General features: G+C 35.4%; 4 protein-coding genes across 4 annotated transcripts; 1 reads left to right on the forward strand and 3 right to left on the reverse strand.

Moving 5' to 3' along the window:
- The first annotated feature begins 37,124 nt into the window (after positions 1 to 37,124).
- Positions 37,125 to 41,489, forward strand: LOC139857487 (nucleobase-ascorbate transporter 6-like). The gene is made up of 15 exons (XM_071846259.1): positions 37,125 to 37,165; positions 37,298 to 37,450; positions 38,072 to 38,169; positions 38,284 to 38,457; positions 39,065 to 39,165; positions 39,251 to 39,326; positions 39,413 to 39,472; positions 39,572 to 39,756; positions 39,862 to 39,958; positions 40,053 to 40,139; positions 40,244 to 40,302; positions 40,419 to 40,510; positions 40,631 to 40,708; positions 40,791 to 40,951; positions 41,049 to 41,489. The coding sequence occupies exons 2-15, from the start codon at positions 37,345 to 37,347 to the stop codon at positions 41,265 to 41,267; spliced, it is 1,593 nt and encodes a 530-aa protein (XP_071702360.1). The 5' UTR covers positions 37,125 to 37,165; positions 37,298 to 37,344; the 3' UTR covers positions 41,268 to 41,489.
- Positions 41,490 to 41,721: 232 nt separating this feature from the next.
- On the reverse strand, positions 41,722 to 43,344 carry LOC139859047 (pentatricopeptide repeat-containing protein At2g20540-like). The gene has a single exon (XM_071847865.1). The coding sequence runs from the start codon at positions 43,342 to 43,344 to the stop codon at positions 41,722 to 41,724; it is 1,623 nt and encodes a 540-aa protein (XP_071703966.1).
- Positions 43,345 to 43,489: 145 nt separating this feature from the next.
- On the reverse strand, positions 43,490 to 45,620 carry LOC139857057 (LIM domain-containing protein WLIM1-like). Its single transcript, XM_071845766.1, has 5 exons — positions 45,277 to 45,620; positions 44,589 to 44,685; positions 44,251 to 44,282; positions 44,017 to 44,106; positions 43,490 to 43,900 (listed from the first exon to the last, which is right to left on the reverse strand). Exons 1-5 carry the CDS (start codon positions 45,412 to 45,414, stop codon positions 43,676 to 43,678), a joined length of 582 nt encoding a protein of 193 aa, XP_071701867.1. The 5' UTR covers positions 45,415 to 45,620; the 3' UTR covers positions 43,490 to 43,675.
- A 4,653-nt stretch (positions 45,621 to 50,273) lies between these two features.
- Positions 50,274 to 51,457, reverse strand: LOC139858699 (peroxidase 41-like). The gene has a single exon (XM_071847535.1). It carries the CDS (start codon positions 51,398 to 51,400, stop codon positions 50,375 to 50,377), a length of 1,026 nt encoding a protein of 341 aa, XP_071703636.1. The 5' UTR covers positions 51,401 to 51,457; the 3' UTR covers positions 50,274 to 50,374.
- Between the last annotated feature and the right edge of the window lie 20,632 nt (positions 51,458 to 72,089).

Consider the following 72,089-nt stretch of genomic DNA (forward strand, 5'->3'; position numbering starts at 1 on the left):
GATCGTTCTATACTTATAAGATTAATATTTACATAAATTAAACCTTACCAACATGATAAGCAATCCAAATTGTTGAGATTTATGTTTTTGAAAAGAGTTTTACACAACGTTTGACCGTCTAGTTTGACCGATGATATCACGAACTATATAACATATGATAATTATACGTTTGTGTATATATATGTATATATACATATTTAACATGATCTAAGAATGTTTTAATACCTCATTTTGTATTAATAACAATAAGTTACAAGTATATTTTGAAACTACTAACCTAAGTTTTCAAAACGATAACCATACGTAACGTTATTTGACATAAATACTTATGACCTATAATGTTTATACATATATCGTATAAGTAATGTATTTAATCACTTTTAAGGACTTAAATACATAAAACAATATAAGTATATTCACAAAAGATAGCTATATTTGAATTCTCATTCCATTTTTCACAAGATTTCTATACGTATATCTAGAGTACATGTACTCGTATCATACCTAACCTCTATACGTATTTACTATTGGTATATACACATCAAATCACCACCAACCAGCCCTTGTTCAATGCCTTATGTATAAGGTAACTACTTTTGTTATCTAGTATGACAATTTCACATGATTAAAAGATTTTTTCACAAAATTACAAACTTATACACCTTTTACACCACCATTTATACTCCATTCCATTTTCATTTTACTACACATTTCTTTAACCAAAAACACACTCTTAAGAAACTCCATAACTATTCAGCTAGTATCCATGAAGATCTAGCCATAAAAACATCACTTAAACACCATAAGAAAAACCTTACAAAAACACTTCAAGAATCCTTTCAAGAACACAAGTTTACTTCCAATCTTTCATCCAATTCCATCACTCTTTTGGTTCTAGGTTTTTACTCCTCTTTTACAGCAATCTTGTCCAAGTAACTTGAGGTAGTAACTTTGTTCATAACCTTATTCGATTCATATATATATAGCTATCTTATTTTATGGTATACAATTTTAACAACAAGAACATAGTTTGAATGATTTCAAACTTGTTTGCAAACTAAATAGATCCTTCTAACTTAACTTTTAAAATACTTCAAGACCTGTAATATATCATAAATATATTCTAATTTAACAAGGTATAACTTGGTTTTTCAAAGAACACCTTAAAAACTGTTTTTACGACATCGGAGTGCAACCGGGGGCTGTTTTGGGTTGGATAATTAAAAACTATTTTGAACTTTGAATTGGAGGCTTATTTTCTGGAAAATTGATATTTACTATGAATATGTTAACACATAAAAATTCATGATTTAACTCAAAGTATAAGTATTTTTAGAAAAATAATCATTTAAGGTTGTTTACATGATGGAAAATGATCAACTTCATAAGTTTCACTAAAGTTTGACCTATGACCTGTGATTTCGAATATAAACTAAGGTATTTACAGTTCATAGTCTTAAAGAGGGACTCGATCCAAGGAAGTGGCAAGTTGAATCAACGAAAACGGAGTTGTAACGAAGAAACTATGACCAAAACGAGATCGGATATCTAAGACTAGTTTAGCTACGAAAATAATTGGAGAAAATTAAATAAATCACATCTTTTTAAAATAACATGATATTTTATATATATGTACTCATAATTTAATTTTATATGGTTCGGGATCACCCGTAAACAATACGAGAAGATTAATCATAAGATCCCATGATTGTACGCAACACGTCATTTGACAACACCGGTACTTTATGTACGCAACACGTCATTTGACAACACCGGTACCGTGGGTCAAGATTAATCTCGACCAATACATATACGATGGGGGTTTTTATTTATTTCATTGGGGGTTTATTAAACACCTAAAAATGAACCATTAAAATTGAATTACTAACATCGGACTGCTAACTACGGACTAAGGAATTATTAAAAGTATTAAAAGTATTATAAGTATATATATGTGACGTTTGTTTAAAAAGAAAAGGTATTGATATATTATATATGGATAGGTTCGTGATATCAATCGGAGACCAAGTCAAAATTACATATCTTCAAGACGAAAGTGAGTATATAGTCCCACTTTTAAACTCTAAGTATTTCGGGATGAGAATACATGTATTTTATGTTTTACGTTATGGACACAAGTAACTGAAAAATATATTCTACGTTGAGTTGTACCACTGGCATACTTCCCTGTAGCTTGGTAACTGTTATTTACAGCGGTATTGTAAACGCGAATCCTGTTGATAGATCTATCGGGCCTGACAACCCCAACCGGACTGGACGACCAGTATTCAACGGTTGCACAGTACTTCGTTTCGTGACTACACTTGGTACGGTGTAGTAAGATTTCATAATAAAGGGAATATGCGACGTGATTAAATGTTAAGTATGGTTACCAAGTGCTCAACCACTTAGAATATTTTTATTAAAATATTTACATATGAAATCTTGTGGTCTATATTTATACCGCTGCCGGCATTAAACCTATATCTCACCAACTTTATGTTGACGTTTTAAGCATGTCTATTCTCAGGTGATAATTAGAAGCTTCCGCTGCAACATGTTGAATTTAAGCAGGATCTTGCGTACTCATATTTGTGTCAAAAATAAAACTGCATATCCGAGGATTTGTATTGTAAAATATGCTAGAAATCGTGTTGTTATCATCATTTGTAAAGTTTGTAAGTCTAAGATTATCGCTAAACGATAATCATCTTTATTTTGTCTAAAGCTTGTATCAAAATAAGAATTATGGTTTGTAATGTAAAATATATGCAGTTGTTCTTTTAAAAATGTCGCATATAGAGGTCAATACCTCGCAATGAAATCATACGTTATCTAACACGTTCTTATGGTTAAGGACGGGTTATGACATGTGGTATCAGAGCGGTGGTCTTAGCGAACCAGGTTTGCATTAGTGTGTCTAACTGATAAGTCGTTAGGATACATTAGTAAGTCTGGACTTTGACCGGGTCTGATTTAAAAACCATTGCTTATCATTGTTGGTTAAAATTTATATGTAAATATTATGTAGTACTAATGGGTTAGTTGTTGTGTGATAGATGTCGGGCTCAAAACTTGTCATCACATTCAGCGACTCCGAACCAGAATCTTCAGATGGTGTTCCAGTCATTAACCTATCCGATGACGAAAATAATATCTTTGGGGAAGACTCACAAATTCCGGATGAACCGACTATAGAGAACCCGGAAAGTGAACCCGAGGAGGAAAGTGAACCCGAGGAGGAAAGTGAACCCGAGGAAGAAATACAGGAAATTACAAAAGACAAGTTCGAACTAGGAAAGAAACGAAAGGCTAATGAATTAGAAAATTCAAATCCCGAGTTTAGTGAGGATGATGTGGCACCAACTCCACTAGACACTACCACCCCTATTCCCGCTATTCCTATTCGTTCTATCCCGGCATCTAGTTCTTCAGCCCCACAGCCAAAATATAGGCAGACAGCTAGGATAAGCGTTAGGCCATTCCTTGAACCTAAACGTCCTAGAAAATAGACCAAACGATGCGCTGCCGTATTAAACCATGGGATCATATAATGTTTTGTATAATATTATTAGAGTGGTTTGCTTAATGTTCGATGTAAGATAAGCATATGTAAAATAGTGAAGTATGAAATGCAATAATTTTCCATGGTTAAGTATTATTTGGGTGGTAGTAATTGATTTTCGTACTAAGCTATTAAGTATGAACTTTAACGGGTAGGTACTACCCTAGATATAATTATAAAATGCTAATAAGAAGAAAAGGCTTTTATAATAATACCTGGTTCATATTGTTAACAAGCTATAATATACTATAAATACACACTACATCTATAATATTCCATGTGAATAATTATTTTCTTTCATTAGGAAATGGCGCGATTGAATCGAATGACGGAACAAGAAGTCGAGGAATTCATCAACCAGCGAGTGAACGACAGAATGTTATGGGTCGAAGCTGCAAGAGCTGTTGCAGTTAACCCAAATCCTCGTGTAGGATGTACCTACAAGACTTTTCAAGCTTGCAAGCCCTCATTATTCAGTGGAACAGAAGGACCGATCGGTTTAACCCGGTGGATAGAAAAGATGGAGACTGTGTTTAAAATCAGTGGTTGTGTTGAAAAGGACATGACCAAGTATGCATCGTGCACTTTACAAGATAGTGCACTCACGTGGTGGAAAATTTTTGTGAAGGCTGTAGGAGGAGATGTAGCTTATGATACTCCATGGGAAGAATTCAAAACAATGTTAATCAACGAATATTGTCCAAGGAACGAGGTTAGGAAGTTGGAAGATGAATTACGAAGTCTGAAGGTTATTGGTACTGAAATCACCAACTACAATCAGCGATTCATGGAATTAGTTTTGCTATGTCCTGAATTGGTTCCAACCGAAGAACGGAAGATTGAAATGTACAAAGATGGTTTGCCCAAAAAGGTCAAGGCAAATGTTACAGCATCGAAACCTAAGACAATTCATGAAGCTATAACCATGGCAAACGAGCTAATGGATCAGGTCATCATGGATAAAAAAGTATCCAATACTGATGTGAAGGTATCAGGTAACAAAAGAAAGTGGAATGGAAATTATGGTCGAGGTAACCAACAACAATCTTTTAAGAAACAAGAAACCACGCAAGGTGCGGGTAGTGGTTTAAGCTTTGGTTACAAAGGACAAAATCCTTTATGTAACCGATGCCACAAACATCACTCTGGCTACTGTAATGTGGTATGCAACAAATGTAATCGAAAGGGTCATCTTGCTGAAGATTGTAGGGCTCTCGTTACAAATACAAATGGTACCAAGACTCCTGCCACCAATGCAAATAGAACTGCTTTGGCTACCATTACTTGTTATGGGTGTGGAAAACAAGGTCACTATAAGAGCCAGTGTCCGAATCCAGAGAAGAATAATGGATCTGCACGTGGAAGAGCATTTGTTATTAATGCTAGAGAGGCATGTGAAGACCCGGAGCTTGTTACGGGTACGTTTACCATTAATAACTTATCCGCATCTATTATATTTGATACTGGTGCCGATAGAAGTTACGTGAGTAGAGGCTTTTACGCTAAATTGAATTGTTCATCATTACCTCTAGATGCTAAGTACATGATTGAGTTAGCTAATGGTAAACTAATTAAAGCCGATAAAATTTGCCGTGATTGTAAAATAAATTTAGCCGGAGAAACGTTTAAAATTGACTTAATACTCGTAGAATTAGGAAGTTTTGATGTAATAGTCGGCATGGACTGGATGTCCAAAGTAGGAGTTGAAGTTGTGTGTGCCAAGAAGGCAACTCGCATTCCTTGTAAGGATAAAATGCCGGTGATGATTTATGGAGAGAAGGGTAATTCAAAGCTAAAACTCATTAGCTGTTTGAAAGCTAAGAAGTATTTAGAAAAGGGATGTTATGCTATTCTAGCACATGTTAATAAAGTCGAAAAGAAAGAAAAAGAGAAGTGCATCAACGACGTGCCTGTGGCAAGAGATTTTCCTGAAGTTTTTCCGGAAGAATTGCCGGGATTACCTCCATTTAGATCTGTAGAATTTCAAATAGATTTAGTACCAGGAGCTGCACCAGTGGCTCGTGCTCCATATAGACTTGCACCGTCCGAATTAAAAGAACTTCAAAGTCAGTTAAAAGAATTACTAGACCGTGGATTCATACGACCAAGCACTTCACCGTGGGGAGCTCCAATTTTATTCGTCAAGAAGAAAGACGGATCTTTCCGAATGTGTATAGATTATCGTGAATTAAATAAGTTAACTATCAAGAATCGGTATCCACTACCGAGAATTGACGACTTATTTGATCAACTCCAAGGATCATGTGTGTACTCGAAAATTGACCTAAGATCGGGCTATCATCAATTACGTGTCAAAGAAGAAGATATACCGAAAACTGCTTTTCGGACACGTTACGGTCATTACGAATTTTTGGTCATGCCGTTTGGATTGACGAATGCGCCAGCTGTATTCATGGACCTCATGAATCGAGTTTGTAGTCCATATTTAGATAAGTTTGTTATCGTTTTCATTGATGATATTCTTATCTATTCCAAGAGTGAGCAAGAGCATGAGCAGCATTTAAGGTTGATATTAGAGTTGTTGAGAAAAGAACAGCTATATGCTAAATTTTCTAAATGTGCTTTCTGGTTGAAAGAAGTGCAATTTCTGGGCCACGTTGTTAGTAGCAAAGGAATTCAGGTTGATCCAGCAAAAATTGAAGCCATTGAAAAATGGGAGACTCCTAAGACACCAACACAGATACGCCAATTTTTGGGTTTAGCCGGTTATTATAGAAGGTTTATTCAAGATTTTTCCCGAATAGCTAAGCCGTTGACAGCGTTAACGCAAAAAGGGAAGAAATATGAATGGACTTCTGAGCAGGAGAGTGCATTTCAATTACTGAAAAAGAAGTTGACTACGGCGCCTATTTTATCGTTACCAGAAGGGAACGATGATTTTGAAATATATTGTAATGCTTCGCGACAAGGTTTTGGTTGCGTTCTTATGCAACGGAAGAAAGTTATTGCATACGCATCCCGACAATTAAAGATTCACGAGCGGAATTATACGACGCATGATCTAGAACTGGGAGCAGTCGTGTTTGCATTGAAGATATGGAGACACTACTTATATGGGGTTAAATGCACTGTGTTTACTGATCATAAAAGCCTTCAACACATTTTTGATCAGAAACAATTGAACATGAGGCAACGTAGGTGGGTCGAGTTAATAAACGACTATGATTGTGAAATTCGTTATCATCCCGGGAAAGCGAATGTGGTGGCTGACGCATTAAGCAGAAAGGAACGAGAACCAATTCGAGTACGAGCGATGAACATAAAAATTCGCATGAATCTCAACTCACAAATCAAAGAAGTTCAACGAGAAGCACTTACTAAAGAAAACATAAGAAATGAAATAATGAAGAAGTATGAGAAGCAACTCGTTATACGGGAAGATGGAATTTGATATTTTGAAAATCGTATTTGGGTACCGAAGTTGGGTGGATTAAGGAAGTTGATATTGAACGAGGCACATAAGACAAGATACTCGATACATCCTGGAGTTGGAAAGATGTACCAAGATCTTAAGACACGTTATTGGTGGCCTAATTTAAAGACAGACGTTGCAACATATGTTGGGGAGTGTTTAACTTGTTCTAAGGTCAAAGCAGAACACCAGAAGCCGTCAGGGTTACTTCAACAACCAGAAATCCCAGAATGGAAATGGGATGGTATTACCATGGATTTCATCACGAAGTTACCAAAGACTGCCTGGGGATACGACACCATTTGGGTGATTGTTGATCGTCTCACCAAGTCTGCACATTTCTTGCCTATAAAGGAAACGGATAGGATGGAGAAACTATTACGATTGTATATAAAGGAAATTGTTTCAAGGCATGGAATACCTATTTCCATTATATCTGATCGTGATAGTAGATTTACCTCAAAGTTCTGGCAATCACTACAGGAGGCACTAGGAACTCGTTTGGATATGAGTACCGCATATCATCCGCAAACGGATGGGCAGAGTGAAAGAACAATTCAGACTCTTGAAGACATGCTCAGGGCATGTGTGATCGATTTTGGAAACGGATGGGATAAGTATCTACCATTAGCAGAATTCTCGTATAATAATAGTTATCATGCGAGCATTAAAGCTGCACCATTCGAAGCATTGTACAGAAGGAAGTGTAGATCTCCTATCTGTTGGAATGAAGTAGGAGATCGACAATTAACTGGTCCGGAGATCATACATGAAACTACTGAAAAGATAGTACAAATCAAGGAGAGATTGAAAACAGCCCGTAGTCGCCAAAAGAGCTACGCCAAAAGAACTAAGGTATTTACAGTTCATAGTCTTAAAGAGGGACTCGATCCAAGGAAGTGGCAAGTTGAATCAACGAAAACGGAGTTGTAACGAAGAAACTATGACCAAAACGAGATCGGATATCTAAGACTAGTTTAGCTATGAAAATAATTGGAGAAAATTAAATAAATCACATCTTTTTAAAATAACATGATATTTTATATATATGTACTCATAATTTAATTTTATATGGTTCAGGATCACCCGTAAACAATACGAGAATATTAATCATAAGATCCCATGATTGTACGCAACACGTCATTTGACAACACCGGTACTTTATATACGCAACACGTCATTTGACAACACCGGTACCGTGGGTCAAGATTAATCTCAACCAATACATATACGATGGGGGTTTTTATTTATTTCATTGGGGGTTTATTAAACATCTAAAAATGAACCATTAAAATTGAATTACTAACATCGGACTGCTAACTACGGACTAAGGAATTATTAAAAGTATTAAAAGTATTATAAGTATATATATGTGACGTTTGTTTAAAAAGAAAAGGTATTGATATATTATATATGGATAGGTTCGTGATATCAATCGGAGACCAAGTCAAAATTACATATCTTCAAGACGAAAGTGAGTATATAGTCCCACTTTTAAACTCTAAGTATTTCGAGATGAGAATACATGTATTTTATGTTTTACGTTATGGACACAAGTAACTGAAAAATATATTCTACGTTGAGTTGTACCACTGGCATACTTCCCTGTAGCTTGGTAACTGTTATTTACAGCGGTATTGTAAACGCGAATCCTGTTGATAGATCTATCGGGCCTGACAACCCCAACCGGACTGGACGACCAGTATTCAACGGTTGCACAGTACTTCGTTTCATGACTACACTTGGTACGGTGTAGTAAGATTTCATAATAAAGGGAATATGCGACGTGATTAAATGTTAAGTATGGTTACCAAGTGCTCAACCACTTAGAATATTTTTATTAAAATATTTACATATGAAATCTTGTGGTCTATATTTATACCGCTGCCGGCATTAAACCTATATCTCACCAACTTTATGTTGACGTTTTAAGCATGTCTATTCTCAGGTGATAATTAGAAGCTTCCGCTGCAACATGTTGAATTTAAGCAGGATCTTGCGTACTCATATTTGTGTCAAAAATAAAACTGCATATCCGAGGATTTGTATTGTAAAATATGCTAGAAATCGTGTTGTTATCATCATTTGTAAAGTTTGTAAGTCTAAGATTATCGCTAAACGATAATCATCTTTATTTTGTCTAAAGCTTGTATCAAAATAAGAATTATGGTTTGTAATGTAAAATATATGCAGTTGTTCTTTTAAAAATGTCGCATATAGAGGTCAATACCTCGCAATGAAATCATACGTTATCTAACACGTTCTTATGGTTAAGGACGGGTTATGACAGTATGTGCAACGCCAACGAAGACTAAATCCTAATATGCAAGATGTTGTTAAAAAAGAAATTATTAAACTGCTTGATACAGGTTTAATTTATCCAATTTCTGATAGTCCATGGGTAAGCCCAGTTCAATGCGTACCTAAAAAGGGTGGCATGACTGTCATCACAAATGAGAAAAATGAGCTTATTCCGACTAGGACTGTAACAGGATGGCGTGTTTGTATTGATTATAGAAAATTAAATGACGCCACCAGAAAAGATCACTTTCCCTTACCTTTCATTGATCAAATGTTGGAAAGATTAGCCGAAAATAGTTACTATTGTTTTCTTGATGGTTTTTCAGAATATTTTCAAATTCCAATAGCACCCGAAGACCAAGACAAAACCACATTCATGTGCCCTTATGGTACTTTTGCTTACAAACGCATGCCATTTGGACTTTGCAACGCCCCTGCAACCTTTCAAAGATGCATGATGGCGATTTTTCACGACATGATAGAAGAATGCATGGAAGTTTTCATGGATGACTTTTCAGTCTTCGGTGATACATTTGAATCATGTTTAGTTAATCTTGAACGAATGCTTATTAGATGCGAACAATCAAATCTAGTTCTTAATTGGGAGAAATGTCATTTCATGGTTAAAGAAGGCATCGTTCTTGGACATAAAATCTCAAAAGAAGGAATTGAAGTGGATAGAGCTAAAGTAGATGTAATTGCTAAACTTCCACATCCCACCAATGTTAGAGGAGTTAGGAGTTTTCTAGGGCATGCCGGTTTTTACCGACGTTTCATAAAAGATTTTTCTAAAATTGCCACTCCTATGAATAAACTCCTAGAAAAAGATGCTCCATTCATCTTTTCAGATGAATGTATCAAATCTTTTAATATTCTTAAAGAAAAACTCACTAATGCGCCGATCATGATAACACCAAATTGGAATCTACCGTTTGAACTTATGTGCGATGCAAGTGATTTTGCAATGTGAGCCGTTTTAGGACAAAGGTTTGAAAAACGATTTCAACCTATATATTATGCTAGTAAGACGTTACAAGGAGCACAAACGAATTACACCACTACTGAAAAAGAACTCCTTGCTATTGTCTTTGCTTTTGACAAATTTTGATCATATCTCGTTCTAGCTAAAATGGTGGTCTATACCGACCATTCTGCTCTTAGATACCTATTTTCGAAACAAGATGCCAAACCAAGATTAATCCGTTGGATCTTACTCTTACAAGAATTTGATATTGAAATCCGAGATAAAAGAGGAGCAGAAAATCTCGCCGCTGATCATCTTTCTCGTCTTGAAAATCCTGAATTAGAAGTTCTAAATGAATCGGCCATACAAGACAACTTTCCTGATGAATATCTATTGAGGATAGATTATAATGAAATTCCATGGTTTGCAGACTATGCAAACTACTTAGTATGTGGATTCCTTGAAAAAGGATTATCTTACCAAAAACGAAAGAAATTCTTTAATGATATAAAACACTATTTCTGGGAAGATCCACATTTGTTTAAAAGTTGTCCCGATGGAATAATACGCCGATGTGTATTCGGAGATGAAGCTAATAAAATCTTAAACCATTGTCACACTGGACCAACAGGAGGGCATTATGGGCCTCAACTCACAGCAAGAAAAGTTTATGATGCTGGATTCTATTGGCCTACAATTTACAAAGACGCACACCTTCTTTGCAAATCATGTGATGCTTGTCAAAGGGCCGGAAAAATAAGTCAACGTGATGAAATGCCACAAAATGTCATTTAAGTATGTGAAGTATTTGACATTTTGGGTATTGACTTTATGGGTCCATTTGCAAAATCTCATAATAATCTATATATTTTCATAGCCATTGATTATGTATCTAAATGGGCGGAAGCACAAGCTCTCCCAACTAACGATGCACGAGTTGTAGTCAACTTTTTAAAACATCTTTTTGCAAGGTTTGGAACACCGAAAGCTTTAATAAGTGATCGGGGTACTCATTTTTGTAATAATTAACTTGAGAAAGTTCTCAAAAGATATGGAGTAACTCATAAAATCTCCACTGCATATCATCCACATTACCAACCGAGCTTTAAAACGTATTCTAGAGAAAATCGTAGGATCAAATCTGAAGGAATGGTCCATTAAATTGGAGGATGCACTCTGGGCTTTTAGAACAGCCTACAAAACTCCAATTGGAACCACACCTTTTAGACTCGTTTACGGAAAAGCATGTCATCTTCCAGTAGAAATTGAACACAAAGCATTTTGGGCTTTAAAGACATGTAATCTTGATTTACATGAAGCTGGACGTCTACGATTAAGTCAACTACATGAATTAAAATAATTAAGACATGAAGCATACGAAAATTCATTAATCTATTAAGAAAGAACGAAGAAATGGCATGATAAAAGAATCAGAAGTTCAAAAGAATTTAAAGAAGGAGATAGAGTTCTTCTTTTCAATTCACGATTCAAGCTATTTTCTGGAAAATTGAAATCAAGATGGTCTGGACCAATCATAGTCAAAAGAGTTTTCCCATACAGAACGATAGAATTAATAAATTCAAATGGGATTGAATTTAAGGTTAATGTTCACAGAGTTGAACACTACATAGATAGTCCGATGGAAGTTGACAACGAAGTTAATCACAATTTCGATACCACAGCTAACTAAGTGTGGGGAGAATCAAGTCTTTTAAAGGATAAATTGTATTTCTGTTAGAGTTAGATTTTCTGTTTTCGTGTAGTTCTCGAAAATGGAACCCGAATGGTCTTTCCCTAGCAGACCCTAAAGAACTAGTCTTCTCCCCCCATTCTGAATTTTTATTTTTTTTAGGTTTTTACGAAATGAAGACTTCCTGTGAACTAAACCATGGTCTAATGCTACACGCTTTGATCACTAAACGTAATAATGACACACTTCCAAGTGAAATAGTATCATTAATCAGAAGTAAATTGGACGGAGTAAGAAAAGAATCCAGATGCGAAGATAATAAGTTACAATTTGGTAAAGGAAAATCAAAATCCGCAGCAAAAAGGAGAGCACGACACCTTGAAAAATGTCACAAATGCGGAAAATGGTCACACGAAGGTAAATGTTCAAATAATCAAACCTATTCAAACACCGAATTTGTTACTTTATGCAGAGATGGACCGTTCATATGTTTAGAAGAAAAAACGTTAAATGCTCGAGGTTACACCTATGTAGCTATGGAAAACCAATTAGTCTGACTATCTTATGAGTGGGCTAGAGCATATCACTAAGAAATCTCTTTCACAGGTAAGTTTGTACAGTTTTTATTTTTATTTTTATTTTTATTTTTAACCTTTTGATAATAAACGCTAATTTGTTCGCTATAAAGTATTAAATTGGTATTCGATAAAATTAGGTCTTGCGACCGAAATTATTGATATCATACAAAAATTTATTACATCACTGCGAAATTTACCGTTTATTCTTAAGGTATAAATATCTTTAATCAATCAACCCAAAATATTTCAAAAATTCGTCATGAGTTAAATTAGGTCATGAAACCGAAATTACTTTACCAAAAAGAGGGGCGTATGTTTTTGATAATATTTGATTGATTAAAGTGGGATAAAAGCCAAAAAGATTTTTAATTTTATTTTTACTTTGTTTTTAAAATTAATATTAAAATAATATTGTAAACTTGTTAAAATTAACATATATTTAAAATTGTAAATATTTGAAAAATTAATATTTTTAATATAAGTTTGTATGTATAAAAATAAAAATAAAATTTAAATTTGGTGTGAATTTTTAAATTTGAATAATATGAATTTTTAATTTTATGCATTTTAAATTTAAGTTTGGTGTGAATTTAAAAACAAAAATTTACTTTATTTCGCTAAGTTAAAAATATGATTTTTAAAAATTCGTCGTGAGCTGAAGACTAGGTCGTATGTGGGTGTTAAGGTATTAAAAAGTAGACGCAACCAGGCAGTACCCTATGAGGGCCCTCATCCACAGGTAGAAAGGGGTTCAGACGAGGAAATGGAGGAAGCGGAAGAATTTAGGGATGTCTTTCGAGATGCTATTCTTGACGTCCACGTTCGTATAGATGAGGAATCAATGACGAGCGCGGCCAGACATAGTATGTATGAGCAGTACAACTCCGAGCGAGTATACGAGGATTATAGGCGACGCCAACACGATAGCTGGGTAGTTCATCAGCACTAAATCATGAGCCAGCTATCATATCAGGTACCAAATAATTATGTGCCTACTCGACCTGCTCATTTTCCGCCACACAGCCCCGACATCCGACCACCCTTTAACCGGTATGACTATAACCAAGCCTATCAGGACACCTATAACCAATAATGGAACCCGCCTGACGAGATGAACTGGAACCCTATCCAGACTGATTTAGTTCCATTGGTTATTTTTATGATTTTTATCTTTTTATCTTTTTACTTATTCATGTTTAAACTTATGTTATTGGATATATTTGTGTAATTTTTATCATTTTTATTATTATTGTGTACTAATATTTCACATTTAGGATTTGAAAGTGGGATATTAAGTCCCATTTCAAATTGTCATGCATGTTTATATTTGTATTGTATGTATATTGTTGATTGTATAAAACAGGGTAAAACAGCGCATTTTCAAAGACTGGCAGTAAGTTCAGCAAAAGCTAGTTTTGACGACAAAACGAAAAACAAATTTGATGTAACCACAAGACGGAATGAACAAATGATGTGCACCATTTATCATTCAGCAAACAAACGCCAATATGTTTGGAAACTTTGGTAAAATTTAATCATTTTTCTACGCTAATCACCCTCAATAATTTAAATTGTACTGATTTCTTGCAAATGAGGGCATTGCAAGATCTTAAGTGTGGGAAGGGGTTAAATTCTTTCGGATTTTTAAAATTTTTAACTTAAACACTTGGTTACCATTAAAAATACTAGTAAAGCAGTAGTTGTATTAGAATCTAGTGCTCTCTGATAATAAAGAACAGCTCTAGTCTTATATACTGACTACCCAATTCTAGTAAAAATTTTCAAAATTTTCAATTAAATGAACTCAAAATCATGTTTATACATATTTATGAACGATAAAACTAGGTGTTAACACCGAAATTATTGTTACCTTGGAAAGGACATAAATAGAGAAACAAACCAAAATGTTAGAGTTCATTTAAAATGGAATAGAGGACAATAAAAAGGCAAATAAAAGAAAATAAATCCAAGTGTGGGAAAATTTACCAAGTTATTTAAAACATATATCACATATTTTTTTACAAATAACTGAAGACACTTTTGCTTTGGACTAAACTAAACATTTTTACCCGATTTACTGTAAGAAAATGGATCTACACGATGAATCAATTCCATCATTAAAAGAAAGTAAAGTCTTCCGAAAAAGAAACGCGCTTCTTGATTTATGTCATGAAGTTGTCATCCAGACCAGCTGTAGGTTGACGAAAAATCTAGAAAAGTCATCTCTAAAATCAGCAGGAAATCCACAGACCTCAGCATCAAACAGGGTCGCCAAGTGGTCAGACTTATCCTAACCATGAGAGGATCTGTCTTGTAAAATGGGGAGGACGCCGTGCAAATTAGCTGGATAAGACTAATGAATCAGATCCCCAGAAAAGGATAATCTCCTTAAAAGATCAAAAATCAGCTTTTAAGACTGATATTACTCAATTCTAGAGATTGACCTTAAAGATTGAGAATTTCAAACTCATGGAATTCAATGATATCTAAACTCGAGCTTGAACGAGAAAATATTTTGATCAAAATTACAAACCGATTTTTTTCTGAAAACCATTTTCAATGCGTTCATTACCATTTAATGTAAAATCCTAGGAATTCACCTGGAATTCATTAGGTCACCTGAACCAAATCGGGTGTCAACCGTAAGAACGGTGGTTGCATAGCATGCTCAAAAACAGGACCTTGTGCCAGACCGAAAAATTATAAGGGTGAGCTTTACAATTGCTCCTACAAAGGATAGTAATTGCGTCCGACACGTTATTAGACCATAATTAAAAGCATGTCAGGGGACATTGCCTTAACAGTTGCTTGTTCAACGCTTTCCTTTACAACCGGACGGTAGTTTACCAAAAGGTAATATACGGAATAAGTAAACTGGACGTGTTGCTTTCCCAATACAAGGTTAGTAAGTGGGTGACACAAAACCACAAGTTTTGAGTTAAAATTTTCAAATCTGAAACCCACCAAACCCACAAAAAGAATTTGCAAACACCGGTGAAGGATTATTCCGGAAAACTTATCTAGGGTAAAAGCTAGATTTAATTTTCAAAAGATCAAATATTTTCATAAAGATCCAATTTCCTTAAAGGATCTAAATTTTTATAGTCATGTGGGACTTTAAACCACATCATTACTACCATTGTTTATACCGCTGTAAAGAAATCACTGATGTACAAAGTGTGAAGAATAAAGAAGTGATTCTAGTATATTTCAAGACTATATTGCTTGAGGACAAGCAACGCTCAAGTGTGGGAATATTTGATAATGCTAAAAACGAACATATATTTCATAGCATTATCCCTCAAGAAAGACAAGCTTTTAGTTGCAATTGTTCTATTTACAAGTGATATTTGTTTAAATAATAAAAGGTGAAGACAAAAGACAGATTCGACGAATTGAAGACGCAAACGACCAAAAAGCTCAAAAGTACAAAGTACAATCAAAGAGGTTTCAATTATTGATGAGAAACGTCTCAAAATTACAAGAGTACAAGATTTAAAACGCAAAGTACACGATATTAAATTATACGCAAGGACGTTCGAAAATCCAGAACCAGGACCAGAGTCAACTCTCAACGCTCGACGCAACGGACTAAAAATTACAAGTCAACTATGCACATAAATATAATATAATATTTAAATAATTCTTATAATTATTTATATATTATATTTATTTAATTAAAACGTCGACAAACAAGAAAACAAGAATTTTGAGTTGTCACCGACGGCCATGCGATCGCATGGCCTGGAGGAAGAAATCCCATGCGATCGCATGGCCAACTTTTTCAGTTCACAGGCCAATAAATTCGCGTGTTTGGTTCATCATATATCCATCATCTCTCTCTCTCTCTATATATATATATATATATATATATATATATATATATATATATATATATATATATATATATATTTATTTATTTATTTATTTATTTATTTATTTATTTATATTATAATTTTAATTTTAATTTTAAATTCTAATAATAAGGTTATGTTAGCGAATGTTGTAAGGGTGTAAGTCGAAATTCTGTCCGTGTAACGCTACGCTATTTTTAATCATTGTAAGTTATGTTCAACCTTTTTAATTTAATGTCTCGTAGCTAAATTATTATTATGCTTATTTAAAACGAAGTAATCATGACGCTGGGCTAAATACTAAAATTGGGTAATTGGGCTTTGTACCATAATTGGGGTTTGGACAAAAGAACGACACTTGTGGAAATTAGACTATGGGCTATTAATGGGCTTTATATTTGTTTAACTAAATGATAGTTTGTTAATTTTAATATAAAGATTTACAATTGGACGTACCCATAAATAACCATATACACTCGATCGGACACGATGGGCGGGGTATTTATATGTACGAATAATCGTTCATTTAACCGGACACGGGAATGGATTAATAGTCACTAGAATTATTAAAACAGGAGTGAAATTATGTACAAGGACAATTGGCATAATTGATAACGAAGTATTAAAACCTTGGGTTACACACAGTCGATATCCTGGTGTAATTATTAAACAAAGTATTAAAACCTTGTTACAGTTTAAGTCCCCAATTAGTTGGAATATTTGACTTCGGGTATATGGATAATTTGACGAGGATACTCGCACTTTATATTTATGACTGATAGACTGTTATGGACAAAAACCAGACGGACATATTAAATAATCCAGGACAAAGGACAATTAACCCATGGGCATAAAACTAAAATCAACACGTCAAACATCATGATTACGGAAGTTTAAATAAGCATAATTCCTTTATTTTCATATTTAATTGCACTTTTAATTATCGCACTTTTATTTATTGTCATTGTATTTAATTGCACTTTTAATTATCGTACTCTTTAATTATCGCAAGTTTACCGCACTTTTATTTATCGCAATTTCATTATCGTTATTTAATTTACACTTTAAATTAAGTTGTATTTATTTTTAATATTTTACATTAGGTTTTAACTGCGACTAAAGTTTTAAAAATCGACAAACCGGTCATTAAACGGTAAAAACCCCCTTTATAATAATAATATTACTTATTTATATATTTGTATTTTTATAAAATAAAACTAATATAGCGTTAAGCTTTGTTTAAAGATTTTTCCTGTGGAACGAACCGGACTTACTAAAAACTACACTACTGTACGATTAGGTACACTGCCTATAAGTGTTGTAGCAAGGTTTAAGTATATCCATTCTATAAATAAATAAATATCTTGTGTAAAATTGTATCGTATTTAATAGTTTTTCCTAGTAAAAATAAAGCTATTTCATATACACCTCTACGCACATCAGTGGCGGTGGTGGTTTAGTGATGGTGATGTTGTTCACAGCCTAGGTGATCTTGGTTCTTTGATTAAAACAGATTACAAACTAGCGATAGCAATGGTTCTCACGGTGGTTTTAGGGTGCTACGATGGTGGTAGTTTTGGTTGTCATAAAGAAGAATTGTAGAGAGAGAGAGAGAGAGATGTACATAGCGATTTAAGGGTGGCTCACGGGTGTGTGTGAGGTGGTGATGGTGGCCGGAGGTGATTCAACGATTGTAGGGGGTGATAGGGTGGCGAAGTGGTGGTGATGATTTCATAAGGGTGAAGTGGGTTTTTAGATGGTAGTGGTGATCAGGGTATATATATATATATATATATATATATATATATATATATATATATATATATATATATATATATATATATAAATAAGAATGATATAGTAACAATTAATAATATTATGTAGTAATGAAAACTTCAATTGCAACCATAGGTTTATTTTGGTGGGGTATGTGTGTCAACTTTTAAAAGAAAAATGAGAAGGATTCGGTGGATTTGTGTATGCCAGTTGTCCAGTTTAATATATTTATATATATAGAAATCTGGTACAATAATTAAACGTGTGTCTGTAAATGGTTTAAAAAGAGCAAAAGCGCACAGTGATCAACAGTAAGCTTCAATCAATATCTTAAACTTAAATCACGGGCGAACCATGCATGAATCTTGAAAATGGAAAAGGACATGATACAGAATTTGAGATCTATCATGTTTGATTTCATGTATATAGTCAATATTAACAATTAATAAATATAATTATTAATTATATTAATAATAATAATACTTTTAATATTATTACTAGTTACTAGTAATACTACAAATAACAAGGATAATGATAATAATTTTAAATAAAAAATACTAAGTTTAATAATAATTAATAATATTTAAATTACAGCTAAATTATAATTTTAATCATTCTTATAATGGTATTTATAAATATATTAATAATAATAATAATAATAATAATAATAATATCATTTTAATAAATATGTATCTATTTACAAATAGTTGTTCGTGAATTGTCGGGAATAGTCTAGGTCAAATGATTTCATGAAACGGTTCAAAAGTTTTAAGATTCAACGTTACAGACTTTACTTATCGTGGTCGAAATCAAATAAAGATCAAGTTTAAATTTGATCAGAAATTTCCGGGTCGTCACAATACCTACCCGTTAAAGAAATTTCGTCCCCGAAATTTGATCGAGGTCGTCATGGCTAACAATAAAAATGTTTTCATGACAAATATAAGTTGGAAATTAGAGTTTTATCATCATTGAGTAATATAGATAAAACACTTCGAGTACGCGAAGAGTATAAGTGAAGCTATCACAAAAGGTTGAGATAGGACTTGACTTTTGACGTAGTCACGGTGAATTTCCGTAACTCAAGGGAATTAGAGAAAATCTTCGTAATAAGATTTGATTCTTAAGGAAATTAGAATCCTCCTTGGTTGACTGCGATGATCTGTTTCGGTTGCTCTGTCGGATATTTCACTATAAATCCACTCTCTTCGTTTTCTTTATATTTTGGAGCTCCACACTTTTGTTTTCTATTCTCGACTTTAAGTCAAGCGAATAATGGTTCAGAATTTCGTAAGTATGAAGTTCGAATGAACATGACTAATGTTCTAAGAAGGAACCGGTAATAGTACAATCTGACTTGTCAAATTACCAGAATTCAAGGAAAAAGATAGGACTATCAAGAAAATATGTTCTTGATGTGTTTATATATTAGATATAATGTAAGAGTCATGTAACATGGCACCTGATGACGTTATGGTCTGTGAATTATCACGTTTCATTAGAAACTCATCATGACTTACTGTAATATAATCACATTGATTAAGTGTCATTATATTATACTCACTCATGCTTCAGTTCCTAACACTACTTCAATAACTTTCATATTTTAAGTTCTAATTTTTCAGAATTTAGAAACTAAATAGTTTCCTTTCTGATGTATCACTGACACCGCGAAGAAGTAAATGATTTCGGATAAGAATAGTTATGAAAATATCTTCGGAATATCGAGGATATTTGTAATGAAAGATACGATGATATCTTAGAATTTCTAATATCGAAGGATGATGAAGAAGATTTGTCTGCAAAAGTTTAGAGTCAGAAGTTAGGTATTCGTTAATGACTTCAGCTAATACTGAATCATTTGGATTCTTTGAAGACAGGTTTAGTCTTTGTGATTTGTCCACAGCCTCCTTTATACTTTGCTCAATCCGTTTTCCAGTTCCAAACCTTCTCTTTTTCTGAGCTTTGCCAACATACTATTCTTTATCATCAAACTTTTTACTGTTAAGGTCGTTTACAGTTTTTGCTGTTTCATCAGCATCTTTCAAGATTTCGAGAACTAGTTCGCAGTTTAGGGTGTTTTTCAGAAACTTCACATTCGAAGTATGTAAATCCAGGTGAGATACGTTATATGTACACATATAACTTTTGGCGTAGACATGATGCGAGATTTTCAAAATACTGATTGCTGATTCTCGATAATTGGTATGGCAATTCTCATTACAAGATGCGGACGAGTATAAAATAAGGTTTTAATGAACAATTATAATGGTTCTTCGGAGAGACTTAAGCCAATGAGTAATGAAGTTGCTGGTAAGTTTACTGCTAATGCGGTGGGATATAAACTGTTCCCCGGTAACGATGACGAAAGGCAAACTTATCTATCAAGATTATAATAAGGCTAATCCGAGTGAAAGTCGAAGCTGACTTGCGGGAGCTGTGACAAAATTGGCTAATTTTGGAAAGGGATTGCAAAGTTATTTTCTGTAATAACAACGCCAAAGGAGCTAGCACAGATACGTGTTAAACGTTTACTCAGGTTCCAAGAGTTTTTCAGATACATAACTATATGCATAAATCTTTCTTCTCGTAGATAACGTGTGGTTGAATTTATCCTCTCGATTGAGGTATTTTTAAGAATCATGAAAGGTTTGAACGCAGATTGTAATCGTCAAGATACAAATGAGGTTTAAGATGAAATCAAGTGGCAAACTTGAAGAATTATTTAGTTTCATATATTATAATCAATATTTTAATTCATTTTAATTGTTCAATGTTGGCAGTCCACAGTTAGTAGTCCACAATTAGTAATTCAATAATTCATATATAGTTTAATATATAATATTCGAATTAATTAATACATGTCGTGACCCGTTATATACATGTCTCAGGCTCGATCACAACTCAAGGTATATATATTATTTTAGAATCAACCTCAACCCTGTATAGAGAACTCGATCATTACTGCATATAGAGTGTCTATGGTTATTCCAAATAATATATATAGATGACGTCGATATGATATGTCAAAACATTGTATACATTTCCCGATATTTAAAGAGCGTAAAATAAATAACAAAAATTAAATGACAATAAATAAAATTGCGAGAATATAAATTGCAATAAATAAATTGCGATAATTAAAATGTAATGAGGAATTAACAGTTAGCTAGGAACAGTTAGCTAGGATTTTGTTAGCGTGGATTCTTAACAAAATTTCTCATAGTTAATTTGTTTGTTTCTAACAAATTTTATTTTGTCAAACATTTTTTTCATTATGCCACTTGTTGGATTCTGATAAGTTAAAATTCAAATATGAAATTGAATGAAAATGGTTATTCTGAGGTGAACAGATACGTATATCGGTGGTTGTAAGTAGGATAGTAAATGACTGTTGAATCAGATTCGAAGAATGTACAGTGTAACTTATTAATGTGAAATCTAAATATTCCTCGGGTATTACCTACCTGTTAAAATATTTTCACCATCAACAGTTTGTACGAAAGAATTTTTAATTACAATCTTTATGAAAATATATATACATGTATATTTTCTTCAGATGTAATCATGGATTTAATGAGTTAATATAATATTAATCTCATTTGCTTTTCGGTTTGAGCTAGAATAAGTAATCTCTAAAACTTTTAGAAACCACATATTCTTCGCAGAATATTTCTTCAATGAAGTTATGGATCAATACTTCATCGTTCATTGTTATTGGTACTCCTTGGTATCTATGGTGCGTATGACGTTGATGTTCGAGGTACAGACTGTGATATTGAGACATATGATGTTGAAACTTGGGTTGCTTGTGGTACTGGTGTTGATGTTGGTGGTACTGTTGGTGCTGGTGATGTTGTTGAAGCTAGTAAGTTTTGCACCATATTCTCCAAATTAATTACTCAAGCGCGAAGCTCGCTGACTTCTTCCATTATTCCGGGGTGATTGTCAGTTCGGATGCGTGGATGAATAAGATCTAGAATTTGAGATAGAATATAATTGTGACGAGCTACCCTGGAAATGAGGCTGAAAATGGTGTTTCGGGTAGGTTCACCGGTAAGTGCTTCAGGTTCCTCGCTGAGAGGGCAATAAGGTGGGTGGAAGGGATTACCTTCTTCTCGTCTCCATTGATTAAGTCGACTACGAACTCATCAGATGAATTGAGGATGACTGATTGGCTGATTCATTCTGGTGACGCTGCTTCCGAAGCTTAGGTGAACATCCATGTCAGAATAGTTGTCGGGTTCCGAAGAACTTGAACTAGTGACGAGTTCCATTTCGTACGATTGAGTAAAAGATTTTTCGATAGGAAATGATTTTCGGATATCGGATGGTATTCTAATTACATAGAATATCTATATATATATAGCATAAAGATTTCTCAGATTACGGAGAAAATTTCGAAAGCTGTCAGGCAAAAGTAACAGTAACATATACGCTAAGATATGAATTTTTGTCTATACACTATTCATGCAATCAATGCAGTAAGATGTGTCTAGACTAAGAATTGTAAGCAGGTAATTTTCGACACAAAATGATAAGCAAAACTTTTGACATGCAGACACGGTCGAAGTCCAGACCCACTAATGCATCTAAACAACTATCAGTTAGATACACTAATACAAGGCTTGGTCTGCTAAGACAACCCCTCTGATACCAACTTTAACAACCCGTCCTAATCCATCTGGACGAATTCATATCGCGAGGTACTTGACCTCTATATGATACATTTTACAAACATTGCATTCGTTTTTAAAAGACAAACTTTCATTTCATCAAAAGTTGACGGTATGCCTACCATTTCATAATATAACCAGCTATGATTGACTTAATAATAATCTTGATGAACTCAACGACTCGAATGCAACATCTTTTGAAATATGTCATGTAAGACTCCAAGTAATATCTCTAAAATGAGCCATGCACAGCGGAAGATTTCTTTCATACCTGAGAATAAACATGCTTTAAAGTGTCAATCAAAAGGTTGGTGAGTTCATTAGTTTATCATAATCGATCATTTTCATCATTTTAATAGACCACAAGATTTTCATTTCCATTTCTCATAAATATGCGTCCCATGCATAGAGACAGAACTAATCATTCATATGGATTGAACATCTGGTAACCGACATTAACAAGATGTTTATAAGAATATCCCCATCATTCCGGGACATCCTTCGGACATGATATAAAAACTCGAAGTACTAAAGCATCCGCTACAATGGATGGGGTTTGTTGGGCTCAATAAATCTATCTTTAGGATTCGCGTCAATTAGGGGTGAACTAATTCTCAAAATTAGTGATGTTCCCTAATTCTTAGATTACCAGGCTAAAAGGGGCATATTCGGCTTCGATCCATTCAACCATATAATGTAGTTTCGATTACTTGTGTCTATTTCATAAAATAGTTATAAAAACGGCGCATGTATTCCCAGTCCCAAAAATATATATTGCAAAAGCATTTAAAAAGGGAGTAATGAAACTCACAATACGATATTTTGTAGTAAAAATATGCATACGACGGAACTGAACAATGCAGGGTTGGCCTCGGATTCACGAACTTATACCATTTATATGTATATTAACACATATCATGGTAATCGAACAAGTTTAGGTATTATTATTAATTGTTATTTTAGTAACTTGTACGTTTCATTAATAACTAAATTAACTAAATTTATTTTTATATACATTAAATAGATAATTAATATTTATTATAAACATATTAATATAGTTATGTTTTATGTAAATAATATATTTTTATATAGAAAATCTTTATTTGATATACTAATAATACTAATAACAATAATGATAAAAATAATAATATTAGTGTTAGAAATAATAAAAATGATAATAAAAATAATAATGATAAAAATAATGATAATTCTAATAATAATAATGATAGTTCTAATAATAAAAATGATAATTTTTATAAAAAAAAAATTAGTTTCAATAACAATACTACTTACGTTAAAAATGATAATGATAATAATAATAATAATAATAATAATAATAATAATAATAATAATAATAATAATAATAATCATAATCATAATAATAATAATAATAATAATAATAATAATAATAATAATAATAATAATAATAATAATAATAATAATAATAATAATAATAATAAAAATAAAATGAGTAATAATAAGTAAATTACCTCAAAGAAGTAGTCCTAAAAAAATGCTCCCGCTAACCCGAAAACAACCTTAAACCATTTCTCTACTAATTACTCCTTTGTAATATCTAGCATACTTAGATATTTAACCCATAAAAACTGTTTTTGTACTTGTTTCAGCCCAACCGAAAATGGATCAATAGATCACGGCCCAACTAAAAACACGGCCCAACTGACCCATCTATCAACACAACTTCTTTTGTGAAAAAAATAAAAATAAATTGCAGTCACCTAGATTCGAACTCAGGACCTCTTGTCACACACAAACCATCCAAGACCACTTGCTCTATCTCGTTTTTCTTAAATGACCCTAATGGTGTATCCTAACGCATACACGCATAAAAGGCATAATGGTTGCATAAAAGTAGCATCAGGAAGGCTGGAAACAACAGTTTTGTGGAGTTATCCGTCTAGCGTTTTCCGCTGTACAGGCTGCTCCGTCATGCGTAAGCCCTGAAGGCCGCCTAGCGCATAAGCCCTGGCCGGAGAACGTCACCTTCAGCGTAAATTTCGGATCACAAGTAACAGAACATATCATCATCTGACACGTGTCCCCCAGCAATCTAGTGGATCTAGCACTATAAATAGACCCCTTGGGTCGTCATTTTACACAAGTTTAGATATTCTGACAACTTTGAGAGCTGAGACTTCACCTCTCTTTCTCTCTCTACTTTCTCTCACTAGAAGTCATCCGGCTAGCATTTCTACGCTCTACGGATGACAGATTAATTAAGCCACCCCACAAGTTTCTATACTTGTGAACCGGGTCTGCAGGGATTATTTCCCGAGGGTAAAAATCAATCGGCAACACTCCGCCCTCCTAAAGCTAGATTACTTCTAGTCTCTTGTTGACATACTAAGCCTTAACTCATAAGAAAATAGGTGTTAACAATGGCGCCATCCATTAATGCAAAGAACACACGAAACGGAAAAGGAACGAAAACAACTGAAGCTCCATTTGTACTTGAAGCAGTTAACAATCCAACAATTGACGACATGGTCACTGTTGAAGATGTACCTGTTTCACCACTAGATGGTACGATTGAAGAAACAGTTGCTGAAACTACAGAAAGGCTTAAACATTTGGCAACTAATTCGGAGAAACAGCCAGTAATCGAAGAAGCGACAGCCAAAAGTGCATAAAGACTTCCAAATTTTGTTACTAATCCAGAGTGACGACCATTGATGCAACCACGAAGATGTCTATAATTTATACCTTTTCGGCGGATGGCGGATGGCAAAGACAAGCAAATAATGAAAAGGCAATCTGTATCAAAATACAAGTTATCCAGGCTACTCGACAAGCTGGGCAGTCTTATTGATGATTCTGGGGATGATAACGACCTGAGCTGTGATAATAATGATTCTAATGATGAAATTGACAAAGATGAGTTCATGTCAGAGAAGCAGGCGGTGTTGCTTTTAAATGACATTCTTAAGCAGACAACTCCGGCAAAATATAAGCAACGCTTAGCGCAGCCCGCCGTCCGTGCTGTGGCCGTGGACAATTTCTTTGCCCTCATTACTGGAGAGCAAGCTACCAAGCCATGGCTAAATCTACACAGTGTTTCATTGATCGAATTGCTAATTATCCATTGCCCAGAAATCTTGCTATACCAACAATTGGAGTTTATGATGGCACAACGGATCTGGAAGATTTTCTGACTATGTTTGAAGGTGTTATGAGGTTGCAGCATTGGGAGGATGAAACAGCGTGCCATATGTTTCCTATGGTACTGCAGAAAATGGCACGCGAATGGTTTGCTAGTTTGCCACCAAGGAGTATTACCAGTTTTCTTGATTTGAGAGCAAAATTTGTGATGCAATACCAAAATCTACGGAGCTGTACTCTCAAACATCTTGATGCACACGAGATTACAATGCATCATAATGAATCTTTGAGCAATTTTATGAAGCGTTATACACTTGAAGCACAGAAGATCCCTGATTGTCCAGAATCACAGCTTGTATCTGGCTTCATTTTTTGTCTGGACCAGCGACGGTTTAGTGCACTTGTTCATGCATTACGGTATGACTTGCCAAAAACATTGCATCAGGCGTTGGAGGTAGCACAGAGGCATGTACGAGCTGGTGAGCGTGGGTTGAACAAATTTGAAACTGGTAGCAGTAGCAAGCCGCACAACGGAGGACGGTATTTTGACAGAAATCAGAGAAGGAATGACAATTCAAATGGAGGATGGAGAGGAAACAATCACCCTAATAATTTCCACCACAATAGAAGGCCAATAGAAAGGCACCCGTTGATAATGGCGCTTACCAAAACTCCGAAAGAAATCCTTTTCACTGAGCCAATTCGGACCACTTTCAATGCTCCAGCACCTATGGAAGAAAGGGAGGGTCCAAAGAGTGAGTTGTGGTGCGATTTCCATGAAGCTTGGGGCCATGATACGGACAATTGCAAATCTTTGATGAGAGAAATTATAGCGAAAATCAAGGTAGGAGAACTGAATCATTTGTTGCCTGGCAAACAGTACAGGAGGAATGATCCTCGCAGGAAATTTGCGTGACAAAGGAATGATGGTAACAGAGGACGCCGTGGAGAGAATAGAAGAGAGCGGCATGGCAGAAGAGATAATCGGAATCAACCGCAGTACGGAGACCGGATCACATAGTGTGAAACAACTCCAGAAGTTGTAATCAGGATGGCTTGGATCAACGACAGTCATTATGAAGAAGGTGAATCATCAAACAACAATTTGGACAACTGGAGATATGCTCCAATTATCTTTCAGCCAATTCAGAATTGGGCGTAGTCTGTCCAACCAGTGATCATTTCAGCAGAGATAGCAAACAAGTTTGTCAACTGTATCTACACAGATACAGGAAGTGAAGCTGACATCATCTACTGGCATTGTTTGAGAACTTTTCCAAGGCATGTGCAGAGCAGAGCTAGGCAAACGAGGTTGAAAGTTTCTGGACTAACGGGAGCACCGATAAATGCCATGGGGCAGATTTGTTTGGAAGTTGTTATGGGCACATTCCCATTGTTGAGAACAGAAACAGTTGATTTCACAATCATAGATGGCAATTCTCGTTTTAATGTCCTTTTTGGAAGGACAGCGTTGGCTAAGTTTGGAGCAATAACGTCGACAGCTCATACAGAGATCAGGTTCCCAACTCCTAACGGAGTAGCCGCCATACATTCACAGTATGTGGCATCGGCTAGGGAGAGATCCACATTTGTGAACTTACCAGAAGGCAACGTAAATTGGAGAAAGCATGGTCGGTTGTTTAGTGATGATGAGGTTCAGGAGTTTTTCATTCCATAGTCAAGTGTGAAGGCCGGATAGCGCTGGGCGCTCGGCGTGTGAAGAAGCAAATCTTAGCATGTTATCAAGAATAAAAGTTTACTATCAAGAGCAGTTTTTTAGCATTTTTATGAAGGCATTTTCTTTTACAATCGTTGTATTCATGCCAAAATACATGTGTTTGGCATTTGAAGAAGATATTTTCGCATTATAATGAAGAGCAGCGTTTATCAATTTACTTTGAGCCATTGTGCTAATTTTATAGTGCATAAATTAGCAATTGCATACATTAAACATTCATGGCGTACTAATTAGGCTTGATCCACCTAAATTCGTCATCATTCGTTTATGTACTGCACAGTACCGAACAATAAATTTTATATTTTTCTTAAACAAAGTGCTGCCCGTGACAAATGTAAAACATTACATTTATAACCTGCCCACATAAGGAGTGTATTTTTAAAATACCTACGATGGCGGAAGCTTTTGTGCCGGCCACTAAAGGCACAAGGGATCGACTAGAAAACGTTTAAGTTTTACTAGAATGCACCGAGGCATGATACAAAACTCAGATACTTGTCATGACAAACATTATAAAAATTACTTCACAGAACGAAGTTATATATTTTTTATGTATGAAAGCAAAATAATTAGCAATTCTTCCTCATATACTTTATGACGGAAGGCGTAAGACGGAGAGTTTATTGATTTGTAATCATTCTTCTAAAATACTTTCTATTCTTCCTCATTAATTTTATGACGGAAGGCGTGTAATAGAAATCAGACATCGTATTCTTGATACTGTAAGGCATCTATATATGAATTACCTTATGCACTTTTCAAAATGATTTGCTCAAATTATACACTGCACAATTGTGTATAAAATTTTATGCTCAGGTGCATAATTGATTGGTTTTAAAGCATTAAGCATCAAAATATTTGCAACAAGCATATAAATACACATAGTCATCACAATAAAGTCAGTGTATATATAATGTCAAAGTCAGTAAGAAATTTATTACAAAACATTGTTTAAAATTTTTACAAAGATCAATTAAACTGCACGCCAAGCACATCTTGAGCAGATGAGTCTTCTTTGCCACATACTTCATCAAAAACGTTTATCTTCAAATTTATCAATTTGTTCTTGGCCTCATCAACTTTTTCTTGAGTACCAGGGGGTATAAGTTTGGCAATAGAAGCAGAAGGAGTTTGGTTGGGAGCAAGGCATTTGAACAGCTTGCCGGTCACATCAGCAATAGTATGGGCGCAGGCAGCATCAACATAATCATTGTAGGGATTCCCTACAAGACTGGATCCAAGCACCTTAGCTATCAGACCTGGCACACCTTTCTTAAGCTCAGCAAATTGCCCTCGCCTTCCTCCGCCCTCCGGAGAAGCTCAGCAGACTTTTCCCTTTCTGCATTCAGCTGTTTCTCCAGCTCACCAACTTTCACCTGCTCCTCTTCCAATCTCTTCTTCTCAGCATCCCTTTCCCCTTGCAGAACAACAGCAACATCTTGAGCACTTTTTAGCTCAACTTCTTTAGCCTTTATTATTTTCTGTGCATCACTTAAGGCACGTTCAGCATCAGCAGCTCTTTTACGAGCATTTGCACCTTCAGTTATGTCCTTACGGGCTAAAGCAAGAATAGACTCTTGATGCTCCTGCAGTTGCAGCACAGAGTCCAGGTGGTTGGTCAGCAGCACATGAGCTGCCATAGTTGATTCCCTGAGTTGATCAGAACGGAGAACAGTGAATTGTGTTTCAGCTCAGGGATAACACAACCCTGTACAAAAAAAAAAAATTATGAGTTATTTCAGACAACTCACATCAATAAATTACAGGCATATACATGCAGATGTTCTTATCATTCATACCAGAAGAAGAGTTGCAAATTCTTTATCTTTAGTGGCAGGGTTTGCAATGATGGCCTGTAAAGCCCTCACATGAGCAGGAAGAGTTGGCTCTTGAACATTGGAAGAGGTGACAGCAGGGTTAGTGATATTAGGAAGAGGAGAATCATAAGCAGAGTTGCCTTCCGGCCTATCTTCATGAAATTCAGATTCATCGAAGGGAGCAAAGTTTGGGTCAGGCATTTTCAGGCCCTCCTCTCCTTCACTTTCAAGATTTTCCTCCGCCCTCCGTTCACCGCCCTCCATAGCCTTCCCTTGGCTATCATCCGACTCTGCTAAAATTACTAACAAAAACAAATTAGCATTATGAACAAACATAACAGTTATAAGCAAAAACATGTGCATTTTCAAAAGAGAGCAGAATGGACATACTTCTCCTGCGTTTCTGCTTTTTGCCCTCCTCAGTACTCTTCACCCTTTTAGAGCCTATGCTCTTCTTTCTCGTCTTTTAGGTTGGAGGAGGGGTAGGGTTAGTTTCACCCGTGATGTCAACTGATGCCGATGTTTGTTGATCGGCGGTGGTGGTATCATCCGTTGTCCGCTCAGTGTCTGTATGATCAGACCCGGATTCGCTGTCTGAGCTGCTTACATCAATTTCTTTCCCCTTTTCAGCATTAGCAGCAGCTTTAGCTTCAGCTGCAACTCTCTCCGCCTCAAGCTCTTCAACAGTTTCGTCACTAGCAGTAACCTCTACATCATCATCAAGATCAGAGGATAAAAGAGCAGAGCGGACCTGCATCACGGAGTTGGCTGCAAAAATTGCACATGAAATAGAAATATAAGTAAACATGACCAACAGAAGATACAAATCTATATATATATATAATAGGATGATCATATCACATCCTACCCTGTTTTTTCCCACGAAGTACTGGCACGGAATTGCTCGGCCATTCTTGGCTCACTTTGCACAGCACAAGAATTTCCTCATACCTTTCGTATGATCTGGGCGGAAGACGGAGTCCTTTCAAACTATTTACTATCCGTTGTTCTGCGGGAGAAATCTTAACACCCTTTCCTATGCCAGCATCAATAGCACCCCACTCCCGGACAACGGAGTATTCCTCCGGAATAACAGTTTCATCAACAAAGAAAAATGGACTTTTCCAGTCCTTCAAGTTTGAAACTCTATTTAGACCAACAAAATGATTATTTTTCTTACTATCAATAGTAAGCCAGCAATCGCTAATTGTGCGGATTCTAAACAAAGAGATAAAAACATTAATGCGAGGCTTTATATTAATAGCATTGCAGTACATTTCAAAAAGGATGATTTTTTGAAGGCCATGGGGATGCATCTGACTAAGACAGGCCCCATAATATCTAAGAAGGCGAAGAAGAAAGTTAGTAAGGGGAACACGGAGGTTGCCGTGGGTAATTTGCAAAGCGTATAAAGTAATTTTCCCCTCAGGAGGGTTGTCAGCAGTTTGTCCGATGGTGGGAAGAATAGGGTTATATTGATTGAGATGGCGAAAGGCAATCTTTAATCCATCTAAATATTCACTAGTCAATGATGAAGCCATCGTGCTAACTTCTGAAATGTCAGCAGTATTTGATGAAGAAGGCTTGGTGTGTTCTTGGCCAGTACTCCGTGTAGAAGCCATGATAATACAGTAAAAGATATCAACAAGAAGAAAATAGCAGTAGGATGAAGTGTACTGACCTTGGAAGACGGTAAACCTTAAAAAAGTTGAAGATTGAAGAAGGCGATGAAGATTTGGGAGAAATATGCTTTTTAGATCTTGGAAAAGGTAAAAAAAGTGATGGTAACAGGGTTATGACGGTTTTTATAGGGGTTCATCGATGCAATTTTTATGGTCATGATTGAGACACGTGTATGGGTGAGTTTAAACGAAGGGTACAAGATAACACTTTTTACAGCTGGAGGCGCGTGGATGATCTCAGCCGTAAAAAATTAATCATAACAGCGTCAGTAAAAATCGTCTGCATTTAATGCCTAAAATGTTTTCCCCGATGCAAGTGGGTAATGAACAGGCTGGTTTGGCATGCGTTTACAAAAGTTTAACGACTTAATCATTCTTCAAATGCCTAAGTCATTAAACTGGGGGGACTTAATGGTGTATCCTAGTGCATACACGCATAAAAGACATAATGGTTGCATAAAAGTAGCATCAGGAAGGCTGGAAACAACAGTTTTGTGGAGTTATCCGTCTAGCATTTTCCGCTGTACAGGCTGCTCCGTCATGCGTAAGCCCTGAAGGCCGCCTAGCGCATAAGCCTTGGCCGGAGAACGTCACCTTCAGCGTAAATTTCGGATCACAAGTAACAGAACGTATCATCATCTGACACGTGTCCCCCAGCAATCTAGTGGATCTAGCACTATAAATAGACCCCTTGGGTCGTCATTTTACACAAGTTCAGATATTCTGACAACTTTGAGAGCTGAGACTTCACATCTCTTTCTCTCTCTACTTTATCTCACTAGAAGTCATCCGACTAGCATTTCTGCGCTCTACGGACGATAGATTGATTAAGCCACCCCACAAGTTTCTATACTTGTGAACCGGGTCTGCAGGGATTATTTCCCGAGGGTAAAAATCAATCGGCAACACTCCGCCCTCCTAAAGCTAGATTACTTCTAGTCTCTTGTTGACATACTAAGCCTTACCTCATAAGGAAATAGGTGTTAACAGACCCCGAATTAAAACAATATAATCTATGTAACAGTTTGTCTTCTTATTCTTCCTCTAAAACTAATCTATCAGAACTAATTCAATCATCTTCAATATCATTAGATTTCATTATCATCATCATCATCAATCATAATCATAATCAAAATCATACACATCACTATCATAACAATTCACCATCATCAACATCGATCATCATCGTGATCTATACGTATTTCATTATCAGTACACACATAATATTCATCTTCATCATCTTTCAAATCACGATTATGGTCACATAAGATCATAAATTATACATCATCATCATCAAATCAAATCACTTACGCCTATAATTATTATCATCTTAGTTTTTGAAACAAATGAGTGTGCGTTGATATTGAATCCAGGAAATAACAGTGAAACAATACGGCCCAATTAGAAACTTGACATAAGCCTACTAACACAATTCCACTAGCAAATCTATTTAACTTACACATGGCCCAATGGAACACGGTCCATATATATTTTTTTTAAATTTCAAAGCCCGCTAGCTTGTTACCTTTGAACCCACCGATGGATGGTAGGGTTTTATGTTTCTTGATGGTCGGCCACTTCATCTTTTCCCTTGTATTAATATAATTTGGGTGGGTCGTGATCTGTGAACATCTAAGCCGACATCTCACAATTACTCTTAAACGTTCAAATATAAATTTGTGGTTTCAATTGTCTTAAACTCTCGTGATTCCTTCTTTTGCTTTATTTCTGTTTCAGAAGCTAAGAGAGCAGTAACAGCAGAAAATAATAACGGTGGCGTGAGGATTTGTGTTATGAATGGTTTTACGAAGAAAAGAAAAAAGAAAGAGTAGAGAGAGTAAGTGATAGTGGCAATTGGTTTTTAAGAGAGAAAGAGTGGGATGATTTCAAGGTGTTGGTGATTGGTGTTCTTCAATGATGATTGATGGCGGTTTATGGTGGCAAATAGGGTGGAAGTTATGGTGGTCATCGTGGTTGTAGTGGTGATCAATGGCTTGTGTGGTGATCGTGGAATAGAAGTAAAGGTAGCCAGTGGCTTCAAAGATGGTGATGGGTTTCAATTGGAACAGTAGTAGAAACAAGTGGGTTGACATTGGTCGACTAGGAAGTAGCCAAGGGTGTTCCAAAAGTGGTTACTTTGGTGTCGGGTGTTCATGATAGAAACAGAAAATAGTATACATGTAGCAGAGTGGCGGTGGTGGTTTAGTGATGGTGATGTTGTTTACAGCCTAGGTGATCTTGGCTCTTTGATTAAAACAGATTACAAACTAGCGATAGCAATGGTTCTCACGGTGGTTTTATTGTGCTACGATGGTGGTAGTTTTGGTTGTCATAAAGAAGAATTGTAGAGAGAGAGAGAGAGAGCGATGTACATAGCGGTTTAAGGGTGGCTCACGGGCGTAGTGTGAGGTGGTGATGGTGGCCGGAGGTGATTCAACGATTGTAGGGGGTGATTGGCGAAGTGGTGGTGATGATTTCATAAGGGTGAAGTGATTCAACGATATAGAAATCTGGTACAATAATTAAACGTGTGTCTGTAAATGGTCTGAAAAGTGTAAAAGCGCACAGTGATCAACAGTAAGCTTCAATCAATATCTAAACTTAAATCACGGGCGAACCATGCATGAATCTTGGAAATGGAAAAGGATATGATACAGAATTTGAGATCTGTCATGTTTGATTTCATGTATATAGTTAATATTAACAATTAATAAATATAATTATTAATTATAATAATAATAATAATAATAATAATAATAATAATAATAATAATAATAATAATAATAATAATACTTTTAATATTATTACTCCGTACTAGTTACTAGTAATACTACAAATAACAAGGATAATGATAATAATTTTAAATAAAAAATACTAAGTTTAATAATAATTAACAATATTTAAATTACAACTAAATTATAGTTTTAATCATTCTTATAATGGTATTTATAACTATAATAATAATAATAATAATAATAATAATAATAATAATAATAATAATAATATCATTTTAATATATATGTATCTATTTACAAATAGTTGTTCGTGAATCGTCGGGAATAGTCCACGTCAAATGATTTCATGAAACAGTTCAAAAGTTTTAAGATTCAACGTTACAGACTTTGCTTATCGTGGTCGAAATCAAACAAAGATCAAGTTTAAATTTGATCGGAAATTTTTGGGTCGTCACATATAGGTATAAACTTGTTAACGAAGGTTTTTTAGTTCTAAAATATGTGTAAATATATATTTATATATATATAAGTCAACATTAGTCAACATCCGTTTCGACCCCGTCTCGGCCCCATTTTTTCCGTTGCGACGTTTTGAGGTCGCTACCGTTTCGGCCCCGTCTCGCGTCTTTTTCAACCTTGCGCTAGTTCACCACTCCCAGTGCTCTTAGTAACTTAACTAGAAGGGCTTCAGGCACTGATCGGTACACACATTTTTTAGCTGTACACTACCAAATATGTTTTATGGAGTTGTATATTACCACACATTGGCTCTATTAATTAAGTCAACAGCAAACGTCGATTTATTGACGACTTGACTGCCGTTAGAGCCTAAATTGAATGTGCGGGATTTAACACCCATGAAAATTTGATCCTACCATTCATGGCGTCTCATGTTTTATTTTTATTTTATTTTAATTTTTTTATAATTTTTTTTTTACTTATTGGTCGGAGGTCCATTCGAAAGCAATCTCTTTATCTGTCGAAGAGAGAGAGAGAGAGAGAGAGAGAGAGAGTTGACTTTCTCTACTTCTTGGAGTGTATCACTCTTGGTGGAGAAATGACTTCTTTTTATTCAAAGATAGGGGAAGGATTGTCTACATCTCACCTCCCTTGTACACCACACATGTGGTTTTTTTTTGTTTTGAAAGGCAAATCAATATATTATTACTCAAAAGTATAGTACAAGACGGGGAAACCTCACACACCCGCTAGAGACTTCACACTATCTACATGGGAAGGATACAAGTGGATGCTAAGGGAGTATCCACCAAAATATCCGTTACCCCAAATCACAACTCACCAAAATCTATATACATACATAGTTAGATAATTAGCTTTTTAGATCCATGAGCCAAGAATGCCAATCAATCGAAAAGGTTTTACATCTATTCGCAATCCATTAAAAACTATTCATTTGAATCTCAATTAGCGCCATCGGAGGATTCCACGAAACTTTTTTGAAGACCATATTGTTACGATTTTCCATATAAGGTATCCGCATGTCCATTCGACCGCTTGCCAAATCTTACCTCCAATACTCGACGTTTGAAATGAGGAGTTACCGCGAAGTGCATTATTATTATCCAAATTACAACTCGAGATGCCAAACCAATTGAAAACTTTATCCCAAATTTCTTTGCTTTTAAGACATTGAAATAAAGCGTGTTGAACCGTTTCTACATCATTGTCACATATGGGACATCGGACGGAATGAAGATTGATTCCCCGTTTGAACGAGCTCCGACAAAACGGGAAGTCTACCATTCAAAGCCCTCCAAATGAATATCCCAACCTTTTTATGAACCAAATTATTACGCAATGTTTCTATACCCGCGGCTCTTGAAGTAATAAGCTTTGCCCGCACCAAATTCGAAAGAACTTTTGATGAAAAAGTGCCACTAGAGCAAAAGGACCAACGCCCATTGATCCTTTTGATCATCGTTGACCACGAAGCCCTGAATAAGTTGCAATAAGGCTTCAAATTCCGCGCCCGTTCTTCCATGAGGTTGCCTCACCCATTCCCAAGACCAGTCATATGAAGTACCATTCCAACCTAGTCTCGTATGAACCGAAACATGAGGCTCCTTTTCGAGTCGGAATAGCCGGTTGAATTGCACACAAAGAGGTGTGTTCGAGATCCACGTATCATACCAAAATGAAGTGCCTTTACCATTTCCGATTTGCCTTTTGAAGGAACTTGTAAATTCAATGCCAATCTCATCAAGAAATTGGGTCAACGTCGGTCAAAAGTCAGAAATTTTGTTAAAATCGGTCATAAGTCGGTCAAATCAATCAAAATTAACTTAGTTTAGTATTCCATTTTGTATTATATTAACGCTAATAACAATTATATGTATAAACTTGTCAACGAAGGTTTTTTAGTTCTAAAATATATGTAAATATATATTTATATATATAAAAGTTAATATTAGTCAACATCCGTTTCGACCCGTCTCGGCCCCGTTTTTTCCGTTGCGATGTTTTGAGGTCGCTACCGTTTCGGCCCCGTCTCGCGTCTTTTTCAACCTTGCATGTGGTATTAAGGGTGTGTTTGGATAAAACTAGCTGGAGCTGGAGCTTATAGCTGAAGCTGGAGCTTATGGGCTAGAGCTGGAGCTGGAGCTTATGGTAGCTGGAGCTTATTAATTTTTATAAGTGTTTGGTAAACTAGCTGGAGCTTATTTTTCAGTTCATAAGCTCTACTTTTTTTCATAAGCTACTAGAAGTAGCTTATTTTTTCAGAGCTTATGATTTTCATAAGCTCTATTTTTTATGTCTACCAAACAAAGCTTATTACTTGGAGCTTATTAAAATCATAAGCTCAAGCTCCCATAAGCTCTCATAAGCTCCCATAAACTCTTGCGCCAAACACACCCTAAGTATTGTTGTTATTGGTGTATATTCCACACACTAAAATATATTTAATTATGTACGGCTAAAATTTTATTGTGTACCAATCATAACCATCACCGTTCTTTAGAGTGTGTTTAGTTTTTTTAATGTATTAAGTGTTGTTTCTATTTACTTATGTTTGAAAAGAGTTGTATAATTCTATGTTTCATAGAAAGAAAGAAAGAGATAGTTACTACTATCAATTTTTAATGAAAATACAGAATACAAATACATTAATAAACACAAATTATTGAAATTGTTTTACTCTCTTGTCTTTTTCTTCATTTCAACAAATCACACATCTGTGTTTGTGTCTGAGTGTGTGACCATTGCTACTATTCCATGTGAGTGGTTTGCTCAAAATCTTTGTCATTTCTTCATTATTATCATTATCAAATAATCAATCACCGCCATTTTAGTACTATTTCCCATACATTATTAATCCATTTCCCATCTGGGTTTACTTTATTTTGCAGATTAAAGTGTAATCTTGTAAATTACAACTTCGCCGGAAAAAAGCTAGATGGCCGGAGGTGGCGGCGGAGGAAAATCCGATGAACCGGCCCCACACCCACCAAAAGATCAGCTGCTTGGTGTTACTTACTGCATTACTAGTCCACCCCCATGGCGTGAGTTTATAGTCTATACTAATAATTTATTTATATTTTAGTATATTCTTGCATATATTGTTCATGTTTTATCCTTTTTATGTTTCTGTAAAAAAAGTTAATTTTTAGAATATTATTTGGAAAGTGGTTGATTCTAAATCAGGTTGTTTTAGGGCTTTTTAAGGTTATATTTACATAGGCAGTATATACATATTGTGATTCTTTTAGAATCAAATGATCTTTTGTTTGTATGATTTATAGTTTGACATTTAACATTTTGCTTTTGTTCATTGGCATAAATGCTTTTCGTGTTCTTTGGTTTACACTTTACCTCTAGCATTTTTGGTGAAATATGTTTTATATTCTGATTTTGGGTTCCAAAATTAGTCAAATTAAGTCAACTTGAGTTTAAAAATGCATATTTTGTGAGTGAAAATACTACTTAAAAAATTTCAGTCAAACTAAAGGGGGTATTAGGCGTTTCGTTTTTAAAGTGATTATGTGATACGGAATAAGCAGAACAGGATAATCAGTTGTAACAATACGAACCGGATAATTAATTTGCAAGTGATGTAGCAATTTTCATAGAAAAAAAGTTTGGATTCTATGTTATTAATTTTGATCTTAATATATTCGATGCAGCTGAGGCTATTTTGCTAGGTTTTCAGCACTACTTAGTGATGCTTGGTACAACGGTAATTATTCCCACGGCTCTTGTTCCTCAAATGGGAGGTGGAAATGTAAGAAATTATTCAAAACTAATGTTTAAACTTCTTGTAAAGTTTCTTGAATACATTTAGTTTGATAGTTGTTATCATTATGTTTAATAATAAATAATTTAATAATTATTTCAGGAAGAGAAAGCACAAGTTATTCAAACTTTATTGTTTGTTGCTGGATGGAACACTTTGTTGCAAACTTTGTTTGGTACAAGGTTACCTGCTGTGATCGGGGGTTCATATACTTTTGTTGCTCCAACGATCTCGATTATTTTATCTAATCGTTGGAACGATCCAGACCCTATTGAGGTCGGTCAACTTAACATTTTAGAATCTTTATTGTGAAGTATGTGATCTAGAAACAAAATCTTGAAAAATAGTATTAGTCAGATTCAAAGTTCAAGTAATGATAGTAAGACTTTTTGGATTGGTGAGATTGGATGGATGAAGCATATCTCCAATTTTAGAACTGCGAGAAAAATGTATTTATATTTATATGTTTATGTTTATTTATCTTTTTATGTATGATAAATTTTTCTTTTGTTAGAGGTTTATGTAATTAGTGTCCGTTATTCATTGTCAGTGTTTGGAATGAAACTAAATTAAGAGCCCAATCCAAATTAAGAGCACGATGAATAACAAACACTAACTACAAAAATATCCAATATCCAACACAATAAAAACTCAACATAAATAAAAAGATAATTAAACATAAACATATAAATATAAATACATTTAAAAAACAAACCTCACAGTTCGAAAAGCATTATTGGAGATATGCTTCATCCATCCAATTTTGTAGATCACCTATCCAAATAGTCTTTACTATCTTTACTTGAACTTTGAATCTGATTATTACTGTGTAACGTGTTGTTGATAATGATATGACACTAAGTTTGTTTTATACGTTGATCAGAAATTCAAGAAGACAATGCGTGCAATCCAGGGTGCTTTGATTGTTGCTTCAACACTTCAGATTGTTTTAGGGTTCAGTGGTCTTTGGCGAAACGTTGCAAGGTTGGTTTGAAATCTAACAAACAACATTTTTTTTAATATCGTTATAAGTTATAGATTATAAATAAATTTAAATAATAAATATTAGATTCTTGAGTCCGCTTTCCGCTACTCCTTTGGTGGCTCTTGCTGGTTTCGGGCTCTACGAATTTGGATTCCCCGGGGTGAGTATATATACGTTAATCTAGGTATTATTATTTTTTATGCATTACCTTGTATATGTGAACTTATACATTAATTGTTTATTTAGGTTGCCAGATGCGTTGAGATAGGGCTGCCTCAGCTCATCATTGTAGTTGTTTTGTCACAGGTAACGTTTTTCATGATCGAGTAGATACAACTATTAAATGTGGATTGTGAATCTATTTGGTATTGATTGTGTGAATTTGGTTTGTTTGGTTATGTACAGTATGTAGCTCATATGATACATTCGGGAAAATCGATCTTTGAGAAATTTGCTGTTCTGATGTCTATTGCAATCGTTTGGATCTACGCTCACCTTCTGACTGTTGGTGGGGCCTACAATCACACACCACCAAAGACACAAATAAGTTGTCGTACAGATCGTTCGGGACTAATTGAGGGTGCACCATGGTTAGTAGATGCATTATATTGGAATTGGTTTTAAGTTCACTACATATAATGATATAAATCAGTAAATGTCATGTTTATGTATCATGATATTTAATTGATAATCAGGATAAGAGTTCCGTATCCATTTCAATGGGGGGCACCCTCATTTGATGCCGGTGAAGCTTTTGCAATGATGATGGCTGCTTTTGTTGCTCTTGTGGAGGTTCGTTTTTATTATTCGTTGATGTTTATTTCAATTTGTTTTTTTTTTTTTTTTTTTTAATTTTATATTTGTTTTCACATGTAATTATCATCAGTCCACTGGCGGATTTATTGCGGTTTCAAGATATGCGAGTGCAACTCCCGTGCCTCCATCTATCCTAAGCCGTGGTATCGGTTGGCAGGTAACAACCATTTTTTATCACATAAATTATTAAATGTGACATCTCAAAATGCAAAATGTTGTATACTTGAATTTTATAATTATGTGTTTGTCTTTTGTTGATAGGGAATTGCTATTTTGTTGTCCGGTTTGTTTGGAACTGTGAATGGATCTTCTGTATCTATGTTAGTAACTAATCCTAAAGTCGTTTGTTTGTTTATTATTTATTATCTTATTTTGTTTCACAATTTATTAAGTAAATATTTACTTGAAAGGTGTTACTTTGTTTGTATATTGGTAGTGAAAATGCTGGTCTTTTGGCCGTGACCCGCGTTGGCAGTCGAAGAGTTGTTCAGATCTCAGCCGGGTTCATGATTTTCTTTTCAGTTCTGGGTATTTTCTTCTTCTTCTTTTTTTTTTTTTTTACTCCAGTTTTGATTTTTTATAAGGAAAGGATTCAAAAATTAATAACGTAACCCAAATTAACTCATTAATAAATAATCGATCATGCAGGTAAATTTGGAGCAGTCTTTGCTTCCATTCCAGCGCCTATTGTTGCTGCTTTGTATTGCCTTTTCTTCGCTTACGTGGGTAAGCTTACATAAATACCCAATCATTCTTTATGTCTTTATTAAAACTTGAGGGTAAAAATGTCTTTTCACTTTATGTGTAGGTTCTTCTGGTTTGAGTTTCCTTCAGTTCTGCAACCTTAACAGCTTCAGAACAAAGTTTATTCTGGGCTTCTCTATCTTCTTGGGCTTATCCATTCCCCAATATTTCAATGAATACGAAGCTATCAACGGTTATGGGCCCGTACATACGTCTGGAAGATGGGTACGTGCAAAATTACTCAACTCCTAATAATCACTAATTTACATTTTATTTTTTGAAAAAAATAATGACCTTGTTTTTGTATGTTGTCATTTTGTAGTTCAACAATATGGTGAACGTTCCATTCTCATCTGAAGCTTTTGTTGCTGCTGTTGTCGCGTATTTTCTGGATAACACGCTTAAGAAGAACGATAGTGCGGTACGAAAAGACAGAGGCAAACATTGGTGGGACAAGTTCCGTTCGTTTCATACGGACACAAGAAGCGAAGAATTCTACTCGTTGCCATTCAATCTCAATAAATACTTCCCTGCTGTTTGATTGATTGAGGACATGAAGTAACCAGCAAGCAACTGTTGTTCTTTTTAGTCAAATGTGTGTCCCTAATCTTGTCCTAAATTAGCTCCTCAAGTTCAATTACATTCCACTTAAGTGATTCTTATAACATTTTCCCATAGTTATTTAATTACTATAAATCTAATGGGTACTAATTAAGATGAAAGGATTAGTTTTGCTACTTCAAAACTTCTCTACAACATTATCTCCCATATGTTTTGTAATAGAAATCTTGATTTCTGATTGTGCACATGCAGTATTCAAATGTTATTCCATTCACTTTTAATTACTGTATATGTAACATATTTTGATGATCTATAATTATTAATGTAACACATTGATGATTGATGGCATAAATAAATTAGTATAAAGTCACAGCCAATTATCAATGCAAATAATCAATGCAAGAGCAAAAAATTATAATATGCGAGTGATCTTATCATGTATTCATAAACTCATCACAACTTGAAACAAACAAATTATTTGTTGACGTAATAAGCGCTTCATCTAAGCTTATTATCTTCATAACCTCATTCAATTTTAAGTTTATCTCCACGATCTGCGGGTGCAGCTTATCAGCAGCAATAAATTCATGCACAACACCATCAATCTCAATATAACTACACCCCGGAGCTGAATCATCTTCTTTATCAATCTTAGATTCCCTTATTTGTCTTACATTATCCCATTGACCGAATGATGCATACAAGTTCGAAAGCAAAAGATCCCCTCCACCATCGGTTTCTCTAATATGTTCAATAATTTGCTCCGCAAGACGTACATTTCTATGTACTCTACAAGCACTCAACAATGCTCTCCAAATAACACCATCGGGCTCGATATGCATCATTTTTACAGTTTCAAATGCACGTTCAAGTTGTCCATCACGACTCAAAAGGTCTATCAAGCATCCAAAATGCTCAATTTTGGGGATAATACCCCAGAGCTGTTCCATATTGTTAAAAATCGAGATCCCCTCTTTAACTTGACCTGAATGGCTACACGCGTTAAGAACACCAACAAGCGTGATATGATCCGGTCTAATTCCTTCTGCTAGCATTTCATCGAACACCTTGATCGCTTCTTCACCAAGTCCATGCATCGATAACCCTGAAATCAAGCTCGTCCATGTTACAAGATCTCGTTTATCAGTTTCGTCAAATACCTGTTTCGCAAGGTCTATTTTCCCACATTTTGCATACATATCGATAAGAGCCGTTGCAATGTTTGGTGTTTTTGGAAACCTGGTTTTATCTATATAAAAATGTATCCATTTTCCTTGGTTGAGTTGACCAAGATGAGCACAAGCTGATAACACACTAACGAAAATCGCTTCATTAGGTTCGACATTACCATCACTTAACATGTCGTTAAAACACGTTAAACCCTCATTATACATCTTACGCCCGACATAACCCACAATCATCACCGCCCACGACACCTCATTCCTTTCAGGCATTTTCACAAACACTTTCTCGGCTTTTAGTATCTCGCCACACATCGCATACCCTTTAACTAAACTAGTCCAACTAATTATATCTCGTTCAGGCATTTTATCAAACACCTCCTGGGCATTAACCGTATCCAAATACATAACATACATATTAATCAAAGCATTGCCTACACATACGTCCAAATCATACCCAAGTTTAACCACCATCGTATGACAGTTTTTACCATAATTTAACATTGACCGATGACGCGAACAAGCAGTGATAGCAAAGGTAAACGTGTAATCATCCGGCACTGCTATGGAATGCATACCACCAAGCATTAGCATTTCTTTAAATAGATACACTGATTCTATTGCAGATGATGTTTTTGAATAAGATTGAATGATCAGATTCCATAAAAATGTAGGTTGTAACGATGGGTATTTACTGAATACTTTTCGAGCTGATTTAAGTTTCCCGTGGACACTGTATGATCGAATTAATGATCCAATGAGATTATTGTTTCCACCTAATGACTTAACTATGATTTGTGCGTGTATCTGTTTCGTTTGTTTTAATGATGGTTTGTGTTTAAATAAGTTGTATAGATGAATCTTTAGTTGGCTCATATGGTTTTGCCACAAATGTGTTTGATGAAATGCTTGAGAGAGAATTTTTCGCTTAAGAAGCAATTACTGGCAATATGATAACTATATGTGACAATGATCCAAATATAAAGAAATGGAAAAGTAACAAGATAACAGAAAAATTCACACAAAAGCCTCAAATGATCACACGTAACTCAATCAGTTTATACAATAACATGTTACAACTTGATAACATGTTTATTTAGAAAAAACAAGAAGTTATACACTCAACACGCGCAGTGAAAAAAATTCCACATCTTGTAATAAATTTTTCCGGACAACGTTAAAAAGACGACCGCAAAACATTGAATTATCAAACTTCTGTTGTGCTCTCAGTCACCCCGTTGGAAACACCAACTGTCGGTTCACGTTGCTTATCAAACGAGCTGAAATCTCCCTTAGCCATGAACAGCTGTGCTTGATGGTGCTTACAGTAAAGCTGATGCTCATGAGTCACGTAATCTGATGGACTTATGTGACACCCACCGTAACTGCATTTAAAACAAGCCTTGTGGTATGCATTTCCATCTACACCCACCTGAAAACCATCATCAAGATTGTGAAAAGGTGAAATCTTTTTTATATAAACACATAAATATTCATCTTGTGAAGTATCTGAATGTTTGAATCTTTAAGATAGTGACACTAGTTTACCTTTTCAAGAGGGTATACGGTTTTCTTGCAAGTAACACATTTGTCTTGAGTCCCACCGAACATGCTTGATACTCTGCTGTTAGATTGGCCCTAAAAGTTGAAAGTATTACAAAAAAAGTATTAGCACACCGATAACAAAACACATATGATATTAGTTTGCAGGATTCAAAGCCAAGTATGGAATTCGTGATCTGATTATATCCGCTATTATTGCTAGGATTTTTAATGAAGTACCTGATCAGAAGATCTAGTCGTTTTGGGAGCGCCTACATGAAAAACACTGAATTAGTAAAATACTAATGATCAATCAATACATCTTCATTTGAAAATCACAATGATATACTTTCTCACACGGCTCATATATGTTGCAACATTTTCTTTTCACGTGGCGGCTTATTTTTACTTGTCCATAATCATCATTAGGATGTAAAGATGACATCAATTTCAGCATAACAGATTACACGATTTTGTTCGTTATTAAAAATTGGTTAATTAAAACATTTGGCTACAAATTTAATGATAAGGTTTTATATGTGATAATGACTAATGAGCTCAAGTATAAGGGGACTAACCTTCAAAACTCTTATCCAAACTACCAGTCATTTTGAAGAGTTGATCAAAGTGAGGTTGACAATATAACACTCCTTCAAATGAGCTGTAATTACTCAACTGCAACAAACAAATTAAACGATATAATTACATAAATGATCCTTTTCACATCAATATGTTAAGTTGTTACAAACTGGAAACCTCAATTTCTTCAATTATGAGCAAAAGATCATCTATTTAAGATTATCAATAATAATAAAAAACTTGGATCAAATACTACTAAAAAGGATCATCTTCTATAGTTACTTTCATTTAGTACTTTAAATTAAACCAATATTAAAAGCAGCTAAAAAAGATCAATTAAAAATTTAACCTTGCTTATGTCAAAGCAATAATCACAACAACCCAAATCAAACTCCCCCAAAAAATTCATTCCTAAATATCAAATTATCACCAATACATGTACAGCAAACAAATACAGTAATAAAGAATCATCTTTGTAAATTCAATTCAATAGCAACACATGATCCAGATTAAGAAACAGCAAAAAGAATTATTATAACTGAAAAATCTAACCAATAAACCATCATCAGATGCAAGAAACATCATAGTTCTGATACATACATATCAAATCAAACTTAGATCATGAAATAATTATAATTATTAATTATAATTAATAATAGTAAAAATAAAAATGAGAAATATAAAAACCTTGAGGGTGCCTTTGCAATGGTGGCATCTGAAACAAGCCCTATGATAAACTTTATTATCAACAGTTAGTTCATCTACCAAGTAAACAGTCTTCTCACAAGCCTTACACTTTTGTGTTGTCCCACCGTATGATGCCATATTTAGTTTATTTGTATATATAATAACTTCCAAGATTCAACAAAGTTGAATACCCAGAACGGAGATCAGATCAAGAAACACAAAAAAACAATTGAAAATCTGTATATGATCAAGAAAAATAAAAACTTTTTGGTGTATGTGTTGAGTTGGTGGAGTCTTATGAGAGGGCTGGGGTTTTACAACATGATGATCATCAGAGTCAAACTCTGTTCTGTAGCTGTCAATTGCGGGTTATTTTAGTAATTCATTGACGTTTTGGGAATTAATATAAACTAGATGGATGTCCGGAGTAGCCCACTCGGACCAGATAATCGGGATGAAAAATTGTAAAAATAAAAAAACACTAAAAGACGAAATAAGTGATGTCGTGTTGACATCACCCGAGTACTATTCATCGGTGTTGGCTAATATAGTTATCGTAAATGTAAATGTAAATGTAAATTATTAAATTAATTAATATTTATATTAATATTTATATTAATATAATATTTAAAAAGATGGAATTTTATGTGGTTTACTTTATTGCCCTTTCTTAGACCAATCACAACTATGACGCCGTCATCAACACTTTCTTAGCGCCACATCAGCTTTTTCTCTCCTCCCTCCTCACCACTTCCTCCCATAACACTTCCATAACACACCATTGCCAACCATGACATACTTCCTCCCATAACCGCATACCGGTTCCCTCTCGGTCTCTTATTAAAAATCTTCTAGGCCCTCTTGGGATCGGTTGGTCGATTTCTTCTTCTTCTTGATCTATCGTATCAAGTAGATCGAGTGCGACAATACCAAACTCCGAACTCGCATCATCTATTGCATATTTTGTGAGACTATTCAATATTGGAGGCATTGGTGATTGTTGAGTAATATTGAGGGTTTAAAAGTGTGATATATGTTGGTATGATATGAGAGTAAAAATGTGATTTATGTTGATATGGGATAGTTATGTATATATAGAGTGAAGGTATTGGAAAAAAAAAATCAAACAAATTAATTGTAACGGCTATATGCCCGTTAGAATTGCAAGAAACAAACAAAATGGGCGCCCTCAAACATGCTACTGGATGACACATACGAGGGCGACGAGCAGCAGGGCGGAGGTGGGAGGAGGAGGGCGGCGACATTGCTAATGGCGCCCTCGAGGGCGGATTCCGGTGACATGGTCCATGGCGTGTCATTGGGAATGATCTTATATGCATTTGTTCTCGAGTTGTTTTGATGTCCCTCTTTCGGCATAAAAGAGTTTAGTGCATTTTACCAAAGCAATCCAGATTCGTATGATTAGACAGACCTCATAGTGCTCTCACTGTAACTAGTACAATAATATATTGTTAAATTGTTATTATCAATTAGTATAAGTCTAGCAATCAAAACATGGCTCCTGCCGTAAGGAACTAAGGGCATCAAACGTCATGCAATGAAAAATATGCCCTTGAGTTATAGGTCAGCTTGATTCACCTCTCACGTGTTGGATAGGATGATGTATGACGAAGACCGATTAAGTGTTTAGAACAAAACCTTCTACAATAAATGTGGAGATCGTCTAGTCAATCTAATTAGATGCGTTTTTTTTACAGCAGCAACAACAAAACTCAGTCCCGCACATGCGAGGTATGAGGAGGTGAGATGTACACAATCCTTCATCTACCCTAGAATAGAAGAAAAATCGTTTCTCTAACCACGAGTTAAGAAAGAATTCTCCACCTACAGGAAGAGAAAGTCATTCCCGTCTCTACTCAAGGGTAAAAAGATTATTTTCGTGAGGACTTCTGGCAAAAAAAGAATGAAAAATGACACCCCATGAAAATGGTGGAATCAAATTTTCATGGGTTTTAAAGTCAGTCTGGAATTCAATATATGCTCTAAGCGGCCGTCAAGTCGCTGATAAATCGACGCTTACTGTTGCATCAATTGATAGAGCCAAATTTAACGATACAGACTCGGAGTTTGATTTACTAAATTTAACGATCAATATGAAACTAACCATTGACAGGATTTTTGATTTTTACGTCAAATTAAATAAAGACTAACAAGGTTTATGAAATATGACTAATTAACTACATTCACATAATAGTGGTAAGAGTGTACATAATAGTGGTAAGAGTGTAGTACGTAATAAAGAAGGAATAATAGACAAATATATCCACTAGCAGGCTAGATATAAGTGCAAAAAGTGCATTTGCACATGATCCATAATTTAAAGGAGCATATATTTTTTTAAAGACGCAAGTATTTGAAATCACTGATGGAGGAATACTCACCCACTCGATCATTTTTCACACACACATGTGCTTTCGGGCAAAAACCTGAACTGCATTATAGGGACCGGATCCTTGAACTATCATAAGGGTTCAGGCTGAGCGGACCGAAATCTTGGAATACGGTTCTCTAAAACCTCTCTGGAGTTAATACATAAATCGGGTAAATACCCTTGAATGTTTTAAAAGGGGTGACTCGAACTTGATACCTACAACACTCATTCAACACATAAGGTGTTTGGTGTACTACTAGACAACAAGGACGGGTACAAAAGAGCATAATATTTATTATAACGTTTATGTAACCTTTCGTTTTTAAATACCCATATTTTCAATTGGCTTATAATTTATGACGTCGTTTTAGAATCATTGAACTTATTCTTAAATATGCAAAACTTTCGTGCACAAAATATAAAATACATACTTTTTACTTATTAACAGGGTGACCCATAAATTAACTAGACCACTTTGTCAACTAGCTAGGATGTCACCTTTATAGTTGGGAACTTGGGATAACAATTTCTATTGCTCCATCTCCTCGATTAAATTGTGTACTATTCTTTTTTAAATTTTAACAGATTAATTGTTTACTTTTAGAAATAAATTTGGATGATATATACACGTCAAACAAAACAAAAATATAAGTCAAAATCAAATGGTAAAAGTCTAAAATTAATAAAAAAATACAATGTAATAAAAATGATATATTTTTATCTTGTTGCAGTTAAGTTAGGATGGAAGGAATACATTTTTACAATTCTCTCTATGTGAGAAGGCTACGATTCTTCACCTTGTCAGTAATACCTTAAATACTTAATATTAACATTAACATATATATATATATATATATATATATATATATATATATATATATATATATATATATATATATATATATATATATTTTTTAATTTTTTTTTTTTAAAAAGCAAGAAAGAATTTATTAAAATACGAAGAAATTACACTGTACACCGAGGATAAATTTCACATTTTACACCCTTAAAATAATAAAGGCTAGATAGCTCAACTAATATTTGAGTGGTTTGTGCCATCTAATTGTTCGATACAAAAGGTGGAGACCAACCTAAACCGCTATAACTTTTGACCGCCCAAATGTAATCATTTTGGCAAAAGTCCATATTTTAAAAGTATTAATTTTTGAGAAATATATACAATTACAATATACTCCATACAATAAAGAATAAAGAATATCTTATATAACTTGATTTAAGTAACATATCTTTAATCTTTAATCTTTAATCTTTAATCTTTAATAACCATCATAAGATGATCCTTTTTTTGTCGGCATTCTGATATTTTTACAAAAGTAGAAAATGATTACAAAATAACACGTTTAGATTGTGTAAATCATAGTAAAAAGTTTACCCTCACTGGATAACTTACATTAGTTACATGAGGGAAACATTACACGTGCCATTGATTTAAAAGTAAAGTATCGATTATAATATAATGTTTTCATACGCAGATTTACAAAATTACGTGACTTTATATGAACAATTAAAGTTCACCAATTAACGTATAATCATATACGGAGCATTGCTTAATATAAAAAACCTAGCATAACGAACTTTGAAATCTATGCATTTATTTCTACTTATGCATTAATAACAATAAAAAAATCAACATCTAAAAAATAAAAAGTCTATCAAATGTCACCTTCATGGGTTATAAAATTATACTCCGTATAATTTAATACGTTTTTAAGCAAATAATATCTAAAATCATGATAGTATAATAAGGTAAGCAATAATAATAATAATAAATCGACCAATTGAAAATTCCCAATAACGGGTCAGATTACACACTACATGTTAAAACATTAAAGATAGATAGACAATAAGACAATGATACAAGTGTATTTGTGTTTAGATAGAATATTAGCTAAAAGATGTTACCTGCGCTGAAAATGTAGAACTTGGATATGTGTTATATTCAAACATTGATGATGCTTTCAAATATCTAAATGACAACCGTTATTTGATATTTGGGCAATTAGGTTAGAATTAAAATCACTCTTTTGACCTATGTTGACAAATAAAAATCAACAACACATAATTCAGCTAAAATCACACATTGGATTCCGATTGCGCCACATGAAGGTTTATTCTTTAAATGTCTTCCAGACTAACTGGAGAGACCGACTATTCTTACTCACACCGGTTTAATCGTTTTATCACGTGATCAGATTAGATCATTTTTTTTACCACCTAAAAATATATTGTTAGTGCAGCTTTTAAACCTGAACCTCTTGTGAAGATGTTATGGTTTCTATCAATAGACTGTCATGAGATTGTTATACGTGTGTGCATAACAAGCATGAAATTTCCAAATAGACAGTCTTAACTAGTTTTTTAACTTAGGTCCAAAATTAACATCTGTAGAGGCCTCTTTGGTACAAAGCCCATTTATCAGCCCAAACATATATATGCCGGTTTAAGTGGCTGCTTCTGGTCCATTAGCACTACTACTATACAAATTGTTCATTAATACTCCGTATTAATAACATGTAAGAATACAACTACCAAAATTTTGAACATTAGAGTTAGCAAATTAAAGTTCATCTCACTTCATCTCCCTTACAATCAAAACAAATTGTTACACCTATAAGCATCAAAATATGTATATCAGCTACATAGTCATTGAATACTTTTTAAAATTAATGCGGTTGATTAAGCTAATCAAGCAACATTGCCCGTTGGTAAATTATTAAATGCATCACATCTTCTTCTAATCTCTCCTTGATTACCCGTTTTCACTTGGTACACACTTGTCTTCTCCATCGCACGTGCGAAATCCTTAAAAAACGCATTAGAATCCCTAGCATATTCTTCCACAAACGGTCGGGTTCTCGGGTCGGATGCCATTGCTTGATCCGTACCCAACACCCCAAGCCCATTCAACAGATTTTTAAATATCATATTATCAAAATTTCCCGCTGAAATCGGGTCAAGAAAAGCCGATACCGTCGGGTCTTTCGAGCTATTGGCACACATTGCTTTCAATCTCTCGGCTAGTTTCGGGTGAACCGACGGGTCAGGTTTTGGCCCGAATAATCGGCTTTGAAATTCTTTACAATGAGCAAACCCGATTGTATGCCCACCACCCATTAACACAACCATTTCTCTAATCGTATATTTATGCGATTCGAATATTTGTATAATTTTATCGATTGTCATATTCGCTCGTCCTAATTTACCTTCAACATTCGATGCCTTCGATTCTATCCCATCTTTTCGGCCCAATTTCACTTCAAAATTCGGCCCACCAACTTGAACCAACAAATCTCGTGTCGTAACCGCGAGAACATCTGCACACGAAACGACACCGGGACATTCAAGCTCGAGTGCGGTTTTAACCCGTTTAACGACATCAAACCCGTCTCCAGCTAACGACTCGTTAATATCTTGATCCCTTTCCGCTTTATTATACGGGTTCGATGCAACGAGTACCGACGCATCGCAGCCGCCCACCATACAATCGTGGAAGAATAGACGGAGGGTGGCGGCTGCGGTGGTCGGGTGGGTTGATTGTTTTGGGACGACAACGTTTTGAACGATTTCATGAAACCTTGGACATGTTTTTTCGTAGTAATTGAGGGTGAGTGGAGGTGGTGGCGGACCGTGGTGGTTTCCGGTGGTTTTGGCTGGGGAAATGATTGAAATTAGGAGGATAATTAATGGAAATAATTGATGATAATTGGCCATTATGGTTTAAGAGGAAAAGGAGGGAAAAATGTTGAAGAAAGATAGAGTTAACTGAAAATAGACTTTAGGGTGTGGAGGTAATATCGGAAAAAAAAGTGGGATTATGGGATTTTATTCCCAAGTTCTCTGTAAGTTTATCAATCCACGTGTACAAGAATACAAATATTTACAAATTATTTTTTAATTTTCTAAAAGTAACTCATACGCACACCACTATACAACGTAACCAATATATAGAATATATCTTATCGAACCCTCAACTTCTTAATTAAAAAAGTCACTTCGATATTGTTAACCTAATGACCATTTGGTTACTAAAACAAACACGGTATACTTGATACATGCATCTTAGCCAAAGTTGTATATTTAGTTATTCGAAGATTAATCGGTCGGGACTTTGGAAGTGTAACACTCCGTCAAAATATGTCATGGCACAGAGTGTTACCAAGAGGTCAAAGTCTAGTCGACGCACTCTATACACGAGGTTTTTCAAAAATAGCATTCATTTATTTAAATCAGAGAAAAACATTGTTATACAAAACGTTGACATAAACTAGTCAAATGAAATAATCCAAATTAAAGGAAGTACGAAACAATAAAGTAAATGATGAATGCTAGTAAATGTAATAAAACTTCAATGCCATGCTTGACCCTCTAAACCATGCTATTGCGGAAGCACTAGCTAAAGCTAATTACTTGAGAATAAGAATGCTAAAAAGTCAACACAATAGTTGAATGAATTCATAGTAAGGCACACACCACGAGGTATCAGTTTTATAAATAGTTGCGCAATAGTGTATATATCAAGAGCACTCGAACTACGACGCTTAACACTGCGTATGGTATCCCACGCATCATCCGTTTACCCTTAGTTTAGTTTTGTGGCCACAGTTTTGTAACAACCCAACCCGTTAACCAACCAATAACGCGGATAATTTTTTTTTTTGCTGGAACAGCATATGGCGCGGCTCGCCAAAGTGGCCTGTCCAAAAAGTCATGAAATGCGAAAATGTTTGACCACTTCCCGACGTATTTAGACAAAACGCTTTTAACCATACATTAATATATGTAGAACTAACACGTTCCATTAATAAAATTAGTCTTACGAAGACCGGGCCCACATCGACCGTTTTACGACTTTCGTACGAAAATACAAGTTTTCAACCACATGATTTGTAATACAAAATAAAGGCCGAGCATGGCGATTGGGGATACGCTACCCAATCCTAATCAATCCAAAAGCAAGCCTTCTAAAGCAACTACGCAAGTCCACTAGTCCCCGCTTACCCGAGCCTCCGCATCCATGCAATCTATATAAAAAAGTCAACAACGAGAGGGTAAGCTAACGCTTAGTGAATGATAACATACTACATGCATATATATATGTATAAAATGGACACGCCACACAAATATCAAATACCGCATACCGAAGCATCCAAGCATAAAGGCAAGCTAGTCTAAGCATACCGTAACATCACTAAGCAACAAGCTAACAATAAATAAAGTGAGTTCACCAACGACGATGTGAACAACGCCAATAAGCCACACCCGGAGGGTTAGCTACATCACAACAATTCATTAATATAAGCAACATTATACGTATACGATATATATATATATATATAAATATCTCGAATAGCATAATTGCTTACGCTTACATCACAATAACCATGGTTAACCAAATCTTCGCAAGGGAATGACTTCGCGAAATAAGTCATCGATGTTCATAACATTCTTTAGTATACTTAACACCTCGTATCACTAAACCCTAGGGTGGCACCTTAACACCTCGGTACTTCACCCCGAGTGGCATCTTAACACCTCGATGCTTCACTCATTATTTTACGGAGTGGTGTCTTAACACCTCGACACTACACCCCTAGGTGGCATCTTAACACCTCGATGCTTCACCCCGAGTGGCATCTTAACACCTCGATGCTTCACCCGTCAATTACTTAGAGTGGCATCTTAACACCTCGATGCTTCACTCCGAGTGGCGTCTTAACACCTCGACACTTCACTCGTCACGTGAAACGTGGTGTCTTAACACCTCGACACTACACATTTCACGCTACCACAAATAGATATATTATATACCTACACATATAATTATTCCACTCACTATATTAACCCTTCGTCATTGGGGTTATATAAGTCCACATCACACGCCCATGTGATAACGTACACACAAAGTGTGCACCTCGCCAAAGTGGTCAACCAAAATGCACAACCGTGCCAATTGGACCTATACACAAGTCCAACAATTCCACCTATACGAGAAGCGAGCTCTATAAGCGAGAACCCCTTCTCCCGACCCGCACCCATCCTACACATACATATGCATATAGGATATTAACACTCACCTTGTCGCCTTGAAGAATGCAACTGAATAATCCGCAATCGCCGATGGAATGTACCTAATCCATTTATCACATAACAAGTAACACAATTAGGGTGGATATACAAATCAACCCAAATTGACAACTAGTGCAATTTCGACCCAAATGCATTTCCAAGCACAAACCGCACCCAAACTAACCAATAATCACTAACACAAGTGAGAATGGTCCTAATATGCCAATCAAACCCAATCATAGGTGTTAAACACCTATCTTGCCCAAAATGACACTTAAACCCTAATTTGACCCATAAGAAGTCAATATCACGCCATTAGCAAGTTTTGACACCAAAACATATTTAACTCGGTTCTATGCTTCAACTTAATCCATTTTAAGTTTATAAACCTTATTAAATTAACAATTGGGTTATAATCATCACCAAACCCTAATCTTTGACTCTAGTCAAAGTTAGTCAACCAAACATACCCAAAAGAGTTTCAACACTACTAGAATCACTAATACTAGAGATTACACACTACATACAAGCCTTAAACATGGTTAAATCATTAACCAACCCTAAACCCACCAACATCAACAATAACTAGTTACAATTACCCATTTCACCTCTTAAATGGGTTTTATAACTAACTAGTTCAAAACCCTAAACTTGAATATCAAATTACAAAGATGAAGTTCGGAGTTTGAACTTACCAATACCGCCAAAATGATGCCGTTGACGAGTAGAACAACTTTAATACCCGAGGTTTGACCCGAAACACCCTTCTTCTTCTCCAATTGGAGCTCTCTCTCTCTAAAACTCTCCTCTCACTCTAGGGTTTGAAGATGAGAGTGTTTGATGAGTGAAAATGAGCTCCAATGGAGTTCTAGATCAGTTTTGGTGACCCTAAACCGACCCTAAATGAAAAGACCAAAGTACCCCTCATTTAAGCCTTTTAAAAAGGCTGAAAATTGCATCAGACGGGTTCGGCGCGCCGCGCCGAAAGGTGGAGCGCCGCTCCAACCTACAGGTCAGTTTTCAGAAACTTGTTTTGGCCATAACTTTTTGACCGTAGCTCCATTTTTGATGAATCAAATATCGTTGGAAACGTAATAAGATTTCCTTTCTAATGGTAAGTCTTTGAAACATCAACACAAACTTTATTTGGGGTTGAAAAGATACGTACACACCTTTCCACTTCAGACAACGTCCAGTTTCCTTCGGCGTTCGAGCAAGCAACACGTACACTTCATACACGCATCGTACACCATAAATACATTATGTACAATAAATATTTGGGTCTTACAACTCTCTCCCACTTAAACTCGATCACGTCCTCGTGATCTTCTCCACTTAACCAATCTGGAACTACTCAACGGCCCTCAATCCTAAGTTCCAATCCGAACTTTCCTAGACAATTCTTCCCAATGAATCACCTTTAACAACTAAAATCGTCACCCGCGATTTATCAAAACCACCATCCGAGCACTAAAACCTGCTCTTTTCCCCATATCGGGAAAAACTAATCCAATCTCGTACCGTGATATCAATTCCTTAGCGTACCTTTACCGAGGACAACGCTAAAAGTGACCAAGTTTCAACCTAAAGTCAACGATCCGAACGTTGAAGATCGAACCACATGAATCCTTACGGATTACACTCACCACTAAACATCCTTTGTAGTGCGCAATACAACCAATACGCCACTATCCTAACATCATAAGCAACGGCTAAAACCAAAAGCGCCCAAAATGACTATGGCTACGCTAAACCTAAGGTGTACAAAAGCGACTATTGTCACACCCATAACAACATGTGAGCGAAACACGGATATCGCCTCACTAATCCCACGACGTGGTCCTCACGACCCCACTCTCGGTGTATAAAACCACCAATAGATCACACATCCAACAATCATGAAGACTGGCCGAAAACTACACACATCAAAGATAGTCAACATCCGTGACTCTTCTTGCACACATACTTGGTCAACGTAAACGCCTCTCGAACGGCATACCATTTCTACGCTAACCATTATGGAGAACAATACAAGTAACCCTCTAATCACCTCATGGTTACACCCGACTTGGTTAAGCCTCCACACCAAAACAATTAACCCGAACTCGTTAGTCAAACACACTTGGTCAACCCGCCTCGATCAACACCTATCACCTAATTGATTAACCCGACTTGGTTAAGTCAAACTTACTTGGTCAACCCGACTCGGTCAACACCTATCATCTAATTGATTAACCTGACCCGGTTAGTCAAACTCACTTGCTTAACCCGCCTCGGTCAACACCTAACATCTAATTGATTAACCCGACTCGGTTAGTCAAACTCACTTGGTTAACCCGCCTCTGTCAAACCTCTAACGACAAATGATTAACCCAACTTGGTTAGTCAAACGCATTCGGTCAATACCTAACATCAAATTGATTAACCCGACTCGGTTAGTCAAATACCCTAGGTCAACCCGACTCGGTCAATGCCTATCATCTAATTGATTAACCCGACTCGGTTAGTCAAACTCGCTTGGTTAACCCGCCTCGGTCAACACCTAACATCTAATTAATTAACCCGACTCGGTTAGTCAAACTGCAATGGACTAACTCGACCTAGCTAGTCAATACATCACACTAGAATACCTTCGTGCGAGAGTATAAACTCCCCCACCTAGAACTCCGTTCCATAAACACATCGTCGAAAAAATAGCATCCCATGGAATGGCCACTCATCAACATACACAACCAATATCCTCATTGGTCATAGTCCTCGAATTCTCATGAATTCGTCTCCAACAATAGCTCCCGACGATAAACACATGCTCACTCTCACGGAAAGAGCGACCACTAATCCGACAACTAATGCGCCAATCACATTATCATAACTCCTAAAAGAAAGACGAGGTTCACCCGTCTTGCATCTCTTAATATGCACGTCAACAAACCTTGCTCCAACCTTGAGTATACGAAGGATTTCAGATTATCCTTTGCTACTTCAACCGAAGCACTTACTGAACCGTACGGGTATTACTCTAGCAATCATAGAGTTGCTATCGCTTGTAACTTCCACACCGCCACTCAAACACCTAAGGGTTTTCTTGCCGGTACCCTATGCTCAATGTAATCGTAACACCATCGGAGTCGAATACCACGCTAGTAGGTATGAAAGAGGCACCTAACGTTTATCCCGTAGACTCCATTACCAACATTCATCTAGATCAAACACTTGATCTCAGGGGTTACTGTAGTGACCCAAACTTTTCCATGTTTATATATATTAATTGAGATTGATATTTACATGATTAAATGTTTCTAACATGTTAAGCAATCAAACTTGTTAAGACTTGATTAATTGAAATATGTTTCATATAGACAATTGACCACCCAAGTTGACCGGTGATTCACGAACATTAAAACTTGTAAAAACTATATGATGACATATATATGGATATATATATAGTTAAAATGATACTATGATAAGTAAACATATCATTAAGTATATTAACAATGAACTACATATGTAAAAACAAGACTACTAACTTAATGATTTTTAAACGAGACATATATGTAACGATTATCGTTGTAAAGACATTTAATGTATATATATCATATTAAGAGATATTCATACATGATAATATCATGATAATATAATAATTTAAAATCTCATTTGATATTATAAACATTGGGTTAACAACATTTAACAAGATCGTTAACCTAAAGGTTTCAAAACAACACTTACATGTAACGACTAACGATGACTTAACGACTCAGTTAAAATGTATATACATGTAGTGTTTTAATATGTATTTATACACTTTTGAAAGACTTCAATACACTTATCAAAATACTTCTACTTAACAAAAATGCTTACAATTACATCCTCGTTCAGTTTCATCAACAATTCTACTCGTATGCACCCGTATTCGTACTCGTACAATACACAGCTTTTAGATGTATGTACTATTGGTATATACACTCCAATGATCAGCTCTTAGCAGCCCATTTGAGTCACCTAACACATGTGGGAACCATCATTTGGCAACTAGCATGAAATATCTCATAAAATTATAAAAATATGAGTAATCATTCATGACTTATTTACATGAAAACAAAATTACATATCCTTTATATCTAATCCATACACCAACGACCAAAAACACCTACAAACACTTTCATTCTTCAATTTTCTTCATCTAATTGATCTCTCTCAAGTTCTATCTTCAAGTTCTAAGTGTTCTTCATATATTCTACAAGTTCTAGTTACATAAAATCAAGAATACTTTCAAGTTTGCTAGCTCACTTCCAATCTTGTAAGGTGATCATCCAACCTCAAGAAATCTTTGTTTCTTATAGTAGGTTATCATTCTAATACAAGGTAATAATCATATTCAAACTTTGGTTCAATTTCTATAACTATAACAATCTTATTTCAAGTGATGATCTTACTTGAACTTGTTTTCGTGTCATGATTCTGCTTCAAGAACTTCGAGCCATCCAAGGATCCGTTGAAGCTAGATCCATTTTTCTCTTTTCCAGTAGGTTTATCCAAGGAACTTAAGGTAGTAATGATGTTCATAACATCATTCGATTCATACATATAAAGCTATCTTATTCGAAGGTTTAAACTTGTAATCACTAGAACATAGTTTAGTTAATTCTAAACTTGTTCACAAACAAAAGTTAATCCTTCTAACTTGACTTTTAAAATCAACTAAACACATGTTCTATATCTATATGATATGCTAACTTAATGATTTAAAACCTGGAAACACGAAAAACACCGTAAACCCGAATTTACGCCGTCGTAGTAACACCGCGGGCTGTTTTGGGTTAGTTAGTTAAAAACTATGATAAACTTTGATTTAAAAGTTGTTATTTTGAGAAAATGATTTTTATTATGAACATGAAACTATATCCAAAAATTATGGTTAAACTCAAAGTGGAAGTATGTTTTCTAAAATGGTCATCTAGACGTCGTTCTTTCGACTGAAATGACTACCTTTACAAAAATGACTTGTAACTTATTTTTCTGACTATAAACCTATACTTTTTCTGTTTAGATTCATAAAATAAAGTTCAATATGAAACCATAGCAATTTGATTCACTCAAAACGGATTTAAAATGAAAAAGTTATGGGTAAAACAAGATTGGATAATTTTTCTCATTTTAGCTACGTGAAAATTGGTAACAAATCTATTCCAACCATAACTTAATCAACTTGTATTGTATATTATGTAATCTTGAGATACCATAGACACGTATACAATGTTTCGACCTATCATGTCGACACATCTATATATATTTCGGAACAACCATAGACACTCTATATGTGAATGTTGGAGTTAGCTATACAGGGTTGAGGTTGATTCCAAAATATATATAGTTTGAGTTGTGATCAATACTGAGATACGTATACACTGGGTCGTGGATTGATTCAAGATAATATTTATCTATTTATTTCTATACATCTAACTGTGGACAACTAGTTGTAGGTTACTAACGAGGACAGCTGACTTAATAAACTTAAAACATCAAAATATATTAAAAGTGTTGTAAATATATTTTGAACATACTTTGATATATATGTATATATTGTTATAGGTTCGTGAATCAACCAGTGACCAAGTCTTACTTCCCGACGAAGTAAAAATCTGTGAAAGTGAGTTATAGTCCCACTTTTAAAATCTAATATTTTTGATATGAGAATACATGCAGGTTTTATAAATGATTTACAAAATAGACACAAGTACGTGAAACTACATTCTATGGTTGAATTATCGAAATCGAATATGCCCCTTTTTATTAAGTCTGGTAATCTAAGAATTAGGGAACAGACACCCTAATTGACGCGAATCCTAAAGATAGATCTATTGGGCCTAACAAACCCCATCCAAAGTACCGGATGCTTTAGTACTTCGAAATTTATATCATATCCGAAGGGTGTCCCGGAATGATGGGGATATTCTTATATATGCATCTTGTTAATGTCGGTTACCAGGTGTTCACCATATGAATGATTTTTATCTCTATGTATGGGATGTGTATTGAAATATGAAATCTTGTGGTCTATTATTATGATTTGATATATATAGGTTAAACTTATAACTCACCAACATTTTTGTTGACGTTTTAAGCATGTTTATTCTCAGGTGATTATTAAGAGCTTCCGCTATCGCATACTTAAATAAGGACGAGATTTGGAGTCCATGCTTGTATGATATTGTGTAAAAACTGCATTCAAGAAACTTATTTTGTTGTAACATATTTGTATTGTAAACCATTATGTAATGGTCGTGTGTAAACAGGATATTTTAGATTATCATTATTTGATAATCTACGTAAAGCTTTTTAAACCTTTATTGATGAAATAAAGGTTATGGTTTGTTTTAAAATGAATGCAGTCTTTGAAAAACGTCTCATATAGAGGTCAAAACCTCGCAACAAAATCAATTAATATGGAACATTTTTAATCAATAAGAACGGGACATTTCAGTTGGTATCCGATCGTTGGTCTTAGAGAACCAGAAAATTTGCATTAGTGTGTCTTATCGAGTTTGTTAGGATGCATTAGTGAGTCTGGACTTCGACCGTGTTTTCTTTAAAAATGATTGCTTAACATTTTTGTTGAAAACTATATATTATTAACATGTATATATTATGTGATATATTAATTTCTTAACATGTTTGATATTGTGTGATAGATGTCTACCTCTAGCACAAATCCTATTGAATCACCTAATAATAACGAAGAGTCAAATATATATTGGACTGATTCACAAGTTCCCGAAGAAGAACCGGAAGAAGAATCAGAACCGGAAGAAGAATCAGAACCGGAAGAGGAGGAACCGGAGGAGGAAATAGAACCGGTGGGGGAAATAATAAAACGATTAAGTAAAAGAAAATCCTCAACCAATCGACCAAGGTTAATTATGGTCAATGGTGTTTCCGCCAAGGAAGCAAAATATTGGGAGGATTACCAATTCTCCGATGAATCGGATTCCGACGAGAATTCCGATGATGTTATAGAAATTACCCCAACTGAATTTAAAAAGGCAAAAGAAAATAATAAGGGAAAGGGCATAAAAATAGAGAAATCTAATTCCAACCCCGATGAACTTTATATGTATCGTCAACCCCCGAAGTCCTTAAGTTGTAACAATGACCCGGGAACCTCTAAACCACCAGGTTTTTCTAAACCAATGTGGAAAACGACGGCTCGTATTAGGGGAACATCATATATCCCTAGAAACTTGGAAAAACGAACCAAAACCGAAGAAGAAGAAACAAGCGAGTCGGAATAAGATAGTTGTATTCGTGTGGTGTAATATATGTAATATAGTGTGCTTATGCTTTATGATATATGTAAAAATTGCTTGTATTAATAAGTATTTTTTTTATGAATCTAACTCTTGTCTATTTTACAGTATAAAAATACAAAATGGATAGACAACCCAATATTTTAAGAGACCTACCCGGAGACATGATTGATGAAATCTTGTCTAGAGTCGGTCAGAATTCTTCGGCACAACTATTTACGGCGAAATCAGTTTGTAAGACATTCGAAGAACGTTCCAAGAATACCTTGGTTTATAAAAGGCTTTCGTTCGAAAGATGGGGGATATCACATTGGGAAATCCATAAGTTACGATGTGTTTACTTTGACGCATATATTGCGGGAACCCAAATGCTATTTTACGCAATGGGTTAAGAAATTATTTTGATTCAATATATCCGAATATTGAACTTCGTGATTTAGAAAAAGCGGCTAACATGCAACATAAAGAAGCATGTTATGCTTACGGATTAGTAATGTTCGCTTCTCACCAAAGTGAGAACAAGAACATCGGGCTACAACTATTAAACAAAACGTTCCCACAAGTGACGGAGTCGGTAATTGGGGTAAGAAATGAGGTTTTTAGATTGTTACGGGACTTTTGGACATTACGTAACCCTCGTCCCTTTGACGATGTTACAACACGCTGTCTTATCAACGACCATAACGGTTATGTTCCACAAGACCAAGGATGGGAAGTAATCCTAGTAAAACCAGAATGCATGACTTGTTTCTGGACGTATGAATTACGTGTCTTTATTGCCTTTACTGAACGACTTGTGTACTAGCTAGAATTATCTTCACAACCATCTTGTATCAAATTTATTGTGTGCTATATTTCATGCAATATGTAAAATAAGCGGTATTGTAAGTTTGTAAAATATTGTGTAAAAGTTTGAACGCGAAATATTATTATAATCAGTTTTTCATATAGAATTGTAGTAGTTGAATTGTATATTAGCTACTAAGTATGAACTTAACGGGTAGGTACTGCCCGAATTTAAACTTATAAAAAGCTAATATAAAGAAAAAGCTTTTATAAATGAGTTCATATTATGCTACGAAATACTATTAACTACTCTTAATATTCTGTATGATTAACTTGTTCCATTTGACTATTTTGAAGGAAATGGCACCGACTACTCGACACACCGTGAATATGAATGAAGAGGAATTCCGTACTTTTCTAGCTTCAAACATAGCCGCAGTACAGGCTGCGCTACATACCAACAATAACCTTGGATCTAGCAGTACAGGAAATCGTGTAGGATGCACCTACAAAGAATTCACTGCCTGCAAACCTTTGGAATTTGATGAAACCGAAGGACCGATCGGATTGAAACGGTGGACCGAGAAGGTCGAATCGGTGTTTGCCATAAGTAAGTGTACTGAAGAGGACAAAGTGAAGTACGCTACGCATACCTTCACAGGTTCTGCGTTAACATGGTGGAATACCTATCTAGAGCAAGTGGGACAAGATGATGCGTACGCACTACCATGGTCAGCATTCAAGCACTTGATGAACGAGAAGTACCGTCCCAGAACCGAGGTTAATAAGCTCAAGACAGAACTTAGAGGGTTACGAACCCAAGGATTTGATATTACCACGTACGAAAGACGATTCACAGAATTGTGCCTATTGTGTCCGGGAGCATTCGAAGATGAGGAAGAGAAGATCGACGCATTTGTGAAAGGATTACCGGAAAGAATTCAAGAATATATAAGTTCACACGAGCCCGCCTCCATACAACAGGCATGTAGAATGGCTCACAAACTAGTGAACCAGATTGAAGAAAGAATTAAAGAACAGACTGCTGAAGAGGCCAATGTGAAGCAAGTCAAAAGAAAGTGGGAGGAAAACGGTGATAAGAATCACCAATACAACAACAACAACAGCAATTACAACAATAATCGCAACAATTATCCCAACAATCGCAACATCAATCGCAACCACAACAAACGGCCCAACAACAACAACAACAACAACAACAACAGCAACTACAACAATCATCCCAACAACAATAATAACCGCAACAACAACAACAATTAGAAGCAGCTATGCCAAAGGTGTGAAAAGTATCACTCGGGGTTCTGCACCAAATTTTGCAACAAGTGTAAAAGAAATGGTCATAGCGCGGCGAAGTGTGAGGTCTACGGACCAGGGGTTAATAGAACGAAAGGAACAAATGGTGTCGGAACGAGTAATGGCGGAGCAAGTAGTGTCGGAGCAAGTTATGCCAATGTAGTTTGTTATAAATGTGGAAAACCGGGCCACATTATTAGAAATTGCCCGAACCAGGAGAACACGAATGGACAAGGCCGCGGAAGAGTTTTCAATATTAATGCGGCAGAGGCACAGGAAGACCCGGAGCTTGTTACGGGTACGTTTCTTATTGACAATAAATCTGCTTACGTTTTATTTGATTCGGGTGCGAATAGAAGCTATATGAGTAGAGATTTTTGTGCTAAATTAAGTTGTCCATTGACGCCTTTGGATAGTAAATTTTTACTCGAATTAGCAAATGGTAAATTAATTTCAGCAGATAATATATGTCGGAATCGAGAAATTAAACTGGTTAGCGAAACATTTAAGATTGATTTGATACCAGTAGAGTTAGGGAGTTTTGATGTGATAATCGGTATGGACTGGTTGAAAGAAGTGAAAGCAGAGATCGTTTGTTACAAAAATGTAATTCGCATTATACGAGAAAAAGGAAAACCCTTAATGGTGTACGGAGAAAAGGGCAACACGAAGCTACATCTTATTAGTAATTTGAAGGCACAAAAACTAATAAGAAAAGGTTGCTATGCTGTTCTAGCACACGTCGAGAAAGTACAAACTGAAGAAAAGAGCATCAATGATGTTCCCATTACAAAAGAATTTCCCGATGTATTTCCGAAAGAATTACCTGGATTACCCCCACATCGATCCGTTGAATTTCAAATAGATCTTGTACCAGGAGCTGCACCAATAGCTCGTGCTCCTTACAGACTCGCACCCAGCGAGATGAAAGAACTGCAAAGCCAATTACAAGAACTTTTAGAGCGTGGTTTCATTCGACCAAGCACATCACCGTGGGGAGCTCCTGTTTTGTTTGTCAAGAAGAAAGATGGTACATTCAGGTTGTGTATCGACTACCGAGAGTTGAACAAACTTACCATCAAGAACCGCTACCCACTACCGAGAATCGACGACTTATTTGATCAACTACAAGGCTCGTCTGTTTATTCAAAGATTGACTTACATTCCGGGTATCATCAAATGCGGGTGAAAGAAGATGATATTCCAAAGACTGCTTTCAGAACACGTTACGGTCATTACGAGTTTATGGTCATGCCGTTTGGTTTAACTAATGCACCAGCTGTGTTCATGGACCTTATGAACCGAGTGTGTGGACCATACCTTGACAAGTTTGTCATTGTTTTCATTGATGACATACTTATTTACTCAAAGAATGACCAAGAACACGGTGAACATTTGAGAAAGGTGTTAGAAGTATTGAGGAAGGAAGAATTGTACGCTAAGTTTTCAAAGTGTGCATTTTGGTTGGAAGAAGTTCAATTCCTCGGTCACATAGTGAACAAAGAAGGTATTAAGGTGGATCCGGCAAAGATAGAAACTGTTGAAAAGTGAGAAACCCCAAAAACTCCAAAACACATGCGCCAGTTTTTAGGACTAGCTGGTTACTACAGAAGGTTCATCCAAGACTTTTCCAGAATAGCAAAACCCTTGACTGCATTAACGCATAAAGGGAATAAATTTGAATGGAATGATGAACAAGAGAAAGCGTTTCAGTTATTGAAGAAAAAGCTAACTACGGCACCTATATTGTCATTGCCTGAAGGGAATGATGATTTTATGATTTATTGTGACGCATCAAAGCAAGGTCTCGGTTGTGTATTAATGCAACGAACGAAGGTGATTGCTTATGAGTCTAGACAATTGAAGATTCACGAACAAAATTATACGACGCATGATTTGGAATTCAAAGACTTGGAGGCACTACTTATATGGGGTCAAAAGTATTATATATACCGACCACAAAAGTCTTCAACACATATTTAATCAGAAACAACTGAATATGAGGCAGCGTAGGTGGATTGAATTGTTGAATGATTACGACTTTGAGATTCGTTACCACCCGGGGAAGGCAAATGTGGTAGCCGATGCCTTGAGCAGGAAGGACAGAGAACCCATTCGAGTAAAATCTATGAATATAATGATTCATAATAACCTTACTACTCAAATAAAGGAGGCGCAACAAGGATTTTTAAAAGAGGGAAATTTAAAGGATGAAATACCCAAAGGATCGGAGAAGCATCTTAATATTCGGGAAGACGGAACCCGGTATAGGGCTGAAAGGATTTGGGTACCAAAATTTGGAGATATGAGAGAAATGGTACTTAGAGATGCTCATAAAACCAGATACTCAATACATCCTGGAACGGGGAAGATGTACAAGGATCTCAAGAAACATTTTTGGTGGCCGGGTATGAAAGCCGATGTTGCTAAATACGTAGGAGAATGTTTGACGTGTTCTAAGGTCAAAGCTGAGCATCTGAAACCATCAGGTCTACTTCAACAACCCGAAATCCCGGAATGGAAATGGGAAAACATTACCATGGATTTCATCACTAAATTGCCAAGGACTGCAAGTGGTTTTGATACTATTTGGGTAATAGTTGATCGTCTCACCAAATCAGCACACTTCCTGCCAATAAGAGAAGATGACAAGATGGAGAAGTTAGCACGACTGTATTTGAAGGAAGTCGTCTCCAGACATGGAATACCAATCTCTATTATCTCTGATAGGGATGGCAGATTTATTTCAAGATTCTGGCAGACATTACAGCAAGCATTAGGAACTCGTCTAGACATGAGTACTGTCTATCATCCACAAACTAATGGGCAGAGTGAAAGGACGATACAAACGCTTGAAGACATGCTACGAGCATGTGTTATTGATTTCGAAAATAGTTGGGATCGACAACTACAGTTAGCAGAATTTTTCTACAACAACAGCTACCATTCAAGCATTGAGATGGCGCCGTTTGAAGCACTTTATGGTAGAAAGTGTAGGTCTCCGATTTGTTAGAGTGAAGTGGGGGATAGACAGATTACGGGTCCGGAGATTATACAAGAAACTACCGAGAAGATCATCCAAATTCAACAACGGTTGAAAACCGCCCAAAGTCGACAAAAGAGCTACGCTGACATTAAAAGAAAAGATATAGAATTTGAAATTGGAGAGATGGTCATGCTTAAAGTTGCACCTTGGAAAGGCGTTGTTCGATTTGGTAAACGAGGGAAATTAAATCCAAGCTATATTGGACCATTCAAGATTATTGATCGTGTCGGACCAGTAGCTTACCGACTTGAGTTACCTCAACAACTCACGGCTGTACATAACACTTTCCACGTCTCGAATTTGAAGAAATGTTTTGCTAAAGAAGATCTCACTATTCCGTTAGATGAAATCGAAATCAACGAAAAACTCCAATTCATCGAAGAACCCGTCGAAATAATGGATCGTGAGGTTAAAAGACTTAAGCAAAACAAGATACCAATTGTTAAGGTTCGATGGAATGCTCGTAGAGGACCCGAGTTCACCTGGGAGCGTGAAGATCAGATGAAGAAGAAATACCCGCATCTATTTCCAGAAGATTCGTCAACACCTTCAACAGCTTAAAATTTTGGGACGAAATTTATTTAACGGGTAGGTACTGTAGTGACCCGAACTTTTCCATGTTTATATATATTAATTGAGATTGATATTTACATAATTAAATGTTTCCAACATGTTAAGCAATCAAACTTGTTAAGACTTGATTAATTGAAATATGTTTCATATAGACAATTGACCACCCAATTTGACCGGTGATTCACGAACGTTAAAACTTGTAAAAACTATATGATGACATATATATGGATATATATATATATATAGTTAACATGATACTATGATAAGTAAACATATCATTAAGTATATTAACAATGAACTACATATGTAAAAACAAGACTACTAACTTAATGATTTTAAAACGAGACATATATGTAACGATTATCGTTGTAAAGACATTTAATGTATATATATCATATTAAGAGATATTCATACATGATAATATCATGATAATATAATAATTTAAAATCTCATTTGATATTATAAACATTGGGTTAACAACATTTAACAAGATCGTTAACCTAAAGGTTTCAAAACAACACTTACATGTAACGACTAACGATGACTTAACGACTCAGTTAAAATGTATATACATGTAGTTTTTTAATATGTATTTATACACTTTTGAAAGACTTCAATACACTTATCAAAATACTTCTACTTAACAAAAATACTTACAATTACATCCTCGTTCAGTTTCATCAACAATTCTACTCGTATGCACCCGTATTCGTACTCGTACAATACACAGCTTTTAGATGTATGTACTATTGGTATATACACTCCAATGATCAGCTCTTAGCAGCCCATGTGAGTCACCTAACACATGTGGGAACCATCATTTGGCAACTAGCATGAAATATCTCATAAAATTACAAAAATATGAGTAATCATTCATGACTTATTTACATGAAAACAAAATTACATATCCTTTATATCTAATCCATACACCAACGACCAAAAACACCTACAAACACTTTCATTCTTCAATTTTCTTCATATAATTGATCTCTATCAAGTTCTATCTTCAAGTTCTAAGTGTTCTTCATATATTCTACAAGTTCTAGTTACATAAAATCAAGAATACTTTCAAGTTTGCTAGCTCACTTCCAATCTTGTAAGGTGATCATCCAACCTCAAGAAATCTTTGTTTCTTATAGTAGGTTATCATTCTAATATAAGGTAATAATCATATTCAAACTTTGGTTCAATTTCTATAACTATAACAATCTTATTTCAAGTGATGATCTTACTTGAACTTGTTTTCGTGTCATGATTCTGCTTCAAGAACTTCGAGCCATCCAAGGATCCGTTGAAGCTAGATCCATTTTTCTCTTTTCGAGTAGGTTTATCCAAGGAACTTAAGGTAGTAATGATGTTCATAACATCATTCAATTCATACATATAAAGCTATCTTATTCGAAGGTTTAAACTTGTAATCACTAGAACATAGTTTAGTTAATTCTAAACTTGTTCGCAAACAAAAGTTAATCCTTCTAACTTGACTTTTAAAATCAACTAAACACATATTATATATCTATATGATATGCTAACTTAATGATTTAAAACCTGGAAACACGAAAAACACCGTAAAACCGGATTTACGCCGTCGTAGTAACATCGCGGGCTGTTTTGGGTTAGTTAGTTAAAAACTATGATAAACTTTGATTTAAATGTTGTTATTCTGAGAAAATGATTTTTATTATGAACATGAAACTATATCCAAAAATTATGGTTAAACTCAAAGTGGAAGTATGTTTTCTAAAATGGTCATCTAGACGTCGTTCTTTCGACTGAAATGACTACCTTTACAAAAACGACTTGTAACTTATTTTTCTGACTATAAACCTATACTTTTTCTGTTTAGATTCATAAAATAGAGTTCAATATGAAACCATAGCAATTTGATTCACTCAAAACGGATTTAAAATGAAGAAGTTATGGGTAAAACAAGATTGGATAATTTTTCTCATTTTAGCTACGTGAAAATTGGTAACAAATCTATTCCAACCATAACTTAATCAACTTGTATTGTATATTATGTAATCTTGAGATACCATAGACACGTATACAATGTTTCGACCTATCATGTCGACACATCTATATATATTTCGGAACAACCATAGACACTCTATATGTGAATGTTGGAGTTAGCTATACAGGGTTGAGGTTGATTCCAAAATATATATAGTTTGAGTTGTGATCAATACTGAGATACGTATACACTGGGTCGTGGATTGATTCAAGATAATATTTATCGATTTATTTTTGTACATCTAACTGTGGACAACTAGTTGTAGGTTACTAACGAGGACAGCTGACTTAATAAACTTAAAACATCAAAATATATTAAAAGTGTTGTAAATATATTTTGAACATACTTTGATATATATGTATATATTGTTATAGGTTCGTGAATCAACCAGTGGCCAAGTCTTACTTCCCGACGAAGTAAAAATCTGTGAAAGTGAGTTATAGTCCCACTTTTAAAATCTAATATTTTTGGGATGAGAATACATGCAGGTTTTATAAATGATTTACAAAATAGACACAAGTACGTGAAACTACATTCTATGGTTGAATTATCGAAATCGAATATGCCCCTTTTTATTAAGTTTGGTAATCTAAGAATTAAGGAACAGACACCCTAATTGACGCGAATCCTAAAGATAGATCTATTGGGCCTAACAAACCCCATCCAAAGTACCGGATGCTTTAGTACTTCGAAATTTATATCATATCCGAAGGGTGTCCCAGAATGATGGGGATATTCTTATATATGCATCTTGTTAATGTCGGTTACCAGGTGTTCACCATATGAATGATTTTTATCTCTATGTATGGGATGTGTATTGAAATATGAAATCTTGTGGTCTATTATTATGATTTGATATATATAGGTTAAACCTATAACTCACCAACATTTTTGTTGACGTTTTAAGCATGTTTATTCTCAGGTGATTATTAAGAGCTTCCGCTGTCGCATACTTAAATAAGGACGAGATTTAGAGTCCATGCTTGTATGATATTGTGTAAAAACTGCATTCAAGAAACTTATTTTGTTGTAACATATTTGTATTGTAAACCATTATGTAATGGTCGTGTGTAAACATGATATTTTAGATTATCATTATTTGATAATCTACGTAAAGCTTTTTAAACCTTTATTGATGAAATAAAGGTTATGGTTTGTTTTAAAATGAATGCAGTCTTTGAAAAACGTCTCATATAGAGGTCAAAACCTCGCAACGAAATCAATTAATATGGAACGTTTTTAATCAATAAGAACGGGACATTTCAGTTTCATCCACCCGACGAACCTCATGGATCATCAACTTCAACACGAAAGCGAACACGCTCTAACATCCGAATACTACTACAATCACCTAACATACGTGTAACTCTAGCATTAAACTCAGCATCGTTCGTCTCGATCCCATTTCCCGTCGCCATTCTAAGGAATGCAAAGCGATTAGATCACGAACGTATAAAGCACACACACAATACCACCCCATCTTTCTAAACACTCATCGTACATCACTTGCTAGACACGATTTGCACCCGTAATAAGGTTTGCAAGTCCTTATTACGCATACACGTCATATCGACTCGTTAGTACAACGACCGCCTCTCTTGATGATATATGCAACCGCAAACACAAACAAAACATAACACAAGAATCATTATCACAGCACAATAGCCTATTAATAATATTCACATTACTAATATAAATGTTAGTCAACCTATAAACAAGGCACTAACTAAACCCATTTCGACCCGTAATCCTACAAGTCCCGCAACAAATTTAGCACACACAAAAGTCTAAGTCTAGGCACCTATCTCAAGTCACCTAAATCCCTTAGACCATGCTCTGATACCACTTGTAACAACCCAACCCGTTAACCAACCAATAACGCGGATAATTTTTTTTTTTTTGCTGGAACAGCATATGGCGCGGCGCGCCAAAGTGGCCTGTCCAAAAAGTCATGAAATGCGAAAATGTTTGACCACTTCCCGACGTATTTAGACAAAACGCTTTTAACCATACATTAATATATGTAGAACTAACACGTTCCATTAATAAAATTAGTCTTACGAAGACCGGGCCCACATCGGCCGTTTTACGACTTTCGTACGAAAATACAAGTTTTCAACCACATGATTTGTAATACAAAATAAAGGCCGAGCATGGCGATTGGGGATACGCTACCCAATCCTAATCAATCCAAAAGCAAGCCTTCTAAAGCAACTACGCAAGTCCACTAGTCCCCGCTTACCCGAGCCTCCGCATCAATGCAATCTATATAAAAAAGTCAACAACGAGAGGGTAAGCTAACGCTTAGTGAATGATAACATACTACATGCATATATATATGTATAAAATGGACACGCCACACAAATATCAAATACCGCATACCGAAGCATCCAAGCATAAAGGCAAGCTAGTCTAAGCATACCGTAACATCACTAAGCAACAAGCTAACAATAAATAAAGTGAGTTCACCAACGACGATGTGAACAACGCCAATAAGCCACACTCGGAGGGTTAGCTACATCACAACAATTCATTAATATAAGCAAAATTATACGTATACGATATATATATATATATATAAATATCTCGAATAGCATAATTGCTTATGCTTACATCACAATAACCATGGTTAACCAAATCTTCGCAAGGGAATGACTTCGCGAAATAAGTCATCGATGTTCATAACATTCTTTAGTATACTTAACACCTCGTATCACTAAACCCTAGGGTGGCACCTTAACACCCCGGTACTTCACCCCGAGTGGCATCTTAACACCTCGATGCTTCACTCATTATTTTACGGAGTGGTGTCTTAACACCTCGACACTACACCCCTAGGTGGCATCTTAACACCTCGATGCTTCACCCCGAGTGGCATCTTAACACCTCGATGCTTCACCCATCAATTACTTAGAGTGGCATCTTAACACCTCGATGCTTCACTCCGAGTGGCGTCTTAACACCTCGACACTTCACTCGTCACGTGAAACGTGGTGTCTTAACACCTCGACACTACACATTTCACGCTACCACAAATAGATATATTATATACCTACACATATAATTATTCCACTCACTATATTAACCCTTCGTCATTGGGGTTATATAAGTCCACATCACACGCCCATGTGATAACGTACACACAAAGTGTGCACCTCGCCAAAGTGGTCAACCAAAATGCACAACCGTGCCAATTGGACCTATACACAAGTCCAACAATTCCACCTATACGAGAAGCGAGCTCTATAAGCGAGAACCCCTTCTCCCGACCCGCACCCATCCTACACATACATATGC

Source organism: Rutidosis leptorrhynchoides, chromosome 7 (assembly GCF_046630445.1).
Source record: "Rutidosis leptorrhynchoides isolate AG116_Rl617_1_P2 chromosome 7, CSIRO_AGI_Rlap_v1, whole genome shotgun sequence".
In the NCBI taxonomy this organism is placed as follows: domain Eukaryota; kingdom Viridiplantae; phylum Streptophyta; class Magnoliopsida; order Asterales; family Asteraceae; genus Rutidosis; species Rutidosis leptorrhynchoides.

Coding starts and splice junctions, on each gene's coding strand:
- LOC139858699 (XM_071847535.1), bottom strand. CDS start 51,400: ATGGCCAATTATCATCAATTATTTCCATTAATTATCCTCCTAATTTCA.
- LOC139857057 (XM_071845766.1), bottom strand. CDS start 45,414: ATGGCATCATACGGTGGGACAACACAAAAGTGTAAGGCTTGTGAGAAG. Junction 44,686..45,276: donor ATTGCAAAGGCACCCTCAAG/GTTTTTATATTT, acceptor TGTTTGTTGCAG/TTGAGTAATTACAGCTCATT. Junction 44,283..44,588: donor TTTGGATAAGAGTTTTGAAG/GTTAGTCCCCTT, acceptor TTTTTCATGTAG/GCGCTCCCAAAACGACTAGA.
- LOC139857487 (XM_071846259.1), top strand. CDS start 37,345: ATGGCCGGAGGTGGCGGCGGAGGAAAATCCGATGAACCGGCCCCACAC. Junction 37,451..38,071: donor TACTAGTCCACCCCCATGGC/GTGAGTTTATAG, acceptor TATTCGATGCAG/CTGAGGCTATTTTGCTAGGT. Junction 38,170..38,283: donor CTCAAATGGGAGGTGGAAAT/GTAAGAAATTAT, acceptor TAATTATTTCAG/GAAGAGAAAGCACAAGTTAT.
- LOC139859047 (XM_071847865.1), bottom strand. CDS start 43,344: ATGAGCCAACTAAAGATTCATCTATACAACTTATTTAAACACAAACCA.